The sequence below is a fragment of the Clarias gariepinus genome, chromosome 11 (assembly GCF_024256425.1).
Source record: "Clarias gariepinus isolate MV-2021 ecotype Netherlands chromosome 11, CGAR_prim_01v2, whole genome shotgun sequence".
Taxonomy (NCBI): Eukaryota; Metazoa; Chordata; class Actinopteri; order Siluriformes; family Clariidae; genus Clarias; species Clarias gariepinus.
The window spans coordinates 7,609,610-7,681,698 of record NC_071110.1 but is presented as its reverse complement, the minus strand read 5'-3'; the positions used below and the strand labels follow the sequence as shown (position 1 = coordinate 7,681,698).

At 40.3% G+C, this 72,089-nt stretch overlaps 4 protein-coding genes and 1 pseudogene across 4 annotated transcripts in view; all 5 read left to right on the top strand.

Annotated features, from left to right (window-relative positions):
• Positions 1–810, top strand: part of LOC128533471 (olfactory receptor 2AT4-like) — a 951-nt gene extending 141 nt beyond the window's left edge. The window contains exon 1 of the mRNA XM_053507743.1: positions 1–810. This exon is cut by the window's left edge and continues 141 nt beyond it. Coding sequence (XP_053363718.1) covers positions 1–810 — 810 coding nt within the window.
• Positions 811–15,624: 14,814 nt separating this feature from the next.
• Positions 15,625–16,566, top strand: LOC128533450 (olfactory receptor 9Q2-like). The gene has a single exon (XM_053507721.1). The coding sequence runs from the start codon at positions 15,625–15,627 to the stop codon at positions 16,564–16,566; it is 942 nt and encodes a 313-aa protein (XP_053363696.1).
• A 12,510-nt stretch (positions 16,567–29,076) lies between these two features.
• Positions 29,077–30,018, top strand: LOC128533409 (olfactory receptor 2AT4-like). The gene has a single exon (XM_053507669.1). The coding sequence runs from the start codon at positions 29,077–29,079 to the stop codon at positions 30,016–30,018; it is 942 nt and encodes a 313-aa protein (XP_053363644.1).
• Positions 30,019–32,932: 2,914 nt separating this feature from the next.
• On the top strand, positions 32,933–34,784 carry LOC128533265 (uncharacterized; annotated as a pseudogene).
• Positions 34,785–40,067: 5,283 nt separating this feature from the next.
• LOC128533264 (olfactory receptor 1500-like) lies at positions 40,068–41,063 on the top strand. The gene has a single exon (XM_053507513.1). The coding sequence runs from the start codon at positions 40,080–40,082 to the stop codon at positions 41,061–41,063; it is 984 nt and encodes a 327-aa protein (XP_053363488.1). The 5' UTR covers positions 40,068–40,079.
• The last annotated feature ends 31,026 nt before the right edge of the window (positions 41,064–72,089 follow it).

Sequence of the window (72,089 nt, the reverse complement as noted above, 5' to 3'; positions counted from 1 at the left end):
TTGGCATTTGGGAACATTTTTATCCTTGTATTTGTGGCATGTGAAAAAAGTCTTCAGAAGCCAACATACATCATCTTCTGTAACCTTGCAATATCAGATCTTGGATTTGGAACTACAACTCTGCCGAGAATCATGGCTAATTACTGGATATCAGAAATCATTTCATTCACTGGTTGTTTTACACAAGTGTACTTTGTCCATTATTTTGGGACTTGCACTTCATTCCTTATGGCATTAATGGCCCTTGATCGATTTGTTGCCATATGCAACCCACTGAGATACCCAGTCCTGGTTAATAATTCCATGATTGTAATTCTTTGTTCAGTGCTTTGGCTGGGAAACCTTATCCTTCTTGGTGCACTTACTGCACATGCACTTACTGTGCCTTACTGTGGTCCAAATATTGTACATAACTGCTACTGTGATCATATTTCAATAACTAACCTAGCATGTGCAGACATAACACCCATAAGAGCCACCAGCACTTCGATTGCTATGACAGTACTGTGGGGTCCTTTATTTTATATTATATTTTCTTATGTGGCCATTATTATTTCAGTAATGAAAATATCAAATAAAGAGGGACGATACAAAACCTTTTTAACATGTACTCCACAGCTTTTAATCATCTGCCTGTACTATATCCCTAGAAGTTTTGTGTATATTACATCTACTATTGGATTTTATTTTGAAACAAACCTCCGAATTGCAATGATAATGATATACAGTCTTTTCCCTGCCCTTTTCAATCCAATCATATACTGCTTTAGAACAAAAGAAATTAAGGACACCTTAATGAAAAAATTTTGACAAAGACAAGTGTGGGTAAAAAGAGAAATAATTGTAACTTTAACTGATTCTTTTTAAAGTTATTCAATAATAACGGTGTGTTTGTTTGCTTATTTTTCCCAATTTTTATTTGTTGTTGTTTGTTTGACTCTGGAAGTATGTTTTATTTATTAATTACTATATTCAGCATTTATTATAATATTATATAATTATAATTATGTATAAAAATACATTATGATTATCAATAATTTTTTAAGCTTTAGTTGTATTAATTTTAATTAAATGAGATTTTAATTAATGGCATATTGTTAATAAGGGTGCAATGTAAGCGTGATGGGGGCAGCAAAGACTTAATGGTTAAGGATCAGTACCCAGAGCCTTAACCATTAAGTCTCTGCTGCCCGCATTAGTGCTTATTTGATTATATAGCATGTTGAGCTATGACACATTAAAATTGTTAAATAACACGTTACAGTGTTTAAATAGGTAAAGACACTGTTTGGATATTAATTACCTAACATTTAAGATCCTTTGGTTGAATGATTACAGCGGTGATTGATACAGATGTTTCAGCTGGTAACTAAATGATGCTGTGAGTAGTTTCTCATTTCTTCAGCAAGCATTTAAGAAGATGCAAGGTACTGTCATAGGCGCCATATTATCTTTAGTTAGTGTTAAACAACCGGTTATATATGTTTATCATGTCTGCATTATTATGTACAAGAGCATTTAATATTTCCAAATATAACATGAAATACCTTGAACTTGAATAAAAAAACGAATGAATAAATAACATTGCAGAATAATACTTGCATGCTTGTAAAGAAGTCAACCTATTAGATATAAGACCAGTTTAAAGGCAAGTTTGACTCTAGAAGAACTCATGTTTTTCAGCATACTTAGTAAAACCTAGCAGATGTATTACATAAATCTGTATCTGTTGATAATTTTTTAAGCAAATAATTTTTACACCAGATGTTGACTGTGTTTATTGTATGGATTGTTAGTGTTTTTCATAAGTTTCTCTTACGTAGATATTATTTAAAGGGTTCTTTACTTTACATATTTTTTAATGTGCCCAAAACCTTTGCACAGTACAATAAATACTAACTTTTCCACATTTTGTCATGTTACAACCACAAAAAATGTATTTTAAATGTATTTTATTGGTATTTTATGTGATAGACCAACACATAACATGGCACATAATTGTGAAGTGGAATGAAAATGATAAATGAATTTAAAAATAAATAAATAAATCTCTGAAAAGTGTGGCATCCACTTGCATTCAACCCATTTACTCTGACACCCATTACAAGAATACAGTGGAACCTAATGCTTTCGGAAAAACCACCCAATTAGTAAACAGAGTCCACCTGTGTGTAATTTAATTTTAGTATAAATACAGCTGTTCTGTAAAGCCCTCAGAGGTTTCTTGAAGAACATTAGTAAAGAAACAGCACCATAAAGCCAAAGGAGCACAACCGAAAGGTTTGGGTTAAAGCACGGTTAGATATTAAAAAATATTTATATCCTAAGCTGTGAACATCTCAATCCATCTTCTAAAAATAGAAAGGGCTGCAAACTTACAAGAGCTACAAACCTACAAAGACAAGGCTTTCCACTTAAACTGACAGGCCGGGCATGGAGAGCATTAAACAGAGTATTAAACCACTGGAGGAGGTGCCAGAAATGGAAGAAGTTCCCTCAGAACCCTCCTTTATTGATAACAGAGAGTTTGAGGAGCTGCTTGAAGTAATAAATGAACTAAATTATATGACAGATTTCTGTCGGGTGGCCGGGGGGCGGAGCCTCAAGGATCCTCTCTCCCCTTTTTTTAGTAACCTCCACAGTGAGTTAACTCGCTCTTGGAGCAAGCCTTATTCATCCCGTGTTTTTGTGCCATCAACTTTAATCTATCCGAATATCATTGATGCAGGAGCGCGGGGTTATACGATGATGCCTCAGATAGAAGAGACGCTTGTGGGCTATCTCTCTCTCCTGGGACATCATCTTCCCTGAAAAAGCCAACACTTCCTTTCAAGACATGTAGACTTACATCTCCCTTGTTGGGAAAAGCATTTTAGGCAGCAGGTCAGGCTGGTGCTTCTCTGCACACCATGGTGGTCTTGCAGGCGTACCAAGCTGATCTGCTAAAAGATCTGAGCACTGGCGGCGCTGTGGATGATGCAGCGTTTTTTAGAATTACGCCGAGCCACAGACCTGTCTCACCACCTTCTCAAGCCACCTTAATAAGGTCGGACTAGCGCACTGTCTTCTTCACTAAGAAGAAGTTCTGAGGCTCATGCACCCAGGACCGTGGGGGTGGCTCCGACGCCACTGGTGTTTCAGGCAACACCGGTCTACAATATGAGGTTAGCTACTCGGTCATTTCATGCCGTAGTCCAGGATGCTGAACGTCTAACCCAACGCCCTGTCCTTTTGCATACCTGCAGAAGAGGGTGCAGCCTACCTAGAGAGCCTATGGAGTGAGCGAGGAGCGATAATAGATTTGAGTGCACGCCCATCACAGGTGCACGCAGTGACATTTGACATTTTGCTCCCTCTATCACTTAGTCTGGGTGCTTTAGCATGCTGCCTCCAATTTAGGTGGCACCCTCACTGCTTCCCACCTCTGTCAATCTCCTGAACCTGGATTCTCCACATTCACCCCTGTGATAGTTCCTGCAGGTAGCGCAGCATAGGTTATGCTGCGTGTGTGAGTGTTCTGAATGAGAAGCTTTTCCAACTCACTGGTTGTCAGCCTGCCATCACAGCAGCACTAATCAACACAACCCCGAAATTCTGCCCTTTTAGATAATATTAAAGCTTGTCAATTACCCACTTAATGGCAAGCGCATAATTACATTCTGTAGATGAGAGTTTCCTACTTGCATACAAGATTGGATGGTCTTCACTGTCAAACTCCCGAGATAGGACCTCTCCGAGCCCAGTCTCGCACACGTCCATGTGGACCAGAAATGTCAGGGTTCTGGTGGACTGGGAAAATGGTAAAGTGTCTTTAGCTGTTTGAATGCTGTATCTTTTTCATGCGTCCAGCACATTTTTTAGGAGATCCGGGAGGGATGCTGCCAGAGAGGAGAAACCAGGTACAAAATGTCAATAATAATTAGCTAACTCCCAAAAAGGCACAAACTGCTTGTTAGTTGCGGGTAGGACCGGACTGCCTTCACTTTCTTCTCTTGCAGTTCAATAGGCCACGTCCCATTTGATACCCGAGGAACTGTGTCACTTTCGCCATGAGCCTGCCTTCCACAATTTGCCAAGGACCTGTTTGACGTTGTGTAAATTATGCCCCCAGCTCCTACACAGCTCTTACTCTCAGCACTGGAGCCCCCCAGGGTTGTGTTCTGAGCCCCCTGCTGTACTCTTTGTACACCTACGACTGCGTGGCCACTACCAACTCCACAGCCATCATCAAGTTTGCTGACGACACTGTCGTGGTGGGCCTGATCACCAACAATGATGAGTCGGCCTACCTAGAGGAGATTGTAAATCTGGAGAACTGGTGCCAGAGGAACAATCTCCTCCTGAACGTCAGCAAGACAAGGAAAGGAACTACCAGACCCCCATCATCAATGAGAACCCAGTGGAGAGAGTGGACAGCTTCCGATACCTCGGTGTTCACATCACGCAGGACCTGTCATGGTCCTGTCACATCAACACCATGGTAAAAAAAGGCCCAGCAGCGTCTCTACCACCTCAGACGCTTGAGAGACTTTAGACTGCCCTCTAAGGTGCTCAGGAATTTCTACTCCTGTACCATAGAGTACATCTTGACGGGAAACATTACGACCTGGTTTGGAAACAGCACCATGCAGGACAGACGCATCATCCGCACCGAGCTCCCTGACCTGCACTTGATCTACAGCAAGCGGTGCTGGACCAAGGCCAGGAAGATTGTGAAGGACCTCAGCCATCCCAACAATGGACTGTTTTCTCTGTTGCGGTCTGGGAAGCGATTCCGCTCCTTGAAGGCCAACACAGAGAGACTGAGGAGGAGCTTCTTCCCGCAGGCGATAAGGTCTCTCAATCACATCACACCACACAGGAGTAATGTCTTTTAAACATTGACACTGACTGGACAATCATGGACACATTCATGCAATACATATTTACATATCTGAAGCCATTGCACATGTCACTTTATACAATACATGTTTACCTGCCATTGCACATGACACTTTGCCACTCTGACACTTTAAGACATTTTAATGCCATTTTTTTTAAATTTATATATATATATATTTCCTCCCCATTTTCCTATATTCTATTTTTGTGATATTTTTACATGCCCTTATTTGTACAGTTGTTAATTTTACTAGTTACATTTATTTTCCTTTGTATTTTATTTCTTTTATTAATATTTATTCCTTATATATAGTTTTTTATTTTCTTTTTAGGTCACCCGCTGTTGTATAAGCATTTCACTGCATATCGTACTGTGTATGACTGTGTATGTGACAAATAAAATTTGAATTTAAATTTGAAGAAAACAATGTTATACTGTTCCACCAGCTCACTCACCTCCAGATTCTGTGTGGACAACAGTTCGCCTCCTAAACAGATAAAAGAGGCAAAAGCTGAGGTGCGCGATATGTATTCAATCACACCAGGGTGGAGCGGCAGACCTGGAACACAAACAAAAAGCATGATAACAATAATCAAAATAATAATAATCATCATGATTTTTTGACTATTTGTGTCCAGCATTGAATAATTATTTGACCATGGCTGAAATAAAGCTGTTTACATTGAGCACACTTTTACTTTTAAAAATGCTGTGTATATTCAGCAAGTACTGTATATATACTCAGCAAAAAAAGAAATGTCCCTTTTTCAGGACTAACAATAATATTGTAAAAATCCAAAAAACTTCATTGTAAAGGGTTTAAACAATGTTTTCCATGCATGTTCAATTAACCATAATCAATTAATTAACATGCACTTGTGGAATGGTCGTTAAGACCTTAACAGCTTACAGAAAGTAGGCATTTAAGGTCACAGTTCTAAAAACGCAGGACACTAAAGAGACTTCTTTAGTCTACCGACTGTGAAAAACACCAAAAGAAAGATGCCCAGGGTCCCTGCTTATCTGCGTGAACGTGCGTTAGGCATGCTGCAGGGAGGCATGAGGACTGCTGATGTGGCTAGGGCAATAAATTGCCTTGTCCGCACCGTGAGACGCCTAAGACAGCACTACAGGGAGACAGGAAGGACGGCTGATCATCCTCACAGTGGAAGACCACGTGTAACAACACCTGCACAGGATCGGTACATTCCAATATATCACACCTGTGTGACAGGTACAGGATGGCCACAACAACTGCCCGCGTCACACCAGGAACACACAATCCCTCCATCAGTGCTCAGACAGTCCGCAATAGGCAGTCCATGAGGAGGAGATGCACTGCAGTACTTCAAGCAGCTGGTGGCCACACCAGATATTGACTGGTACTTTTGATTTTGTGCCTCCCTTCATTCAGGGACACATTGTGAAACACTTTTAGTGTTCATACAAATATTTACACATTAAGTTTACTAAAAGTAAAAACAGTTGAAAGTCAGAGGAAATTTCTTTTTTTGCTGAGTATATTTGTGCTATGTTGTTTTTTGGGGTACTGCTTTTACATTTTGGCTGCTATGCAAAAGTCGCCCCGCTTTATGATCTGTGTATATTATGACTTAAACAAAGTTGCTCGTATCAGGAGCATTTTAATCAAAGTGGAGATAAAAAGTGCAAAGTGAAAGTGTGTACCAAAAACAGTAGCTTTATTTAATTGACAAAATACTCTGATTACAAATAACATAGCACAATACATATTATCTGGCCGGAGTGTGGGTATAAAAAAGGCCTTTTAGTGAACATAAAATGTTTGTGAGACGTTTTAGGAGTTTTGATCAAAAGGCAGATGAACGCGTGCGCCGATATGAGAGATTTATTTTTTTTAAATGCAGTTTCTCTTTACATAATTCCCCAGAAATACAAGAAAACACAGATTTATACTCGCTAAATAAGCAGCGCTGTGCGAAACGCACGCTGATGTGAGCCACTTTATTTCTGTCATAGTATACTAACATATTTTTGCTGTGTAGGGGGCTGTGCACAACTTCTTGCTGGAGTGCCTTTTTTTGAATATGCCGTTTTAACGGGGGTGGGGCTAAGTAACACACATTTCATTTTATTAATCAATGTGTTCGGTTTAGTATTCAGTCCGCACCATTTGTTCGGTTTGTATATCTTTTATATTTCAACTATATTATAACACACAGAAAGACCATTTGTTTTGGCTAAAGTGACTGATGTGCCTAACATGTTTTTCAGCACAGCCTCTGTGACCTATTGACACCTCTCAGGTGACAATACACACACACAGACACACTCTCTCAGATCACAGCATACAGACTAAACGCCAGGATGTCCCTCCCCCAAACAGCACAGCGATAGGCATTTACTTGTTGAAATCAATGATCAATAGTGCATGATACATACATTTAAACAATTTATTCATACAGATGTACCTGTTTTACATGGATAATTACAGGCTTGTCACGGAACCTGACAAAGAGCCATATAAAAACAGTAGCAGCTGGCACACCTAAAGTAGACGCAGGATTATAATTTATAATCGAAATTAAAATGCTTTTCAAATTCAAATTTTATTTGTCACATACACAGTCATACACAGTACGATATGCAGGGAAATGCTTAGACAACTGCTCGTGACCTTAAAATAAAAGACTATAAATAAGAAATAAATATGAAAAATAGAATAAAGGTAAATTTAACTAGGAAGAATAAAATAAAATATAAAATAAAGTTAAAATAAAATAACTTTACAACAAAATACACAATATAGAAAATATATAAAGAAATATAGAACAAAAAGAAAACATCTGTACAAAGTAGGTATGGATTTATGTCATTTTTGTGGAATGAAGTTAGAATAAATGGTAAAAAGGAAATGGTAATGTCTAGGGTTGTGCAATCCACATATTTAAAGTGTCTTGTGCAGTGCAAATATGATTAAAGTAATTTATTTAAAGTTGCTTGTGATAGAGTGATTTAACTAATGACCAAGAAGTGTAGTTGTGCAGTGGCCACTAGTGTAAACGAATGTCCAAAATGTCCAGAGTGAGTGTAAAAAAACATATGTGAGTCAGTACTGTGTGGTGTACTGATTAAGAGACTGTATCCCCTGCGAGAAGAAGCTCCTTCTCAGTCTCTCTGTGTCGGCCTTCAGGAAGTGGAATCGCTTTCCTGACCTCAACAGAGAGAACAGTCCATTGTTGGGATGGCTGAGGTCCAACAAGATCTTCCTGGCCTTTGTCCAGCACCGCCTGCTGTAGATCGAGTGCAGGTCAGGGAACTCGGTGCGGATGATGCGCTCTGCTGACCACACCACCCTCTGTAGAGCTCATCTGTCCTGCATGGTGCTGTTCCTGAACCAGGTTAAGATGTTTCCCGTCAGGATGCTCTCTATGGTGCAGGAGAAAAAGTTCCTGAGCACCTTGGAGGACAGTTTGAAGTCTCTCAAACGTCTGAGATGGTAGAGATGCTGCCGGGCCTTTTTCACCACGGTGTTGATGTGACAGGACCATGACAGGTCCTGCGTTATTTGAACACTGAGGTATTTAAAGCTGTCCACTTTTTCCACTGGGCACTCGTTGATGACGGGGGTCAGGTAGTTTCTCTCCTGCTTAGTGCTGATGTCCACTATCAACTCCTTTTTCTTAATGATGTTTAGAAGGAGGTTGATGAAAGTGATGGAGGCTGAGACATGTCCACCCATCTTTACTGCCTGTGGTCTGCCAGTTAGAAAATTTGAAATACACTGACACAGAGATGAGCAGAGTCCCAGGTGCCCCAGCTTGGTGGTGAGTGTGGAGGAAATTATGGTATTAAATGCAGAGCTGTAGTCGATAAAGAGCATTTTAACATAATTCCCCGTTCTAGTGTCCAAGTGAGTAAGTGATGTGTGGAGGAGATGAGAGATGGCTTCATCAGTAGAACGATTTGGACCGTAAGCGAACTGTAGTGGGTCGAGTGTGTCGGGTAATAAAAAATTGATGAAGTCCTTGACCAGGCGTTTAAAGCACTTCATCACTACTGAGGTGAGGGCTACAGGACAGTAGTCATTAAGAGAAGCAGGATGAGGTTTCTTTGAAACCGGAACAATGATGGATTTTTGGAAGCATGTGGGGATCACCGACTGAGATAAAGAGATGTTGAATATCTCAGTGAACACAGGTGCTAACTGATCCTGGCTGGCCTGCCCTGTCCACGATTCGTCCTCTGCAACTGATCCAGAATGCAGCAGCATGTCTCTTTTTTGACCTTCCCAAGTTCTCCCACACCACACCACTCCTCCGCTCCCTGCACTGGCTTCCTGAAGCTGCCCGCATTAAATTCAAAATGCTAATGCTTGCCTACAAAGCTTAAAATGGCCCAGCACCCACTTACCTCTCTGCTTTAATCACACCACGCACTGCACCACGTTCCCTTCGATCCTCCAGCACTGCTCGTCTCATCATGAACATCCTCTAGATGTCTGTACAGCAGAGACTTTGACTATCTTTAAACGACAATTCAAAACGCATCTCTATCTCCCGTACTTGGACTACCCCCCCCCCCCCCCCCCCCCACCACAAAAAAAAAAAACTTATTCCAGTTGTGTTGGACTAATGGCACTTTAGTAGTATAATAGCCTAACCTTAGGCATAACCTAGTTAACCCAGTGTAAGTATGTATCCAATGATGTAAACTTTAAAGCACTTTTTGTAAGTCGCTTTGAATAAGAGCGTCTGTCAAATGCCTACAAGTAAATCTGCATAGGCTCTGAGGATACGGCCTGAGATGTTGTCTGGTCCTGCTGCTTTTTTGGTGTTCACTCTCTTGAAGGCTCTCCTTCTTTTTCTTCTTTTTTTTTCTTTTTCTCCTATGTTTCTCCTATGTTCTCCTAGGTTCCCAGCTGCTACGGTGAATCGAGGTGTATGTGTTCACGCGTTACCACCTCTAATAACTACTGATACCCTTGCTCTGATAGTGATAATTTTCATGTGCGCAAAAGTGAAAGAGAAAGTTTCTTGCGCCCCTTCACAAGAAGCGGCAGAGCACACTTGAGAAGTGGACGGTAAAGGCTCATGATCCAGCAAAAGAGTGAGAGAAATTAAAGATTTCTTCTCATGCGCTTCGGCCAGAAATGCATCGCGGCACACGGTTTTGTTTAAAGACCGTGAGCTGACCGCGAGGGACTTTAATAGGGAGAAAATCGCATTACACACCTGCTCCCTCAAGCCAGAGAATAGTGTGCTCTTTCCCCAAACACTAAAAACAGAAAGTGCAGAGATCGGCCTCAGCAAGATATTCTTTTACTCGGAGGGACGGCACTCCTGTCTAACTCTGCCATCTTTCTGGTGAGAAATAAGACACTTTCTATTTTTGCTTTCTTTTTGCTTTGAAAAAGTGCTTGCACACAGGCACACGCACAATGTCGATCCTTGAAGACAAAAAGAGCTAAGGATGTTTCCAGCTCATGCCTATTTATAACCTTCTGGTGCACCTAATCAAAGGACGTCACCTGACCAAGGTTATATGCCAAAAAAGTTTGGCGTGTTTGACACACAGGTTTCAACAACCGCTTCACAAAGAGCATTCCCATAGCATTTTCATGCAGCATCACATGTAGCTTTTAAAAGGGAACTGCAAATTCACTAAGAAATTCAGAGTACAGCCTTGGAGGTCTGTAAATGACAATTAGCAGGACCGACTGAGCAGACTTAATATTTGTAGCTACACTTATGTTACTATAAAGAACTTTAAATTAATTAAATTTGTGTTTTTGTACGATAGACACACTATCATTGTAAATAACTGCGATGCCTTCTCCTACCAGTTAGCAGAGGCTGGTTTATGTAGCTGTAGAGGACTAGCTTCATTTAGACCTACATACTCGTCCTGTTTAATCCAGGTTTCTGTTAGAGTGTATCAAACTCCTGATTCGTGATATTTTCATTAACAATAACTGCTTTTGATGCAAGAGATCTAATATTTAACAGTCCTAGCTTCAGATCAGAGGTGCCGGCTGCGCATTCACTGTGATCTGAGTTTGTGGTATCTATGTTGATAAATTATTAAAACAGACTTTCTGAGGCTTTCTACATTTTTGCTTAGCTCTGGGAACAGATGTCTCAATATGATGAACCCTGAGTGAAGACTCTATGCAGCAAGCAGACGGTTGGTTTAGCCTGTCTGTCTGCCCCCTGGCCTGGGCTCTGGATTGTCACCGATTAACTAGGCCTTTTCTGAAACTATAAGCTATACTACAGGAAATGAGAGCAGCACCTTTTCTAGTGGGATGGACACCGTCCCGCCCTAACAGGCCAGCTTTGCCCTCAAAGGTCTTTCAATTGTCTATGAAGCCTACATTATTTTCAGAGCACCACCTGGACATCCAGCGGTTCAGCGACCATAGCCTGCTGTAAGCTATGTCGCCACGTCGCATTGGGATGGGGCCAGAGCATACTACTTCATCGGACATCGCCTTTGCTAGTTTAAACACTTCTGTAAAGTTACCTTTGCTAAACTCTGACTGACAAAGGTGTATATGATTAGCTCCAGCATGTACCACTCCAGCATGTACCTTGGAGAACCTGTGCTGTCCCAGAGCCCTAAGATTACTTGTCCGGTGCTCTGGCTCTCGGGATACACCTAACCACTGCCGCTGGTGCTCCTAAAGGCCTTGCTAATTTCATGTGCCTCAGTATAGAGTCTTCTATAACCAGAGCTCTTTCAGGTTTCTCAGCGGGTGCATCACTGAGAAGAGCAAACCTGTTGGACATGTGAAGCGCAGAGGAGGTGTGCTCCAGTGGGCTAGCCTTAGCGTTAGCTTTGGCTGAACAAGTATGCCCCGCTGTGAGAGCTCTAATGCCGGAGTCGGGGGCTGGTTATCTCCACCTGCGGCACTTAGACTTTCCATTAAGGGAATAACACTGCTCTCGCGTTCTCTAAAACTTTCTAAAGTCTGGATGCTCTCCTCTAATGCTTATATCTTCTCAGTCAGAGTGCTCACTAACACACACCTATCACAAGTAAAATTACCACTAAAAACGGAGAAACCACTAACAATATGTTAGTTAGCACATTTACGATAGCTGTGAATTTATCAAACTGTGTGCGCTGTTGGCAAATACTGTAGGGGAGTTTTAGATGAATTAACAAGACAGAGCAGATGTCTCTGCCTAAATTTTATTTTACTAGGAAAACATAATGATAGCAATTAATTAGTTGGATTTGATACTTTTCTTTTTCTTTACTGTATGGACAGTCATATTATGCCTTCTCTGAAGAATTAACAAACCTGGTAGAGTGTCATTTTATATATATATATATATATATATATATATATATATATATATATATATATATATATATATATATGGCCTTCATAAAAGTCGGTTTCATTATGGTGCTTGACGGATTTTGCAAATGCACATGACAATACTGTTCTTGCAAGAACTATTACAAAAAGGCTTACCTCTGTGTCTTAAAATAACAACTACCTGTTGTTTTAGTTGTTGTTATGTAATTACCTAATTCCATATGTGTTATTTTATAGTTTTGAAATCCCCAGTAATGTTGTAGAATGAAGAAAAAAAAATCACTAAACAAAAACAAAGTAATTTGCAAGTGACCCCAAACTTTTGAACGGTAGTGTACATATTAAAAACTCATGCTGGGGTACTTTTTACTATGTTAAAGTAACTTTATTTGTAGTAACACTTTTAGTATTTATAGCAAAAGCAACCCAACAGTGTGATTAAAGTACCCGAAAGAACACAGAATTTTAACCCAGCATACAGTAGTTACTCAATTGGAATGGTTATTACCGTCGCGCTCACCGCCGTGTAAAAATGTCCAAAATAAATCAGTTGCATTTCAAAGTGATTCGTAAAATGGCAAAGTGACATTTTCGCTCGTTGCAGTAAATTCAATAGTGACTGCTATATAGCGTATCTCTGTATCTGTTTATTGTTATTTAAGGTTTCAGGAAATCTCCCGGCGCTCTGCGCATAACACCGGGCCAACTTATGTCGGAAAGAATTTATAAACGGTTTCTAAACGTGGGCTATTGTTTTTTACTTATAATATTTGTTTATTTAATTTAAATGAGGTTTGGGCTCAGGACTTCGATTCGTCATCGTAATCCTACTCTTTAATTTACTCCGTAGTCTAAATCAGCACTCAGCCGCATGCATGAAGTTTTCCAGAGCGCACCGGCAAAAGTAGACTAATGATAATGAATACGTCGGGAAAACAGCAAGCAGACTGACTCTGACCATAAAAAAAAAACGTTTGCGTTCATTTTCTGACGCACTCAAGTTCACCATAAACAATACAGAACAGTGCACCTTATTTGCTTTTAAAAATTTACCAAATCATTAAGTTTTTTAGTTATTGTGAGTGCGCTTAAATAAAAGTTGAGTCTTATTAAGGCCATTTAGTCTTATATAGTTTTATTATATAGTTTTTGCACATTAATCTGACAACAGTTTTTTCAGTCTCTCATGGCGTGCGCCCAAATCAATATCGCTCCTCGCTCACTAGTTAGCGGACCACGGAATTGGGCACGGCTGGTGAGCTATCATTGCTAATGATCCCGGGCTTGCACCCCGCGCTATAAAATACTCGGGGTTTGTTGGGTTACAGTGAATTTTACTATGCGCTGTGTGTGCGACGTGCATTCAACAACACGGAAGTGCGGCATGCAAGCGGGGCAAATGGAACGCGCTCCAGAGACTTCAAAGGAGCGAGAGGTGGGAGGGGCCGGTCTGGCCATTCGCGGAGAGCAGAGTCAGCGCGAGCGGACGGATGGCCATTGCACTCACACCGCGTAGTAAAATCCACTGTAACCCAACAATCCCCAAGTATTTTATACTTGCGCGGGGTGCAAGCCCCGGATCATCACCAGCCGTGCCTTATTCCGTCATGTCATGTGGGCATTATAAGATTTGTATTGAAAACTTCTAACTAAAAAGTGGCAGCTGGCACGCCTAAAAATAGACACAGGTTCGTTATTTTATAGTGTAAATAAAAACCCTCCACTTTAATTTCCTATAGTCTAATCAGCGCTCAACCGCATGCATAGTTTTCCTGAGCGCGAGGAATTTTTTTGTGCTAAATAATATTTATGCAGTATAATAATTTCTATTAATCCTGGGTTGTTCTTTTAGTGTCACTATAGTGCTTTACAATGCCAGACAACATTCAAATACAAATTATTCACCCTCCCCAGGTGTGAATCAGCTGTTCTCACCTATACATTCAGAGAAACTGAAATGCACTTCTCCCCACTTTAAAAACCTCTTGAATCTAAAGCTCTTCTGGAGACTTTCAATGATTTAAATATGTGTAATTTTAATCTTCTGGATTCTAGATTCTAAAGTTGACATTGTTACCTTTTTTAAACCTTGGAATGGAAGAACTTGAGATTTTTCTTATGATAGCGTAAATTGCATTGTTTTTAATAAGTCTATACACAATAATATTCTTTGGTATTTTTATTTAAAAAAAAAAAACAGGTATGGGGGCTATCTTGGTTTATTAATCTCCGTGCCTGGTTTAGGTTTAGTATTTAGTGCGCATCTGTTATATTACAACTATCATAACACTTAAATATTTTTATTGGGGGTTAAGTGACTGATGTGCCTAACATTTTTTAGCTGAGCCTTTGTTTCACTTAAAACGACCGCGACACCCCCCCCCCTCTCTCTCTCACACACACAGAGCCAACCAAATCATTAGCACGACCAGGTGCGCAGGTGCGGTACAATAATAATAAGTATAATAACAATAATAATAAATTTGGAGTACTACTATTGATTCTAATAATAATAATATTGAATGGAGAAAGCGCAGTCAAAGAAGTATCATCATTGAAGGAGAGAAGAAAATGAAAAATAAATACATATCAGTATTTACAGTTTGAGCTCTAAATGTTTATGAGCTCTGTCGCTTGCTGTCAATGGGCGCCTAAAAGAGATAACACATTTTCGGCTTTAGTAGACACACAATACTTTAGATTAAAACACGACTGCCCCCTACAGGTAATGAAGGAATTTTCACAGCTTGCCGCGCATAGCTGCGCCAAGTTGCGGGATCCCTTTTCTCGAAACGTGCCTTCTTATTAATCAGATCTGTATACTGTAATTTACCTGTGCAATATTTGTTTAACAATGCTCTTGGTTCATACCACTTGCAAGTGCAATTTCTGACTTACCTATATAACTTTTACAATACCTTTTCCTTTCCCCCTCACATTTGCAATATTTGTATATAGAATTATGTTTTGTGTGCAACGTGAGGTTTACTGATTTTTTATTTTTTTGTCTAATTTAGTACTCTTTTTTTTCCTCCAGGTAAAAGCAATTTCTCTCTGGGACCAAAAAACTTTTTGGAATCTGAACCTTAAATTAATCTCAAGAGTAGTTGTGCAACCTGACATGTGACTTCGACATGATCTTGTAGATAGATAAATTACCCTAGAGCAAAAACAGATTTCTTGATGCTATGAGTTTACCAACAGGACTTAGTAAAGGTATAGTTTTTGCATGCCTAATTTAGTTTTTTTATTTCACACTCTATTTAAAAATAAGTTACATATACTGTGACACTGCTTAAATGTAGTTTTAAATGTATAAGCACTTGAATGTACAAAGCAGTTAAGTTCACATTAACAGCTGTACATCATGCTTTATGATACTGGTTTATATCTGCAATACATTTAAAACTTTTCTCTTTAAGGACATCAGACAATGTCAGGTGAAAACATGACGTTTGTGAAGGACTTCTTTATTGTGGGTTTTCCTGGACTTCATCCTAAATACTATGCCCTTGTATCTGCAATTCTGTTCTCAGTGTATTTGAGTACTTTAATTGGGAATGGATTTTTTCTTCTTTTGTTTGCAACAAACAAAAGTCTTCATAAACCTATGTATTTTATTTATATGAGTCTTATGTTCTCTGATGTGTTGTTCAGTACATGCACTTTACCGAAAATTATTGCTAGATATTGGTTTCAAGATGGGACTATTTCTTTTGTAGCTTGTTTTTTTCAGATGTACTTAGTGCATTATTTTGGGACAGTTGATTCGTACACACTAGCCTTAATGGCACTAGATCGATATATAGCAGTTTGCTACCCATTTCGTTACAATTCTATTATGTCAAATAGGAATATAGTACTTCTCAGTCTAGTGGTCTGGGTTTTGGCTCATGGTTGCAATATAATGATGGTTGTTCGGGCTTTCCCCCTCCCTTACTGTGGAGCCAACACTGTTATACACTGCTACTGTGATCATGTATCTATTACCAGACTTGCATGCATTGACAGGACACTCTATAGTTTTCCAGCTTTTGTTTATGCCATGGTAGTTTTACTGGGATCTCTTGCCATTATTCTTGTCTCCTATTCCTTCATTATTTTAGCTGTACTACAAATAGCAACTGCACATGGACGGCTAAAAACTTTTTCCACATGTAGTTCTCAACTCATTATAATTTCTCTTTTTTTTTCCCCCAGATGTTTTAATTACTTGGCTGCAAATACAGGTATCATATTTAACACTGATTTGCAAATAGCCATCATTATGCTTTATAGCCTGATACCTCCAGTTATCAACCCTTTAATCTACAGTCTAAAAACAGAAGAAGTTAAGAAAATCTTGATAACAAAATTTCAAAAAAGGCCAAGGTAGCTTCACCTGATAAATCCTATCTTAAAATAAATAGGAATACATGTGGATTGTTATGCTGTGTTTCTGTACTGTAATTGGCTATACCCATGATGCCTGTAATCAAACAGTTAAATTTGATTACAGTGAACAAAATCTAAAATCTATCAATACTTCCCACAATTTCTGACTTACCCATATAACATGTACAATACCTTTTTCTTTTCCCCTCACATTTGCGATATCTGTATATAGAATTATCTTAAGTGTGCAATGACAGATTTACTGTTATTTTTTTGTCTAATTTAGTTTCCTCCAGGAAAATGACTGTAAACAACTGTAACCCAGTATAAGCAATTTCCCTCTGAGATTAATAAACTTTCTTGAATTATATCTTAAAATAAATATAAATACATGTGGACTGTGATGGCATGTTTCTATACTGTAATTGGCTATACCCATGATGCCTGTAATCAAACAGTTAAATTTGACTACAGTGAACAAAATCTAAAATTTATCAACACCTCCCCAATTGTCAATTTGGGGAGTTAATCTGGTTGTATTTAATCCTTTCATTTACTATCAATATTTTAAAGTACTACAAAATATAATTTGTAAGTAATATTTTCTGCAATTTAAATGGTAGGATTTTAACTTTAAAATTTCAAATAAGACAAGACACATTTACACACTAAGATGTCATAGTGCTTGGGCAATAATAAAACATACCTTTAAAGATTCCTACAATTTAAAAACAGATACTGCCCTTTTTCTTTTATAATAATCTTCCTCGCTTTTTACACAGATTTTTTAATTATCTGATCAATACTATTGGTATCAAATCTAATAATGATTTATATACTTTGTCATTTTATTTGGAAACACAAATCAGTATAACTCTTTTTCTGTGGAAAAGTAAATGTAGAGAAATCAATGCTAAACTGCATATAATTAGTTGCTTTTTGTCGCCGAGCGTCACAAGATCACAACTGAGCCAATGGTTCCCCTTTCAAAGGCTACACTCGATAAAAACGCTATGGGAAACATCTTGTCATGTTGCCGGTTGTGAAGCATGCGCGTCTCAAACACGCCAAATTTTTGGCTTATAAAACCTCGGTCGGGTGACGTCATCTGATAAGACTCACCTGCAGGTTATAAATAGAAGTGAACCGAAAACATTCCTCAGATTCTTGTCTTCACCTAGTTGTGTGTGCGTGTCTGTGTCTAACCAGCAAAATAAGTGTTTAACTCACCGATAATGGCAGAGTTTTAAACGAGATGTCCCTCCGTGTGTATAATCCATATCGGAGGGCGATCTCTACACTTTACTGCTTCGGTTAAGTGCTACGCGCCCGCCTCTCATTCCTTGAGAAGCTTTGAGCCGCCGCGCATTCCTGGGGCTTAAACTCATGCATTCGGCAGAGCTGTGAGAGACGGATTTAAAAACTCCTTTCTTTCGCGTTCTCATCGGATCTGTAAATTCCTCTGTCCGCTCTCAAGCGCGCCCTGGCGCTTCTTGTGAATGGGCAAGGATAAAACATCACGTCTTGCTTCTGCGAAGATGGTAATAGCCTCTAAGCATTTAAAAAATTAAAATTAAAAACCATAGACGGTAGGTTCTGTGGGGTGGCTGGGGGCAGAGCCTCAACAACACTCTTTCCCTTTTTCCTAGCAATCTCCATATAAGTTAACCCTTTCATGGAGTAAGCTGTATTCATCCCGTGTTTTCCTGCCATCAACTTATTTATTTATTTAAATATAGTTTAGGTGGAAACACGGGGTTATATGATGACACCCAGATAGAAGAGATGCTTCCATCTCTCTCGTGGGACAGCATCCGTCCCGAAAAGCTATTACTTCCTTTCAAGCTGTGTAGACTTTTATTTTTCCTGGAGGGAAAAGCTTTTCAGTCAGCAGGTCAGGTTGGTGCTCCATTGCACACCATGGCGATTTTGCACGCCTACCAGGCTGACCTGCTGAGAGACTTGAGTACTGGCGGGGCTCTTCAAGGTAGGGCGTATTGTAATCACGCCAGGCCACAGACTTGTCTCTTTGTGTAACAAAGCAGACGGCTTGTGCTATCTGCCGTTTTATGGCTGCGATGGTTTCTGCGGAGAGGCACTTGTGGTTGAATCTCAAGCATCAAGGAGAAGTATTGTGCATTCCTCCTTGATGCCCCCATCTCGCCTTCCGGCACTAGGTTAATGAGGCAAAGTTATATAACAAGCCTTTGAGAAATTCTTTCCCCGCCATGCTCAAGAGTCGGGGCTGTCGGCCACCCAGTCTCGACCGGGTCTGACTCTTGCGAGGCGTGAAACACACAAGGAGAGTGTTTTTGAGCTGGACACCCCCTCGTAAGATTGGGATGCGTCGCGCAATCCGCCTTAAAAGAGGTCAGACTGGTCTGAGAGATCTTCTTTACAAAGAAGCCCTAAGGTTTATGTGCCTAGGACACAGGTGCCTAGGGAGAGGCACGCAGAATTCCTTTCAAATTCCTTTCAAAGAATGAAGTGTTTCGGGCAACACTAGTCTCCAATAAAATGTTAGTTCTTCGGTTTGTTCCTGCCATGTTTCAGGATGCCGAACATCTAACCCCTTGCTTTCAGGGGCGAAGCTTACCAGTATTGGGTTCTTCCATTTGGTTTAGCTCTCTCACCCACACATACACAAAATACATGGATGTAGTTCTGGCTCTTATGACTCCAGAGCATCCGTTTTTGAATTACATGACTGGCTGGCCCAGTCTCAGTAGCTAGCGCTTTGACATCAGCATGTCGTCCTAGCTAATCTTTGTTTCTTAGGATTGAGATCCAACGCCATGAAAGCATGCTCTTTCCTGTTCAGAGGACAACATATTTGGGTGTCACATGGGATTTGAGCGTAAGCGGGCACAGCTGTCTCCCGCTCCTGTCAAATCCATTCTCAACACCCTCAAGGAAATCAAGCTAGACCAGAAAGTGACCATCACTTTTAGAGATCTTAGCTCTCATGGCAGGTGTATCCACGGTGACACCTTTGGGCCTTCTGCACATAAGAGCATTTCAGTTGTGGCTAAGAACCAGGGGATTTCACTCTAGGGCCAATCCCCAATAAGGGCTACGCGCAAGGTGCTTCGAACCCTTCCTATTTGGTTCAGACCCCGGTTTCTGACTCTGGGTCCCACTCTAAGTTCGTCTTGTTATCGCAGATGCTAACGACAGATGCTTCCCTCATGGGCTGGGGTGCGGTCTTAGATGACCGTCCAGCCCAAGGAAGCTGGAAAGGCCATCTTTTTATGCGGGACATCAATTGCCTCGAAATGATGGCTTTATTTCTGGCCCTAAAGCACTTCCTCCAGCAGTTGAGACTACCATGTCCTAGTGCGGGTGGACAACACTATGGCAGTCTCATATATTAATGGCCAGGGCGGACTGTGCTTGCGCCGCTAAATAGCTAGCGCACCAGGTTCCTGTCCCTCAGGGCGATTTACATTCTGGGAAAATTTCATGTAGCAGAGGTGGACCTCTTTGCCTCGCAAGATCAGCAAATGTCTCATTTACTACTCTTTGACTCTTCCAGCCCCTGGGTCTGGACGCCTTGGCAGTCCCTGAACGGGACCAACTAAGTCAAGCTGGTCTTCCAGCCAGCATAATTAAGACTATTTTAAGTACTAGGGCTGCCTCCCCTAGAAGAGCTTATGCCCTCAAATGGAATGTATTTTAAAGTTGGTGCATGACGAAGCAAGTAGACCCAGTCCACTGCCAAATTGTTTCGGTGCTGGAGTTTCTGCAGGAAAATTTGTCCTCAGGCTTGTGCCCCCTTGTTGAACCACTAGAGTCAGCGCCTCAGGTTTTTGACCCTCAAGATGTTTTTTTCTAAATGGCCGTTACCTCTCTAAGACGATCAGAGATCTGTCAGTCATTGCCACTGGGCTAGTCAGGGCCATTTTGCATCCTCACTGAACTATCTTCCATTCCCATGGAAAGTTCCATTCCCCACATGCACTCTATTGTTTTTGAAGCCTTCTGTCCTCTGCCTTTACAGCTTCGGGACAGGAGAGACTTCACTCACTGTGTCCAGTACGTGCTCTTCAGATTTACGTCCACCGCATTAGCCAGTGGCGTAAGTCAGAGCAGCTTTCACATGTTTTGGAACCGCAAGCTGCGTGAGAGATGCTATTGCCCTCTCCTATGAGGCGCGTGGGCTCACTTCGCCTCTGGGAATCAGGGCTCATTCAACCAGGGGGATCACCTCATCTATTGCACTAGTTCAAGTTCAAGTTCAAGTAGGCTTTATTGTCATTACAACCATATACAGTTAGTACACAGTGAAACGAAACAACGTTCCTCCAGGACCAAGGTGCTACATGCAACATAAATTTACAACATAAATTAACAGAGACACTAAACTAGCTAACCAAGAGGCCTAGTTAACTGGCTAGCAGAGACAGGACAGAGAGACCTAACATAAATTACAACATAAATTAACAAAAACTAACTAGCTAAGTATAACTTTTTTTACAGACAACATAAAGTGCACGTGCAAATGTGCAAACAAGAGCAACAACAAAGTGACAGTGCGCAACCACGACATAACAGAACATAAAATATGGTGTTGAGGTAGTGGGTAAACGTAAACGTAACAGTTACAGAACATAAAATATGGTGTTGAGGTAGTGGGTAAACGTAAACATTCTTTAAAAAAAAAAACAGCAGCAAGAATTGAGGAATTAACTAGCAAGAGGTATTCCCCTGCAGCAAGTGTGTGCAAAGCAGGTAGACCCAGTCCACTGCTGAATTGTTTCAGTGTTGGAGTTTCTGCAAAAAAAAAAAAAAAGTGGTCCTCTGGCTTGTGCCTTAGTACTCTCAGGACATATGTAACTGCATCCTCACTGAACTATCTTCCGAAAGTTCCATAAACCCAACATGCACCCTATTGTTTTTTAAGCCTTCTGTCCTCCGCCTTTACAGCTTCGGAGCAGGAGAAACTTAACTTACTGTGTCCAGTATATGCTCTTCAGATTTACGTCCACCGCATCAGCCAGTGGCGTATGTCAAAGCAGCATTGAGTGTAGCCTTTGAAAGGGAACGTCTCGGGTTACTTTGCTGTAACCCTGTTCCCTGAAAAGGCGGGAACGAGATGCTGCATCTTAATGCCGCACTGTCTACGTGACCGGACGTTCGTTCAGACAATCAATCTGAGGAATGTTTCCAAACTCACTCCTATTTATAACCTGCCGGTGCGTCTCATCAGATGACGTCACCCACCCGAGGTTATATATGCCAAAAATTTGGCGTGTTTGATACACACATGCTTCACAACCGGCAACATGACAAGCTGTTCCCATAGCGTTTTCACGCAGCATCTCGTTCCCGCCTTTTCAGGGAACAGGGTTACAGCAAAGTAACCCGAGACGTTTTCTGTTATTAAGTTATTTGCCTGTACCTTAATCTTTTTTGTTCTGCGTTTAAGCATGTCCTTAACGCAAAGAATTTCAACTTCAGAGTGATAGTTAATCAATTTACTCACGGCATCCTTCCTCTCTGTAGTCTTTACGAGATTCACTGAGGCTGAATGTTTAATCTCAATGTCATCCTCTTTCATTGACGGGTCATAAATGTTCTCAGGCCATTTACTCTTTGGTTCTTTGAGAAAGGAGGAACCATTGATCCAATTGTTGTTTTTTATGAATTTTTCCCAGGAAACTCCCCTGGATGCGGCGGCAGCTGGGTTTTTGCACATACCTCCACTGCTGTGGCCTGGTTGACTCTTATATAATGGCAATTCTGTTAGTGACAAAGGTTTTAAAATGAAGTTATTCATTGTCAATGTATCTCAAGACAGTTGTACTGTCGGTCCAAAACATAGAGTCTAGCAATTCTATTTCCAGTTGATCTTTTAACATTTTGTCGTTGTTCACTGCAACCACTGCTGCTGTCAATTCCATTCGGGGGATAGTGGTTTGTTTCAGGGGCGCTATGCGAGAATTTCCCATCATTAATGCACAGTGTGTGAGTCCATCAGCATTTACTAACTTAATGTATAAGACAACTCCATATCCCATCTCTTTTGCATCTGAAAAGTGGTGAAGTTGTGCTTCCATCTTTTTATAAATTGTTCGGAAATGTCATTGTCCTACGCGAGTCTTTCTTTACACAACTGCTGCATTCAGATCTTAGCTGGCAGTATGACTCGTGCGAAGAAGCCTAATGGGTCATGAATTGAGCTAGTGACTGACAAGATTCCTTTTCTAGTCACAGGCGGGGTCTGAATTGATACACCACAACACCCCTAGAGCTCTCTCGACAGGGAGTGCATCTTTACTTAAATTTAAGTCATGTCTTTAATTATTTCACTTTCAGGAATGGAAGTTAGTAATGTATGACTATTACTTGCCCACTTGGTGAGGTAAAAGCCTCCACTTGCACAAAGGTTAGTGAGATTGTTTTACAACGCAACTGCTTGATTGTGACTAGAGACGGACTTCAAGCAGTCGTCTACATAGAAGTTTTTAAGTACTGTGTTGACTGCCTCGGCAGATGCATTACTGCGGTTTTCTTCTGCTGTTTTCCTGAGAGCGAAGTTAGTTACACTTGGAGATGATTTTGCACCAAACAAATGAACGACCATTTTATACTCGACCAAGTCCTGACTCACATCTCCTTTTGGCCACCATAGGAAACGCAACAAATCTGTGTCCTTTTCCGGAACTCTAACCTGATAGTACATGGCTTCCACATCTGCCATCATGGCGACTTCCTCTTGTCTAAAGCTTGTGAGCACTCCAATGAGTGAGTTTGTCAGGTCGGGTCCCTGTAGGAGCTCGCTATTTAATGATACTTCCTGATAGCTAGCAGCACAGTCAAGGACTTAAAAGTCAAAGACCCTTAGCTTTTTCTTTTGAGGATGATGTACCCCATGGTGAGGTATATACCACACTTGCCCATCTTGTTGACTTAGGTGAGGTGTAGGGACCTTGACTGCATGACCCTTTTCAAACATGTCGTTCATGAAGTTTGAATACTCTTCATGAAAAGAACGGTTATTCTTAAACTTCCTTTTGAGGTTCAGTGCACGCTGCATGGCTGCACTTCGGTTATTGGGCATTTCAATAGGTGCTTTCTTAAATGGGAGGCTGATGTAGAAGTGATTGTCGCTAAACTGCAGGGAGTTGGTAACAGAGTCTGGAAACTGATAGTCCTTGTGACAACTCAGCTTTGTCATCACAATTCTGTTCAGGAAAATCATGATTGTACTGTTGTATTAGCATTTGTTATACACTTTCAATGGAAACTCTGTTGACTGCAATGCTCGCTTATTCATTGTCACATGTGGCTTCCTCGACCGACTCTCGAAGAGATCCATTTATGGTCCATCCAAGGAGGAGCCTATGTTCTTTGTTACCTATAAGAATTTTACTTCTCTGAAGTATGACCACTTATCAATGTCGTGCTGTTGCAGAATGTTTTCCACTAAGACTGGGACACTCTTTTGTGTGAACACTTTGGGGAGTTCAACAAAGGTGTTTTCTTTCAGACCACTAACCTCTTGTTTCCCCGCGTTCATGGTGCTTAACATGATGTCAATTTTTTTACCTTGTACGTTTAATCGCCTTGCTAATGACTCTGTGCAAAAGGTAGCAGAACTACCTGGGTCTATAAAGGCGTACACTTCTACTGTCTTATTACCTTTCTTGGACTTTATTTTAACAGGTAAAATGGAGAGAATACAATTATCTCCAGCCCCAGGACAGGCGCTTATTTCATGACTCACTGTACCAGGCAGTGTTTTAACTGGTTCGGTTTCATCAGCTTTTACCACCGCCTGAGCTGTATCTTGTGCGTCAATGTGTAGCATGCGAGGATGTTTCTTTAAGCACGACGGACATGTGATTCTTCTTGTGTAGTCTTTGCTTTAGTGTCCTTTTACTAAACATCCAAAGCAAAACCCATTCTTTCTCAAAAAGTCCAATTTGTCTTTATATGTCTTAGCGTTAAAATGGTAGCATTCATCTAGGGTATAACCTTTCACACAGAATGCACAAGGTTTAATAAAGGCGCTGGTAACTGATGCACCACTACTCTTTACTGTAATCAAGTCTTTATGATTTTTACCAACCTGTTTTACGCCAGTTGCAAAGCTGCTACCTCTTTTTCCTTCCATTTTTTGCTTGAGTTCTGGAGGAGATTTGTTGCAGTGTTTTTTATCACTAGTTGAAACGTTCAGGTCACCAAAAAGTGGGTTGGACATTACCGTTGCTTCTTGCTCTACGAATTCCATCAACTGCACAAACTTGGCTCTTGTTTGGGTGTGCCTTTCATGCTTGTATGCATGGTTCCTCCATCTTTCACGCAATTTGTAGGGCAGTTTTGAGACAATAGTCCTCAACTTGGTAGCATTATCTAGCTCATCCATGTAATCAATGCTTGACATAGTATTGTGACAGTTCACCAGGAACAGGGAGAAAGTGGTTGGCGACTTTCCGTCCTTTGACTTTATTTCCGGCAAGTTGAGTGCCTTTTGCATCAGTGTTGTAGCAATTATTTGTTTATTTCAAACTTATCATGTAACAGTCTCATGGCTTCTGCATAACCACAATGATATGGCATGAGCTGGCAGCTTCTCACAAGGTCCCTAGGCTGTCCTCTAGTATACTGCTTAAGATAGTACAGCCTATCCACATCGCTATTGGTTCTGGTTTCAATGACATGTTTAAAGGCTCTCACAAAGGATCGTGTGGTCGTGGTGTTTATTGTATTCCGGTTCGGGGGCGCATGCACCACTCGTTTCGATGACCACACTCCGTCTCGCAGGATGTCATTTTTTTTTACAGTCCTGGTACGATTTTATTTCAGCATCAGCCATTGCAAGTGCCGTTTCCATTTCCAGCCTTTCCTTTTGTGGCTTTAATTGTGCTTCCTTCAGTTCTAGCACCTGCCGATCTCCTAAGGTTGCTGCTTTAGCCAACAATGCTGCTCTGTTAGCTTTTGCCTTCTTCAGTCGAGCTGAGGATGCTGTAGATGTTGAGGAGCTTTTGGATGCCTTTTAGGGGCAGGCGTCTTGAACTCCAACATTGACACGCTGTCATTTGGCGAATATATATTTGTATAATACAGTCAACTGACTCCACTTGCCTTCTCTGGCGTTCTTCAGTTTGTGAAGCTTGTCTGTAGAATCGTTTTCGTCAAGCACCATCACACACTTAGATTCGACGATCGCAGCAATGTCCTCGCCGTCTGACATAGTGAAATTTAAAGCAGGCAAGTCCTCTTATCGCTTTCGGTTTCGGTTGCTTGTCGACGGTCGATGTGCGTTTTTTTGAGAACGCACATGCGCTCTTCACTCCATGTTTACACTCTTAATTCACTTATCTTAATTTTGCAGTGGAAAAAGCTTTTGACCTTACATATACGTGCATGTTATTTACAAGTTCCGACGCGTATCTACACAGTATTACTCACGACTCCAGACGTGCATTGATTTCTTTGTCTCTTGTTTTATTTTCAACATCAAAGTACAAAGGTTGTTACTGTTTCTTGCATAAATCCACTGTAGTCACGACAAGTCATTTTGCTGTGTTCTGTAGCTTAAGTAGATTACTGTTACAACAACTTATTTTACTGTATCCTTTAGCTTACAGTATCACGGTCAAAAGCTTGTGTTCTCCACACCTTTCTGTATCCTTCTGTGTCTTAACAACAACTGAACAACTGACGTGCATGATAAACATGCAGCTACACAACTGTGGGATGATGTCACAGAACAACTTATGAAATGATGTCACAACTTACGAGTATAATACTAAATGCTTAACCCTCTGAGGTCCGAGGTGATTTTAGGGCCCTTGAGATGTTTGGACATGCTCTGATATTTGTGCTTTTTTCAGCTACTTATAATATATTATTGATCAACCTGTATTTTTCTTGTAATCAGCACAGACGGTTCTACAGTAATATGTGACCAAAATGAATGCAGGTGTTTGCATTTTTTAGGAAAAAAATATTATGTGTGGTTAGTAAGTTTTGTGAAAATAAAACTGAGTGATTAAAGATAGAGATGAAAATGTACTGACAGATGCCAGGAGGGTGATGGGAAGATCGAAGGAGTACTTTAAGGGGTTGATGAATGAGGAAAACAAAAGAGAACAAAAAGAGTAGAAGAGGTGACTGTTGTGGAACAGGAAGTAGCAAATATTAGTAGAAGTGAGGTGAAAAGGGCGTTAAAGAGGATGAAGAGTGGAAAGGCTGTTGGTCCTGATGACATACCTGTGGAGGTATGAAAGTGCTTAGGAAAGGTGACAGTGGAGTTTTTGACTAGTTTGTTTAACAAGATCTTGGAGAGTGAGAGGATTCCAGAGGAATGGATGAAAAGTGTATTGGTGCCAATTTTTAAGAACAAGGGTGATGTGCAAAGCTGTGGCAATTAGAGAGGTATAAAGCTAATGAGCCAGACAATGAAGCTGTGGGAAAGAGTAGTGGAAGCTAGGTTAAGGGCAGAGGTGAGCATTTGTGAGCAGCACTATGGTTTTATGCCTAGAAAGAGTACATCAGATGCAGTATTTGCTTTGAGGATGCTGGCTGAGAAGGTAACAGGGAGTTGCATTGTGTCTTTGTAGATTTAGAGAAAGTGTATGAAAGGGTGCCAAGAGAGGAGCTGTGGTATTGTATAAGAAGGTCTGGAGTGGCAGATAAGTATGTTAGAGTGGTGCAGGACATGTATGAGAGCTGTAAGACAGTGGTGAGATGTGCAGTAGGTGTGACAGAAGAGTTCAAGGTTTGGTTGAGAAAGTGTCAGGTGTGTTGTGCAATAAAAGAGTATCAGCGAGAATGAAAGGAAAGGTGTACAGGACAGTGGTAAGACCAGCAATGCTCTACGGCTTAGAGACAGTGACGCTAAAGAAAAGACAGGAGGCAGAGTTGGAGGTAGCAGAGCTGAAGATGTTGAGGTTCTCTTTGAGAGTGACAAGGATGGATAGGATCAAGAATGAGTTTATTAGAGGGACAACCCACATTAGATGTTTTGGAGATAAAGTCAGAGAGGCCAGATTGAGGTGGTTTGGACATGTTCAGAGGAGAGATTGTGAATATATCGGTAGAAAGATGCTGAGGTTAAAACTGCCAGGCAGGAGGTCTAGAGGAAGACCAAAGAGGAGATTTATGGATGCAGTGAGAGAGGACATTAAATTCGTTGGTGTGAGAGAAAAGGATGCCAAGCATAGGGTTAGATGGAGGCAAATAATTCGCTGTGGCGACCCCTGAAAGGGAACAGCCGAAAGACAAAGAAGAAGAAGCCCCTTAGCCTAGCCTCTGTGTGCCCCTTAGCCTAGCCTCTGTGTGCCCCTGTGTCCCTAGCCTTTAGTGTTTAGCTATGTGGTAAGTGTAGCTAGGTGTATGTTAGGCTAAAGACATGTTTAGCTAGATGTATGTGTAGCTGACTGCATGGTTAGCTGATTGCCATGGTTAGCCAATGACCATGTTTAGCTAATAGCCATGTTTAGCTGATTGCCATGTTTTAAGCCTTAGTCCTGTCTCGTGTCTCTAGTCCTGTCTCGTGTCTCTAGTCCTGTCTCTAGTCTCTCAGAGTCTCTCGTCTTCTCCCCGATTTCAGCTCCATGCTTAGCTTGAGTCTGTGTTTCGTCCTTAAGCATGTGTCTCAACATAGTGCTTATATTTTATGTAACCGGTATTACAGCCTGTGTTTCGTCCTTAGGCATGTGTCTCAACATAGTGCTTATATTTTATGTAACGGGTATTACAGCCTGTGTTTCGTCCTTAGGCATGTGTCTCAACATAGTGCTTATATTTTGTGTAACGGGTATTAGAGCCTGTGTTTCGTCCTTAAGCCTGTGTCTCAACATAGAGTTTATATTTTGTGTATTAGAGTCTGTGTCTTGTCAGTTAAGCATGTATTTCAGTATAATGCCTATGTTTTGTGTCTTGTCCTCTAGCCTGCGTATTGGTCAGTTATGGGTCGTATAGTTTGAATGTTCGTTTCTTTGTTTGTTTTGTTTCTTTGTGATTCCTGGTTTGTGTTATAGCCAAAATAAAGACTCTTTTGTTTTAAAACACCCCTCTGCGCCTATGCCTGCCCTTTTCTGCCCACGGGATTCACAACAGCCAATACCACCCAATCATGACAAAGTGTACATTATACATTTTAATTTAGTTTAATAAAATTAACACAAATCCCTAAAGATTTGATTAACCTCTGAACCAGAGCTGAAACCCTACATTAAACACCCACAGCTGGAAAACTACCAGAATGTACCTACCTACAATTATTCAGTGACACTACAATATGATTCATTAGCTTTTTTTTTTTTGCTAGTCATGTGACATGCATGGCAGGGTTTGTGAAATAAATTGCCCTGCAACACAGAAATTTGTCAATATTCTAGCTTACATACCAACGCTTTATAACATAATGAAAGGAATACACAATGTCATAATAGCTTTTTGTATTAATATATTTACCCATTTTAAATCTATCATTAATATACAATTGTCTATAAAAAAAAATACAACCCTAATCTGCCTACTTTAAAAGCAACAGGTCATGTCAGCTGGAAATGTAACTTTTGTGAAGGACTTTTTCATTGTTGGCTTTCCTGGACTTAATCCTAACTACTATGCCCTTGTATCTGGAGTTATGTTTTTTGTTTATTTTTGCATCATGATAGGGAATGGCATTTTTCTAGTTTTGTTTGCAACACACAAGTGTCTCCACAAATCCATGTATTTTGTTTATATAAATCTTGTGTTATCTGATATGTTGTTCAGTACATGCACCTTACCAAAGATTATTGCTAGATATTGGTTTCAAGATGGGACAATTTCTTTTGCAGCTTGTTTTTTCCAGATGTACCTAGTGCATTATTTTGGTGTGGTCAATTCATACACACTAGCCATAATGGCCATGGATAGATATATAGCAGTCTGCTTTCCTTTACGGTATCATACTTTTATGTCAAACAGAAATATATTAATTCTGATTATAGTAGTCTGGGTTTTTGCTCATCCTAGCAGTATAATGATGGTTGTTCGGGCTTTTCCCCTCCCTTATTGTGGAGCCAACAATATTGTACATTGCTATTGTGATCATGTATCTATTACTCGACTTGCATGCACTGACAGGACACTCTATAGTTTTCCAGCTTTTGTTTATGCCATGGTAGTTTTACTGGGATCTCTTGGTATTATTCTTGTTTCTTATTCCTTCATTATTTTAGCTGTACTACAAATAGCAACTGCACATGGACGGCTAAAAACCTTTTCCACATGTAGTTCTCAACTTATTATAATTTTTCTTTTTTTCTTTCCCAGGTGTTTTAACTACTTGGCTGCATATGCAGGTATCATATTTAATGCTGATTTACAAATAGCCATTATTATGCTTTATAGCCTGATACCTCCAGTTATCAACCCATTAATCTACAGTCTGAAAACAGAAGAAGTTAAGAAAATATTGATAAGAAAATTTCCAAAAAGACGAAGGTAGCTTCACCTGGTAAATCATATCTTTAAATAAATTGACATAAATGTGGATTGTGTTACCATGTTTCTGTATTTGTTGTGCTATTAAATAATTTGATTACAGTGGACAAAATCTAAAACCTCACATGCATACACACACACTGTATTATAAGTACTGTAGTTATTGTACAAACCTTGAGGTTGATTTCATTTTATCCTTTCATCCATTATCAGTATTTTAAAATAGCCCAAAATGTTATTTGTAAGTTAATAATCTTCTGTGATTAAAATGTATTGATTCACTACAAAAATTCAACTAAGTTAAAACCTACATTTAATTTTAATAGATTTTTAATAGATAAAAAATAATTAAATTAAATAATAATATTTTTTACTACAGATGCATTTTGATTTAAATTTATTATATACACAGCAAAAAAGAAACGTCCTCTGACTTTCAACTGTTTTTACTTTCAGTAAACTTAATGTGTAAATATTTGTATGAACACTTAAAGAGTCAACTAGAGACATAAGACATAAACTAAAAATGTTTCACATTGTGTCCCTGAATTGAGGGAGGCTCAAATCAAGTACCAGTCAGTATCTGGTGTGGCCACCAGCTGCTTGAAGTACCGCAGTGCATCTCCTCCTCATGGACTGCCTATTGCGGACATTCTGAGCACTGATGGAGGTATTGTGTGTTGCTGGTGTGACTCGGGCAGTTGTTGTGGCCATCCTGTACCTGTCACGCAGGTGTGATATTCGCATGGAACGATCCTGTGCAGGTGTTGTTACACGTGGTCTTCCACTGCGAGGATGTTGCTGTCCTTCCTGTCTCCCTGTAGCACTGTCTTAGGCATCTCACAGTGTGGACATGGCAATTTATTGCCCTAGCCACATCAGCAGTCCTCATGCCACCCTGCAGCATGCCTAATGCATGTTCACGCAGATGAGCAGGGACCCAGGGCATCTTTCTTTGGGTGTTTTTCACTGTCGGTAGACAAGTCTCTTTAATGTCCTGCATTTTTAGAACTGTGACCTTAAATGCCTACTTTCTGTAAGCTACATGACTATAAATAAGAGCACTCAGAGATATGCAGTGTGGGAAATAAGTATTTGATCCCCTACAGATTTCCTAAGTTTGCCCACTTACGAATAAATGAAGGGTCTATAATTTTTATCATAGGTTTATGGTAAAGGATTGAGAAAGAATGTTAACCAAAAATCCAGAAAAAGCACATAATAAAAATTTTATAAATTTAATTGCATTTCAATGAGGAAAATAAGTATTTGATCCCCTACTAACCAACAATAATTCTGCCTCTCACAGACTGGTTATGTGCTTTTGTGGTACACATATTTATTTAAGAAGGTGCTCCTAAGAACAACGTGGTATGTGTATAAAAGACACCTGTCCACAAAATCTCTCTCATCTTTCATTTAAACCTCACCACCATCGGCAAGACCAAAGAGCTGTCAAAGCACCTGCTGGAGCGACTATTTACAAATGGAAGAAATACAAACTAACCATTAATGGCCCTATATGCAAGATTTCACCTCATGGTGTGAGAATATTCATGAAAAAAATTACTACACCAGGACTACACGAGAGGAGCTTGTGAATGATCTCAAGGCAGTTGGGAGCACAGTCACCAAACAAACCATTGGTAACACAATACGCCTGCATGGATTAAAATCATCCTTCAGTGCAGCAAGGTTTAAGGTTTGAGGTTTGCCAATGAACAGAGAGAGAGATTGGGATAAACTGCTGTGGTCAGATGCGACCAAAATTAAGCTCTTTGTCATCAACTCGACTTGCTGTTTTTAGAGACAGAAAAATGCTGACTATGGCACTAAGAACACCACTACAGTCAAGCACGGAGGTGGAAACATTATGCTTTGGGGCTGTTTCTGCTAAAGGTAAAGATTTACTTTGCTGCACTGAGGGGCCAATGGATGAGGCCACGTGTTGTAAAATTTTGGATGAGAACCTCCTGAATATCTGGTACAACTACAAAAAACGTCTTCCACTGTGCTTCCCAGCAAGGGTTTCTCTACCAAGTTATAAGTCATGTTTTGCTTGGGGATCAAATACTTATTCTTAGCATCTTGATGTGGCACACCTGTGAGGTGGGATGGATTATCTCAGCAAAGCAGAAGTGCTCACTATCACACATTTAGACTGATTTGTGAACAATGTTTGAGAGAAATGGTAATATTGTGTATCTGGAATGAATTTTAGATCTTTAAGTCCATCTCATGAAAAATCGGAGCAGAAACAAAGATGTTGCGTTTATATTTTTGTTGAGTGTATGTAATGTCATCTGCTACTCAATATCTATTTGTTAAATTATTAATGTTGCTAACTGGATTAATAGAAATCTAATCAGAATAATTTTTGAGAATATAGAAAATGTTGGCCAAAATGGACTGAGCTGCAAAAATGAAATTAATCAAATGGTCTTTTTTGAAGATTTTTTTCCTTTAGCTCATTCAACACCATCGTCCTCGGATGGTGGTGTTGAATGAGCTATGTCTTCCTTCACGGATACCTTGTCACTTTCATCAAGTGACAGTGACCTAAGGGAACAGGGTATTTCCACAGGCTGCAGTAGATCCTGCAAAGAAGACTCAGGCAGTTCTTCAGTAAAAAAAGAGGTAATTGTCAGTAGTAGTTTATGTAATTAATATAGTGTAAAAGTATCATGCACAATTGAAATTTTCACCAATCAAAGGATGTAATTTCAAACTTGCCCTTTATTAATGTAAGTATTATTGATCTGCCCCCTCAGATGTTAACCTCTTGCTGCTGGGTTTTGACATTTCTCTGAAATTTTCACCTTTAGTTTATCTAAAAAATTATGTATGTTTTCCTTCCAATAATTTTATATAATAGAAAAAAACACTGAAAACTTTGTTTCCCCTCTTTATGTGAGCAGATGGTTGAAAATGCCTTGCATAGGAAGCCTGGTGGAGAGGATATTCTTGAAGAGTCCTGGTCAGAAAAGTCACTCAGTCATCGCACCCAGAGACAGCTTGTCAACATATTGGCAAGTGATCTGACCGAAAAACATGGGTAAATGGGTTAGTTAATATTATAAAGAAATGTAACATGCAGCCAAATTCTTGTAATGATACACTGTAACTTAATAGAAGGAAAACTCATTCAAGTTTGATCAATTTTCTTTTCTCTATAGAAGGAATTCCTCCCGTCAGCAAAAGGAGAAGTATGCCTTAGGAATTATTACACTCTTTCCTTCACTGAAGGATCCATTTTCTCCAAAGGGCTATGTGAGTCGTGCAATGATAGTAAGAACTCATGTAACTAAAGTAAAAGTGAAATTATTTCAGTTTTACTATTTTCATTTTGATTGTGACTAAACATAAAGTCTTGTAACCACAATTGAACCTGTTGAGTATTTTATTAAATTCAACTTGTTCACGATAATGATCACTGATTAGCCCTGATTGGAAATAGGTTGAGTTGTAAGAATATGAGGAGTGATTGTTCTTTGGTTTCCTTCTGCTGCATCTACACATGCTGTAAGATATTTTGATGTTGATTTATCCCTTAAATTGTAACAGGAGCATTTCTATGATGGGGTGAAAGGCAAAACATTTCCACGCTTTATGGATGTCAAAGGTAAAAGATGCACTCATTGGTCATCCTGGTCTTCTGACTAAATGTTGTTGTGTTCTCACAAAGGTTTAAGAAGTTATGAATAACATCCCATCTTTAAAATAGATCAAAGATGTGAATATACAATATAACAATACCAAACCCTGACTTATATGCTTGTGCATGATCAACAGGTGAATCAAGACTTCCTGCTGCTGTTTGGTGCTGAAACAGCCTCCAAGTTGCTTAAGAAGTGGGATACCTCCTTCAAGCCCAAAATCATCAAAGAGGCCAAACAACTGACTCAGTCAGCTGACCTGTGTCGTTTGTTAAAGGCTGCTGAGAAACTTGGCGAGAGTTATGGAAATGGTAAGCTTCACAGCATGCTTTGTTAATTTTACTAATATTCTTTCACATTTTCCTTTCACAAATTAATCATATCCTTGTTTTGCTCAGTACACTGGGACAGTGACATGGCTTCTCTGCTGCTGCTGCTTTATCTTTTGCCACCTTCAGCTGGGCATAAGAGGAGGACCAAAATAAGTTCGAATGATGCAGTGGACAAAATGGTGCACTTTCACAAGGTAAATTATATTGCCTCACGTTTTTAAATTCCACAAGAGACTTCTTCAGTTATATGCACTTTCTAGTATTTTCTCTCTATGTAGAGTGTGATTTCTTTTTTTTTCCAAGTCAGTGACTTGATACAGGCCAATTATTTGTGAGTAAAGTCCTTAAGGCACATGATCTCACACCAAAGGGGTGGTTTATACTCAGCATTAGTGAAAGGTGTACATTTTATTTTTAATAATTTTTTTTAATAATATGTTACAAATCTTATTTGTCATTGTCATGCTGCAGCATCGATGAACATCTGCAAGAAAGAGAGGGTAAACAACCATATATCCTTGCTGTTGGCCAAACACAGAACAGGATTGACACCTTTTTACATCGCAGTTGACAAACAACTCATCCCCTGCCAAGCCACCAGCTCATTGACTGCTTTTGATCAGCTTTTCAAATCCCACTATGTGTTCAACTTGTCTTATGAGGAGTCCCTCGTTCATCTCTACACTTTTGTGCAAACCACCGTATTCAACATAGATGTAACTTCAACCGACGTGTCACCACGTGTCCGTGAATTGCGTGCCAAGATTCTGAATGAGAATTGACAATGTATAAATCTTTTATCTGTCAAGCTCTGCATATCACTAGTCAGGCTTTGATAAGTCATTTGCGACTTGGCCAAAGTTTTTATCCAAGCACCAAATTTAAGTTGGTTTGTTCACAAGAGAGTTGTAGGCGTCAGTTCACTACATATCCTGGTTTTAGAAAACATTTAAACAGTGTTCATAATAAAGATTCTAATCAAAGTGGTGATGCAGTAACTGAGTCATTTCAGGATGATTTTGACAGTTTACAAGATACTGTAGAAGTAGCGGGAACAAGTGTCTTGCAGAATGCTGAGGCTGGTTGTTCTGAAAACAATGGATCAGGCCAGTGTATCGAAGAAAATACTAAAGACATTTGTGCAAAAATTATTCCTAAACTCAGTTGTAGTGGTGTGGCAAACAGTGTAGTGTCAGCAGTTGTTTGTGATTTGGAAAATTTTGCTAATGGACTGCACTCTCACTTTAAGCAGAAAGTACTGTCCGCTGTGCCAGTAGATAATCCTGTTAGATCTACTTTGGAAAAATATCTCGAAACTTTTGAAAACCCAGCTGAGAGCTTTGATACAGAAACTAAAAGGAAGAAGTATTTCAGTGCAAAATGGGGGATTGTGGAGCTGTGGAAAAAAAAATTACACGGTTAAATACAAATACAGGAACTTATGACCAGGTCCCAGTAAAGGACACTTTTGTGTACATTCCAATTTTGGAAACAATCAAATTTATCTGTCGCAATTCTTATATTTGTGAACTGCTAGCAAAACCTTGTGAATCAAAAAAAGACAGATATGAAGACTTCTGTGATGGAAGTTACTTTAAGACACATCCATTGTTTTCAAAACAACTGACTTCTTTGCAAATTCTGATTTTTTATGATGACTTTGAGACTGCTAACCCACTAGGTTCCAAACATGGTGTTCACAAAATTGGTGCATTGTACTTTGTCCTCAGAAATCTACCACCAAAGTTAAATTCGGCATTGATGAACATTCATTTGATTGCATTGTTTCATGCAGAAGACGTAAAAAAATATGGCTTTGATCCTATTTTACAGCCTCTGATTGATGACATAAAATTATTGGAGAGTCATGGCATTGATTTACCCTTCTCATCTGAAAAGGTCCAAGGCACTATATGTCAGATAACTGGGGACAACTTGGGGATGCATGCAATTTTAGGTTTTGTAGAGTCTTTCAGTGGACGTTATTTCTGTCGTTTGTGTTTGATTGAAAAAGATGATGCTCAGAACGTGTATAGTGAGGATGACCCAAAGATAATCTTGCGAGGGAAAGAACTTCTTGAAATGTACTGCAGTGAGTTGCAATCTAATCCTCAAAAGCTGCATGTGTTTGGCTTAAAGAAGAATTCGACACTGAATAGCCTACAGTACTTACATTTACATTTACATTTAGGCATTTGGCAGACGCTCTTATCCAGAGCGACTTACAAAAAGTGCTTTAATGTTTACAACATTGGATACATACTTACACTGGGTTAACTAGGTTAATAACTAAGTACCATTAGTCCAACACATCTGAGTTTTTTTTTTTTTTTTTTTTTTTTTTGGGGGGGGGGGGGGGTTAGTCCAAGTACTGGAGAAACAGATGCGTCTTGAGTCGTCGTTTAAAGATAGTCGAAGTCTCTGATGTACGGACATCTAGAGGAAGTTCATTCCACCACCTAGGTGCCAGAACAGAAAAGAGCCTGGATGAATGCCGCCCTCGATCCCTGAGAGATGGTGGGATGAGGCGAGCAGTGCTGGAGGATCGGAGGGAACGTGGTGCAGTTCGTGGTGTAATTAGCGCAGAGAGGTAAGTGGGTGCTGGGCCATTTTTAGCTTTGTAGGCAAGCATCAGTGTTTTGAATTTGATGCGGGCAGCTACAGGAAGCCAGTGCAGGGAGCGGAGGAGTGGGGTGGTGTGGGAAAACTTGGGAAGGTTAAAAACGAGTCGTGCTGCTGCATTCTGGATCAGTTGCAGAGGACGAATCGTGGACAAAGGCAGGCCTGCCAGGAGCGAGTTGCAGTAGTCCAGTCTTGAAATAACGAGGGACTGAACAAGCACCTGAGTAGCCTGTGAAGAAAGAAATGGGCGAATTCTTCTGATATTGTAAAGAAGAAATCGACAAGAGCGAGTAAGGTTAGCGATGTGTGGGGAAAATGACAGATGATTGTCCACGGTTACCCCAAGATTGCGGGCAGTGGTTGAGGGAGTGATTTGGTTGTTGTCCATGGATATCACAAGGTCTTGACCTGGAGATGAGTCACAAGGGATAAACAACAGTTCGGTTTTACTGAGATTAAGCTTCAGCTGATGAGCAGCCATCCAAAAAGAGATGTCTGCCAGACATGCTGAGATCCGGGTGGAAACCTAAGTGTCAGAGGGAGGAAAGGAGAGAACAAGTTAAGTGTCGTCTGCATAACAGTGGTATGAGAATCCATGCGATGATATGACCTTACCAAGAGACCGGGTATAGAGGGAGAACAGAAGAGGACCAAGTACTGAGCCCTGCGGGACACCAGTAGAGAGTCTACGTGGGGCAGATGTTGATCCCCTCCATGTTACCTCATATGACCTTTCTTTTAGGTAAGAAGCAAACCATTGCCACGCTGTTCCACAAATTCCAAGGCTTGTAAGAATAGATAATAGAATCTTGTGGTTCACGGTGTCAAATGCAGCTGACAGGTCCAGGAGGATGAGGACAGATGAAAGTTTAGCAGATAAACTTTAGCAGTACTTTCATGTTTGCCAGAACTTTTCATTCGACATTATGCATGACATTCTCGAAGGGGTGGCTCAGTATGAGATAAAGTTATTGTTGGAATATCTATCAGAGAATGTTTTGTTAAAACCTGGTCTTTTGTCACGAATATATGCTTTTGACTATGGCTACTTGGAGCGCAAAAATCGTCCAACAAGGGTTAACTTGGACAGTAGTGGCAAAAGTATTGGACTCAACTCCATTCAGTCTCTCTGTCTGGTAAGCAACATTTCTTTGATTTTTGGTGACCTTGTGCCAGAAGGAAATTAGAACTGGGCATTGCTGTTGCTTTTACTGCAAATAATTAACATCATATTTTGTCCATCTGTTACACTTTGCATGACTGTGCATTTAAAGCATTTAATAATGGAACACCATGACTTGTTCAAACGGTTGTATCCAGGTAGAAACATGATTCCTAAACATCACTATATGTTACATTACCCATCTTGTATAAGAAAAATTGGACCAATAATACACAGGTGGAGTATGAGAGGTGAGGCCAAACATAGGGTATTCAAAAGCATTCTTAAAAACTTCAAGAACATCACGGTGTCACTTGCCAAAAAACATCAAATGTCCATAGCATACAAGTGGGAGACATCTTCTTTAAACCATGTTGAGTATGGACCCTTGAAACCATTTGATGCTGATGATGAGGAAAATAATGAAATGATCACCCAAGTCTTGCCTGCTGTTGCAGAAGACATCTTCTCTACTAATTGGGTTAATATTAGTGGAACAGAGTACAGAGCAGGATTTGTTATTTGCTGTGGATCTGAACATGAGATGCCTGTGCTTTGCAGAATAAAAATGATCCTTCTTGTTAATAGTGTCACCTTCTTCATAGTTAACAAGCTTATGATAGAAAACTTCAGTGAACATCGTCATGCCTACAAAGTGTTTGAAACTAATGAAAAAGATGTCATCAAAGCAGACTGTATTGAAATATACTTTGACCTACAAAGTGCTTATGGTGGTGATAATGGGCCTTATGTTGTGCCTTTCTTTTCTTTGTAAATGTACAAACGTTCCAATGGTGCTTGGAATTTATCATTTATTAAAAAGGATTGTTTAATTAATTGTTCATGTTTTTGTGACTCAACAAGGATTTTCAGAACATTGAATATAACATTGTACATTTGTTGAATGTCATAACTGCACTTCAATGTGTTACTAACATGACATAATTATGTAGATGTACACATTAAGTATTAGTGATTTACACAAAGTAGTTAAATAACACCGAATGTTTTGAAGTAACACCCCCAGTGAGGAGTTAACACAACCTAGTGTGAAAACGTAACACTATGGGTGTTAAAAATGTAACACTATTGTGTAGTTAAAATATTAACACTATGCAAAGTGTTAAATTAACTCTGAACTGGTGAGGATTATATAAACACTGGGATAGTGTTGAATTTAACACTGTGGGAGTTAAATTAACACTGACGATTTTGCTGTGTCACATTTACTATAGTGGATTCCTGCCAACAAGACGAGAACTTAAAAATGTAACGCTAAGCTTAAATTTGGTTGGATAATCTCATAGTAGAAAACATAAGGTAAATTTGACTATATTCATTTAGGGGGCAAGACATTTATGGGGGGAGGGCGGGGGGGCGCTGCCCCTTCTTGCCCCTGCATAGAGCCGGCCTCGAATCGCTATGATATGCAACACCTAAGTAAGGAAATCAATCCCCATTAGTCATAATGATTTAGAACACCTTACATCTGATGCCTTGTTGCAGATTCAATAAAATGTATCTTTTACCAGTATATGTTAATCTTTTGAGAACACAATATCCAAAAGTCAAGCATTTTCCCCCTCCCATCATTATTCAAGCATTTTCCCCCTCCCATCATAATTAAAGAATAACCAAAGTGATTTTTGTTTAAGATTTTAGTACACACAGGATTAAAAAAAAAAATGCTGAATGGGTGAAGAAGAAGAAGTGCAAAATGTTGATCTATCACCCCTTGTAAATAACGAACACTGTCAATGTGATATATAAGCACCATGTGCATTTAAACATAATAAAACTTTAATCTGGCAATTTGTTCCAAGGTTGCAGTAAGGCATAATATGCTAAATGTCACACTACCGCTGCATATTTAACAAAGTTAATCTGTATCAATAATATGAACACTATCTAATTATGTAAAGATAGTGGTTCCAAATGTCTGGCTGGGAGCCTATGTCTAGCAATCATGAATAAACAAAACAAGCGTGCTGTTCAAAAATCTCTAAGGGTTTAATGAGATATACATGATATTTATGTCAAACCATACTAAAGCCTTGAAAGTAAGGGCTTAAAAGCCCTAACCATGACTGTTTTTCATGACTTAGTCAGTGAACAGCATTGTAAGAGCCAAAATTTAAACAAGGTATGATTCAAGTGCTCTGGACTCACAATACATTATTATAATGCATTTTGTGTAGTTGTACTGTATAGGCCATACAGTTGATATTTGTGAGTTCATTAAATCACAAAGTCTTGTGTAAAAGATATTGCAAAAATATGCTTTTTTTGTGAGATGACTAACTATGCTGAAATATTGTACGAAAACAGCACAACCAACATTCCTGAATTTGTCCTTCAAGGATTCACAGGAATTCCTGCTGAATATCATGGATTGCTAGGAACATTTTTTTTATTAATTTATCTAATGCTGGTATGTGGGAACATTTTTATCCTTGTATTTGTGGCTTATGAAAAAAGTCTTCAGAAGCCAACATACATCATCATCTGTAACCTTGCAATATCAGATCTTGGATTTGGAACTACAACTCTGCCCAGAATTATTGCTAGGTACTGGACGTCAGAGAAGATCATAGCATTCAGTAGTTGTTTCACACAAATGTTTTTCGTCCATTTCTTTGGGGCATGCACCTCATTTCTTTTGGCATTGATGGCCTTTGATAGATTTGTTGCTATATGTAACCCACTGAGATACCCAGTTCTGATAAAGAACTCCAATATTGTGATTCTTTGTTTAGTGCTTTGGGTAGGAAACCTTGTCCGGCTTGGTCTAATTACGGCATATGCCCTTAGTGTGCCTTACTGTGGCCCAAATATTATACATCACTGCTACTGTGACTATATCTCAATAACTAGTTTAGCGTGTGCAGACATAACATCCATAAGTGCCATTCTTACTGCCATAGGTATGTTAGTAATGTGGGGTCCTTTGTTGTACATTATATTTTCTTATGTGGCCATCATTATTTTAGTCATTAAAATCTCAAATAAAGAAGGACGGTATAAAATATTTTTAACATGTACTCCACAGCTGTTTATCATCTGCCTGTACTATTTCCCAAGAAGTTTTATGTATATTGCATCTGCTGTTGGATACAATTTTGAAACAAACCTACGCATTGCTGTGATTATGATGTACAGTCTTTTCCCAGCCCTAATCAATCCATTCATATACTGCTTTAGGACCAAGGAAATTAAGGACACATTAATGAAGAAATTTAAGCAAAGACAAGTGAGGGGGAATAGAAAAATCATTTAATCTAATTAAGTATATTTTATTCTAATATTTTTATGTATAATTGGTCAATGATATGTAACATATAAACCTAAAATTTCTTATTCATTTTTGGCTCATTAAATACAATAAAATATATAGTAAATGTTATTACTTGGAAGTGATTAAGCTGTCAGAAATATAGTTAATCAATTGGATCAGATTTTGTATTAAATGTAAACCAAACAGACCTATTTATTTATGCAAGATAAAATTATATAGCCAAATGACAAAATAGATTATGTTACTTAATAATATAATAATATAATTCCATACTCAATGTTTTAAGTATTTTAAGCTGTTAAATTTGCTTGTTTGTTCATTATAAACAGCTTAAGCTGGAACTTTTGGTTAAATAGTTTTATTCTTTGCCTTCTAGTTGGAGGCAAAAGCATATGCAAGAGAAAGGAAAAGGCATGTGTGTGATCACTGGGGTCATATGAAGTGTAGGGGCTGAACCATGACAAATATTCACAATTTATAAATTTGCATTTTATTATTATATGGCATTTATTATTACATATTTTCAATATTTTAGTTGATCATATTTATTTTACCATTTTAATGAGATCTAAATAAATGGGATGATTAATTAATAAAGTTGCAATATTACTACCAGCTTTACATTCTAGATCCAAGTAATGGTAAATGTTGGAATAAAAAAAAAAAGAGAAAAGCTTCAAGTGCGCAGCAAGCTGTGAAAATGCCCTTCATTACCTTTAGGGGGGAGTCGTGTTTCAGTCTGAAGTATTGTGTGTCTGCTGAAGCCGAAAAATGTGTTATCTCTCTTAGGCGCCTATTGACAGCAAGCGACAGAGCTCATAAACTTGTCTAGCTCAAACTGTAAATACTGATCAGTATTTATTCCTTATTTTCTTTTCTCCTTCAATGATGATACTACTTTGACTGCGCTTGCTTCATTCAGTATTATTATCATTATTATTAGTAGTAGTAGTGCTCCAAATTTATTATTACTGTTTTTATACTTATTATTATTGTTAACATGATGGTTTGGGAATTTAACTAAACACATATATAAAAGTGGCATTTTAATTCAAATCCAACATTTTAATGGTTAGTGATTGGTGCATGGGCGTCAACTCGAACGTTCTGCAATATTCCATTGTCATTCATATTGCCGTTGTTTTAAAGCCCTTTACGAAAGCATTCGCTAGTTAGTAATAAGTAAGCAAATAAGAGATAAATGACCAAATAGCTTTAAATGGTACTTTAGCGTATATATATATATATATATATATTTTTTTTTTTTTTATATATATATAGATGTTACTCATGCGGTATTCTGGTTTTACCGCCACGCCTCACGGTGACGACATTTGGGTTTGTGCGTTTGCTGGCTTCTACCGCTGAGTGGCGCTATATAACTATAGACTGACACCTCGGGCATCAGTTAATTCTCTCAAGGATTAATGAGCCGCGCTCCGTTGGAGCTGCACATAGTAGCGGATAAAATCAAGTGAAACGTTGTAGTTAAACGAATTCATAATCACAGTAACAAAATTACAGTACAAATGTAGAATTTAAATTAAATTAAATCTTATTAGGATCGAATTTAAGCAAAGTAAACGTTAACACAGTGAGCCTTTAGATTTTATCATGTGTAATTAGTAAAGCTACGCATGTTTTTCGTCATCTTATATTTTGTGTTTTTTAAATTTGTAGTAGATTTATTAACTGAAATAAACGAAAATAAATTACCATAAAAAATAAAACATTGTCAGGCCGTGCTACTGCGTCAGCAGATGTCGATGTGTTTTTGCGTTATTATAAGAATTAAATGCAGTAGGCTGTTATGATCATCATAATGTTCTTTAATAAATAATAAAAACATTTTAACAAATTACATTTTCACATCCCAGCACCCCCGTTGCGCTGTATCACTGCCGGCAAATACCTTATAAAATGTGTAAGTGTAAGTAAAACATTAAACGAATTTATTATCACAGTACTAAAATTACAGTACAAATTTAGAATTTAAATATAGGAGTTTCTTAGTTCCATCGAATTTAAGCAAAGTAAATGTTAACACAGTGAGCCTTTATATTTTATCATGTGTAACACTTGCGTAGCCAGAAAACTCTGGCTGTGTGTATCAGAAAACGTGGGTGAGTCACAGGTGTTGTCAGATTAATGGGCAAAAACTATATGAGAAACCTATATAAGCTACATAGCCTTTATAAGACTTTACTTTTATTTAAGTGCACGCACAATGACGACAAAACGTTATGATGTTGTAAAATAATTAAAGCAAACAGGGATACAGCGCTATTCTGTATCGGCTTTGGTGAACTTGAGCATGTCAGAAAATAAACCGAAACTCTGTGTATACTCGTCTTACAGACGAAAAAAATGTATACTTACAGAAAGCAAAATGTCTTTTATATAAACTAATAGAAAAAAATCAGCTTATGTAATTCGTATGAAATGTAATCATCGTATGCACATGCGCGAGCGTGCAGCAGCTTGGTGCGGTTGCTCTCGGAATTTTCGTGTGTTTTTACTTTTTATTATACTTTCCTTCTATTATTTACTTATAACTTTATTTTGTATTTAACAAGTTAGGTCACCCTTTCAAACCATGCGTTTTGAAAGTGTTCTTGTTCTGAGTCACGCAATATTAATTACGTTTTCGGCGCTCTGGGTGATCAGCGCGCAACAGCAAGGAGACGGTTCCTTCGTTTACACCAGGGAACAGCTGATCGCACTGAAGCCGGCCGTCATCAGAGACCCGATTCTGTATAGGACTCTAAACATTCCGGATGAGATACGGAGGAGGACGACAAGAGGATGCAGACGTGGAAGGAAGCGGCGCAGAAGAGCAAAAGAAGAAGAGAAACGCACAGTGCATAAGGAAAGAATGAGAAAGTACAAGCCGTATGTCCTGTCTCTCATCATGGGCAACGTGAGATCTCTGGACAATAAGATGGACGAGTTGACAGCTTTGTTAGGGACTGAAAACATCTTCCGCGAGTGCAGTCTGATGTGTTTTACAGAGACTTGGTTACACAGTGATGTGCCTGACTCTAATATTACACTGGACGGCTTCAGTGCGATACGGAGCGACAGGACGAGGAGAGAGAGCGGTAAGAGGAAATAGGGGGGCTGGCTGTTTACATCAACACCGTAGTCCAGATATTGAACTGTTGGCTGTCGGACTTCGCCCATATTATTTACCCAGAGAATTCTCCCATGTGATAATAACGGCTGTGTACATTCCTCCATCCGCGAATGCCACTGCCGCGTGTGACATCATTCATTCTGTAACTGCCAAACTCCAGACTCAACACCCTGATGCCTTTCTCCTGATCTCCGGTGATTTCAACCACACATTGCTGACCAAGACTATTCCCACTTTCACTCAATATGTGGATTGCCACACAAGGGGAGAGAAGACACTAGACCTGCTGTATGCTAATGTTAAAGGTGCTTACAGTGCTGCAGCACTTCCCCCCCATGGCAAAGTCGGATCACAACCTGGTCCACCTCATGTCAACATACAAACCCCTTGTTCAGAGACAGCCTGCCATAATAAGGAGTGTAAGAAAGTGGTCAGAAGGAGCCACTGCTACATTACAGGATTGTTTCGAGGGTACGGACTGGGAGGTTCTCAGTGCATCATATGGCGAGGACATTGATGGAGTGACGGTCTGCATCACAGAGTACATTAACTTCTGTGTTGACACATGTGTACCGATGAGAGATATTCGCTGTTTCCCCAACAACAAACCCTGGGTCACCAAGGACATTAAAGCGTGTTTAAATGCAAAAAAAATGCTTTTAGGTCTGGTGATAAGGAAGCAGTGAAGAAGGCTCAAAAAATGCTACCTGGCAAAGTCAAGGAGGGGAAAGAGTCATACAGAAGAAAACTGGAACAAAGGCTGAAACAGAGCAACATGAGAGGGATGTGGAGGGGCATATAAGACAAGCGGCCAGACTATTGAGGGAAATGTGGAACGTGCAAACGTCCTTAACACTTTCTTTAATAGATTTGATGTCCCTATGTTTCACACTTCTCCCAGCTTCAGCCCCAATCCACAGTTTCCTGCTCCTATGTCCTCCCCTACACAGAGACCAGTCTAAGTCACTACTCCTGCACTCCCAGCAATCAATATATTAGTGGATCAGGTAAAGCATGGCCTCAGGAAGATCAGCCCTACAAAAGCTGTAGGTCCAGATAAGATCAATTCGAGAGTCCTGAAATCTTGTGCTCCCCAACTATGTGGTGTCCTCCAGTGCCTCTTTAGCCTGAGTCTTTCTCTGTAAAAGAAGTGCCACCTCCTTGTGCCTAGAACGACTTCAGGCCTGTTACTTTGACATCGCACATTATTAAGGTGTTCGAGAGACTGATCCTGGATACACTTCGTCCCCTGGTGAAGTCCTCTCTGGACCCTCTTCAGTTTGCCTATCAGCTGTTCATGGGAGTCGATGACGCCATAATACACCTGCTACATCGTACCTACTCTTACCTTGACATCCTAGGACCACCGTAAGGATGATGTTCTTTGACTTCTCCAGTGCCTTCAACACCATCCAACCGGCAGTACTGGGGGAGATACTATTGAACATAAACATCGACACCCGCTTGGTTTCGTGGATCATGGACTATCTGACCTGCCGTCCCCAGTATATCCGACTACAGAACTGTGTGTCCGAGACTTTAATCTGCAGCACTGGAGCTCCCCAGGGGACTGTACTGTCTCAGTTTCTTTTCACCCTATATACATCTGACTTAACATATAACTCAGAGTCATGCCACCTGCAGAAGTTCTCTGACGACTCTGTGGTTGTTGGGTGTATAAAAGAGGGTGACACCTCGGAGTACCAGTCTGTGGTGGATGACTTCGTTTCCTGGAGTGAGCGTAACCACCTACAACTGAACATCGAGAAAACAAAGGAGATGGTTGTAGATTTTAGAAAAAGCAAGACCCCTGTGACTCCTATATCTGTAAAGGGGGAGATAGTTGACATGGTCTCTGAATACAAATATCTTGGAGTCCATCTGGACAACAAACTTGACTGGTCACTCAACACTACGGCACTCTACAAGAAAGGACAGAGTCGGTTGTACTTTATTCAAAGGCTCAGGTCTTTTAACGTCTGTAACACCAATCTGCGGATGTTCTATGAGACCGTTGTGGCGAGTGTCATTTTTTACGCTGTGGTCTGTTGGGGTGGTAACAGTAAGGTGTCTGCACCTAACAATCCTTCTCACCCGCTATACAGTGTCTTTGCTGAACAGAGGAGCAGTTTCAGCCAGAGACTGATTACTACAGTATCAAGTGTTCCACAGAGCGCCACAGGAGATCCTTTCTCCCAACAGCCATAAAAATTTACAACTCTTCTCTGTAACTCATACACACATGTATGTGGATTTTTTACTAACTGTTACACAACAGGACATTATCACTTACCATATTAATAATATGATTACTGCAATATTACTTCCTAATAAAATATGTAATACAAGATTACATATAATAATACAATATTACATAAACAATACTAGATTACTGTGCAATACTTACAAGTGGCCTTGAGTCATATTCTGATGGTACTTACTGAGTTTTAGGAATTTTTTTTTTTTTTAAATTATTATTTATATTTATTATATATTTTTTTTATTAAATTATTATTATTATTTATTACCTTTATTCTTTATTACCTTTCTTAGTTAACAACTGTGAGCACCTGTAACCGAGCATAAGCAATTTCTAAACAATTAATAAAGTTATTTGAATCTTGAATCTTGAAACGTGGATTACTACAGCGCATCCACTCACAGCCGAAACAAAAAGACATCAACTTATCAATGAATTATTAAAATGGCCAGTCAGTTTCCTTGCTGTTTTCCCCAACGCATTCATAATCATTAGTCTAGTTCTGCCGGTGCGGTGTTTCTTATCCCCACCTCCGTTAAAACAGTGTATTCAGAGGTTGTGTGTGCGCGCGGTCCACTACACATCTATTATGACTGAGATACGGCGGCTCACATCGTCGTGCGTTTCGCACAGCGCCGCAAAGACAGTGCTTATTTAACACGTATAAATGTGTGTATGTTATATTTCTGGGAAAGAGAAATCTCTTATAAATCTTTCATATCGGCGTGCGCCGCGAGTTCACACGAACATTTTACTTTCACTAAAAGATTAATTCACAACCACATTGTTGTTTGTACACACTTTTACTTTTCCCCTTCTAATCTCCTCTTTGATCAAAATGCTCCCGATATGAGCCGACACGAGCAGCTTTGTTTCATAAAGAGAGGGCGACATATACTTGATTAAACACTGCATTTTTTTAAGTAAAAGCGCGCGCGATGTGAGCAGTTTTAATTATTGATAAATAAATAATTATTAAATGCTAGACATAAACAGCAAAAAGAACAATATTATTTTACTTTTGATTATTATTATCATGGTTTTGAATGATTATTTGAAACTGAAGTGTTCCGTGTAGATTCATGCCACGAGTCATTTTATCATACAAAGATTATTACGTTGTGTTCGGACCACTAAGCGTCGGTGGATTTCAAAATTTACATTTTTACCGTTTAAAATAAAAATGTTTTTACTTTTTTTTTTACACAAGCCCTTGAGCTGTTTTCTGTGCTGTTTTCTTTAATAACAATAGACAGATAGAACCATAGAGTCTGTCTAAACAAAATTAATTGCAGCCGTTTGCAAAATGTCCCTTTGCGCCACCTGTCGGCCATTTCACAAATTACTTTGAATTGATTTATTTTGGCTGTTGCTGTTTGCCGCGACAGAGTGCGTGGCAGCCATAGACATTCTGCGTGAGTAACCACTGTGTATATATGTATATATATATATATAAAGCTACACTCGATGCTGCTTGAAAACGTTATGGGAACATCCTTTTGTGTTGCCGGTTGTGAAGCATGTGTGTATCAAACACGCCAAATTTTGGCTTATATAAACTCGGTCAGGTGACGTCATCTGCACCTGCAGGTTATAAATAGGAGTGAACCAGAAACATTCCTCAGATCTTTTTGTCTTCAGACGGCATTGTGCCGCATGCGTTTACAAGCTAAAAGAAAGATAAGTGAAAACCTCCGATAAAATGGCAGAGTTTAAAACGAGATGTGTTCCACCTTGTAAAAAATTTCCTTTCGGAGGGCGATCTCCACCTTTTTTGTTTTGAGTGTTTGGGCGAAAAGCACGGTCTCCTTGGGCTTCAAGGACACTGTGAACATTGTGATCGTTCCGCCATGAAAGTGCTTCGCGCGTGCCTCGTTTTCTTTAGAGAACCCCAAGCCGCGCTGCATTCCTGTGGTTCACAAGTTGATCTGGCAGAGGTGCGCAAGATGGATTTCCCCCTTCTTTCTCTCGCCCTCTCATCTGATCGGTAAGTCTTTCCCTCCATTTCACAAGTGTGCCTCGGTGCTTCTTGTGAGTGTGTAGAAGAGACTCTCTCTCTCTTGCTTCTGTGGAAATGGAAGTAGCTACCTCAGAATGGTCCTCTAAGGTGGATAGAGAGTATGAGGAACTGCTTAAAGTAGTAACGCGTGCAGTCGAGCGGCTGCACATTGATTGGTCGCAGGAGCAAGCCTTCCCCAAGCACTCTAAATTAGACGACTGGCTGATTCTGGCCCAGTCTCAGGAGCTAGTGCTTCGACATCGGAATGTCGTCCTAGCTCATCTCCATTCTTTAGGATAGAGACTTAACGCTATGAAAAGGGTTCTCTTTCCGGTTCACGGGACAACATACTTGGGTGTCACATTGGACTCGATCATTATGCGGGCATAGCTGTCTCCTGCTCGTATCGAATCCATTCTCAATGCCCTGAAGGAGATCAAGCTAGACCAGAGATTGACTGTACATCACTTCAAAAAATGTGTAGGCCTCATGGCAGCTGCATCCACGGTAATACCTTTGGGCCTCCTGTACATGAGAGTGTTTCAGTTGTGGCTAAGAGCCAGGGGATTTTACTCAAGTGCCAATCCCCAAAGGCAAATAAGGGTTACGCGCAAAGGACTTTGTACCCTTTCTATGTGGTTCTGACCCCGGTTCCTGACTTTGGGTCCCACTCTAGGTCAGTCTTGTCGTTGCAAAATGTTAATGACAGACGCTTCCCTTACAGGCTGGGGTGTGGTTTTGGATGGCCAGCCCAAGGGAGCTAGAAAGGCCATCTTCTCGCATGGCACATCAATTGCCTCGAAATGATGGCTCTATTTTTGGCCCTACAGCACTTCCTTTAGCAGTTGAGAAGCTATGTTCTAGTGCAGGTGGACAACACATCGGTAGTCTCGTACATAAATCGCCAGGGCGGACTGTGCTCGCGCCGCTTGAACAAGCTAGCGCACCAGGTTCTGCTTTGGGCACAGGACAAGTTCCTGTCCCTCAGGGCGATTTACATTCCGGGACACATGAATGTGGGAGCAGATTTACTGTCCAGACAAGCTGTGACACACAGGGAATGGAGACTCCACCCCGAAGTAGTCAGTCAGATCTGGAAAAGATTCTTTATAGCAGAGGTGGACCTCTTTGCCTCCCAAGAGACAGCACAAAGTCCCCTCTACTACTCTCTGACTCTTCCAGCTCCCCTGGGTCTGAACGCGATGGCCCATACGTGGCCCAAATTACGTCTTTATGCGTTTCCTCTGATAGCTCTGCTCCCGGGAGTCCTGGCGAGGGTCCATCAACAGCGTTTGCGCCTCTTATTGATAGCGCCCTGTTGGCCGACCAGAGTGTGGTTCTCAGATCTAATATCTCTCCTTGACGGCTTACCATGGGTGATTCCAGCGAGGAGGGATTTTCTGTCTCAGGCGCAGGGGACAATATTTCATCCCCGGCCTGAGCTTTGGAACCTTCACGTTTGGCCCCTAAACAGGACCAACTAAGTCAAGCTGGTTTTCCAGCCAGTGTAATTGAGACTATTCTAAGTGCTAGGGCTCCCTCCACCAGAAATGCTTATTCCCTAAAATGGAATTTATTTGAAAGGTGGTGCATACCAAAACATAAGGACCCAGTCCACTGCCGAATTGTTTTAGTGCTGGAGTTTCTGCAGAAAAAGTTGTCCCTGGGCTTGTGCCCTAGTACTCTCAGAACATACGTAGCCGCTATTTTAGCCTGCCATGTTCTGATTGATAGGGTTTCCGTGGCAACCCTTTAGTTGCCCGTTTCATTCGTGGAGCTAAACAGTTGAGGCCACCCACTAGAGCCACTGTCCCTTCTTGGGATTTATCTATCGCGCTCGAAAGTCTAATTGACACCCCTTTCAAACCACCAGAGTCAGCGCCTGTCAGGCTTCTGACCCTTAAGATGTTTTTTTCTGATGGCCATTACCTCTCTGAAGAGAATTGGAGATCTGCATGCCTATTTTGCATCCTCACCCAAACTATCTTCTGAAAGTTCCATTCTTAACCAAGCACCCTGTTGTTCTTGAAGCTTTCTGTCCTCCGCCTTTTACAGCTCCGGAGCAGGAGAGACTTCACTTACTGTGTCCAGTACGTGCTCTCCAGATTTACGTCCACTGCACCAGCCAGTGGCATAAGTCAGAGCAGCTTTCCATATGATATAACAACAGATCTTCACTTCGTAGTACACCTGGCCATAAATAAAAATGAACATTTAGGTCCTAAAAAGATGCTTTAAAATGAATCTAAAATTCCTGCATAGGCGTGTTTAAACCTGCAGCCTTAACAAAAGGCAGCGTTTAGATTAAAAATATGATAGACGTGTGCGATTTATCGGTAAAAAAAAATCGGATATACACACACCCCTCCCCCCACTGTTTAAAACAATCTACCAGGTTTGTTTATTCTCCAGAGAAAGCATAATACGACTGTCCATACAGTAAATAAAAAGAGAAGTAACAAATCCAACTATTAAGTCTGATTTAATAGCTATATTTAATAATTTTTATTTTATTTTTTACTATTTTATGTTTTTGTGGGGAAATAAGATTTAGGCAGATACGTCCGCTCTCTTTTCCTAATTCATCTAAAACCCCCTACAGTATTTGCCAACAGAGCAGACAGTTTGATAAATTCACACCTATCGTGAATGAAAGGTGAGAAGAGATTCCACAGAATCTTCTGACACAATGCTTGCTTTGAAGGACTATACCCGACAAGAATATAGAGAATAAGAATCATATTTATAATAAGATAAATAATAAAAAAATTAAATTATATTAAGTAAGGACTTTATCTATAAGCCAGACAGACCGAATTTTTCATTCACTGCTAAAGCAGTTAAATATGCCTATACTGTAGATATGTAGGTTACTTTTTAAAAGTACAATTGCAATTAAATTACAAACTGCATGTGATGTTGTAAAATATGAATAAAACAGTATTAGACACTAATATATGATATATTAAAAAGCTATTTACACAGTGCTCAAATATAAAACAAACACAATTATTAATTTATTGTATATTTTTAAGTTCATTCAGCTGTTTAAGTTATATGAAAAATAACATGCCTACCAGCTTACTATTATTTTCTGTTCAAAATATGTCCACGTGTATGTAAAAAAAGACGAAGTATAGTACAACAAAGAATGCAAACGTGAATAATCTTTAATAAAGTTAGCCTAATACAATATTGTTTCCAGTGCTGAAACAAACATGATTTTGTTTTAGTCTATTTGCTGAATACAACGCGACAGTGCGCCCCAAGGTGACACCCACAGAACCCTAGTTACTGTATTCCCTCTTCTCACCTTTCATTTACAATAAGGTTTTGCTGATGGGGGAATTCGCAGAACTGGGTGGTTCAAAACTAATTAACAAGACCGAGCAGACGTTTCTGCCTAAAATGTATTTAGGTTTCCGCACACTGACAAACAGCTTTATTTCAGTCATAAATTCACAATCACATTCCAGCTATTATTTTCAGCCGTGGTCAAATAATGAATAAAACAATTATTCAATGCTGGACACAAACAGCAAAAACATGATTATTATTATAAAAAGCCAGAAGCACTTTGTGTTCTTAAAAGAATATTTACTTAATATGATTTTTGTTCATTCATGTCTTCTGATATTGGTGACACATTTTTACGTTTTAAATAAGATATGTTGGCATATTCACGAATTAGGACATTTGCATAGTTAACACTATCAGGTAGCCTACTATCAGGAAATTAAATAAATTTTAAGACCATTTAAACCGAGGCATTGCCATGTCTTTCATTATTTTGTCCCACATTACAAAAACTATATAAGAAACTTTTAAAGCACAAATTTGGCCATCTCATTTCATCATTATAAAAATAACATGAAGCACATATACACACGTTCATTATGAAATATCTGTTGTACCACCCACTGCCAAAGGTCCAGAATTTTTTGTTATTATTATTACTATTATTTCAATTTTTTTTATTTTTGAGACAGATTAAAATTGTTGGGCATTATTTAAAATAACACTTTATTACAAAACAATTTACAAAAAAAAAAAAAAAAACGCGACGTGACAAACCTGCGCAGCAACTGACGTTTTTTAAATCTGTGAGGCGGCATCTAGCGGTGTATAATATGGGTCAAAAAGAGCAGGAGAGACGGAAGAGAAAGCAGGCAGCAGCGTCATTATCGCAGAATATTGAACATATGTTCAAAAAGACTGCCAAACAGAGTAAGTCTGTTACTACCTCAAGATCAAATTGCTAACGCTAGTTAATTTCAAGACTATTTAAACCGAAGAATTCCCATGTCTTTCATTGTTTTGTCCCTGTTAGGACATTTCAAAGCACGAATTTGGGCATTTCATTTCATTATTATGAAAATAATATGAAGCACATATACACACATTCATTAGGAAAACAAAATAAAATTCATGTTTGCTTCCGCATTGGAATCAATATCGTTTTGGGCTAACCAATTATACACAATTCTTTGTCATACATAATCCTTCTATGCGCCATCTGGCGGATATTTAGTGAAGCACAACACATTTATTTAAATTCCTGAATGTTGCTTGCAGCAAGTCGCGGCACACTGCGCGCCAAATTGCAGCATCTCACAGGAAAACATGCGCATTCTTAATGGCCACATCTGTATTATAAATCACTGCAACTGTGATCATATTTCGATAACTAACCTAGCATGTGCAGGCAGCCATATAAGCCACTAGTACTTCCATACCTATGACTTCCATTATGTGGCAATTATTATTTCAGTCATGACCAAATCAGGAGGGATGGTACAAAATCTTATTAACATCTACTCCACAGCCCTTATAATCTGCCTGTACTATCTCCCCAGATGTTTTGTGTATGTACAGTAGGTAGACAAACAGAATGCCTATTACCACCGCGGCAAAACAACAGTGGCCAAAATAAATCAGTTGCATTTTAAAGTCATTCATGAAAAGACTGCCAGGTGGCGCAAAGTGACATTTTTGTTGACATTTTTTCGCAGTTCCCCTTTAAAAGCTAATCTTGATGCTGCGTGAAAACGCTATGGGAAAAAGGTCTTTGTTTACCGGTTGTTGAAGCATGTGTGTCAAACACGCCAAAAACTTGGCTTATATAACCTTGGTCAGGTGATGTCATCTGATCAGGTACATCTGAAGGTTATAAATTGTTTGGGTGAAGAGCACGCTATCCTCGGACTCAATGCATTCTTTAAAGTGAAATCGCGAACCGTGGTTCACTCCTGGGGATCCTGTGTCGATCTAGTGGAAGCGTGTGAGACGTGTTCGCCCTTTTCTTTCGCGCTCTTGCCGGATCCTCCTCGTGCTTCTTCTTATCGGGAGCAGAAGACCTCCTCTCTTCTTTCCGGTGAGATTACCACCTCAGAATGCTCCTCTCGTGATGAGCGAGCATACGAGGAATTGAGGATATTTGGGGTGGTAACTAGGGCAGTCAAACGCTTACATCTCGACTGGCCGCAGAAACAGGAGCTCCCCAAACACTCAAGATTAGACGACAGGTTTTTGTCGGGTGGCTGGGGGGAGGGACCTTAACGAACCGTGTAGACTAACATCTTCGCTAGTGGGAAAGGCTTTTTAGTCAGCGGGTCAGGCCAGTGCTGCCCTGCACACCAGGCTGACCTGCTGAGGGATTTGAGCACCAGCAGGTCTATTGGCGAAGAGGCTTTTTCAGAGCTTCGCTCAGCCACGGATTTGTCTCTCCGTGCCACCAAGCAGACGGCCCGTCCCATTGGCCATTCTATGGCTGCCATGGTTGCCACGAAGAGACATCTGTGGCGTTACCTCACTGGCTTCAAGGACAAAGATCGTAAGTTCCTCCTTGATGCCCCCATCTCACCTTCCGGCCCATTTTGGCGACAACAAGCATTCGTTCGTTAGTAAGTAAGTAAGTAAGCAAATAAAAGAGAAATAAATAAATAGCTTTAAATAGTAATTCAGCATAGTAAAAGTACCCTAACATGAGTTTATATATAATGAAAATATTATGTATAAAGAAAATCTATTTTATATTGTGACGGGGGCGGGCTTTCGCTTGGGAACCATCATGCTTTGCGGGGGGGGGGCTGTTATGTGTTCACCCTGTTGGGGAAAGGTATTTGGTCTAGTGGCTTCAGCCAGGATATGTGTGATGTGTGTGTGTTGTTATGCTGCTGGTTACCTTGTGTGAGTCAATAAAGTACTCCCAGCCATTTGCATTGGGCAGCAAATTAATAACTCGTCTCTCCACCATCCTTTCGGGCGTAAAAACGCCACAATATATTAGTGTTTGTTGCAGACATTTACACTATTTTTAGGGAAGAGCTTGGCTTGTACAGGCTACTTTACACTGCACTCCGCTGTAACCAGCAGATCAAAAAATCAGTTATCGGCTATGACACGTAGCCTTCTGAGTTTGGAGGCCAGGGTTGGTTGGTTGGTTGGAAGCATGTTTGAAAGAGAAGATAACGTCACAAACTCTCCGTGCATACACACCTAGAGGACGGTGTGAGACGCGCGCACAGACACACACAAACTTTCCGTTCACACACAAGCAAACTCTCGGTGCACACACACAATCTCGATTAAAAGGATGATAAATGCGTGCAATGCATTGATATAAATGCTGACATAAACCCCCCCCCCCCCCCCCCCGAAAAACAACAAACACAAATATATAGGCTTTTCCAAAACGCCAGCGCTCTTCGATGTGAGCCGATTTATTCAAGTCATAATTAGAGAATATATAGAAAGATAAATATATAGGGAGATAAATAACAGAGAAATCTAAACTTTTATTTTTTGGCTCATAAATGCAGTGTTCAGTTACATTCCAGTATGTCCACCCTGATTTTTAACAACTACTGGAAGGACTTTAAACAACCTATTTATACATTTATTACATGCCTCTTCTGTAAGTATCTTAAACCAGAATTTATTAATGGCAGTAATTAAATCGGATTTTGTAGTAGGTTTTGCTTCTTTCAGCAATCTTTTAGAGCATGCCACACCATTTCAATGGGATTCATGTCAGGAGATTCGGCGGATGTCTTCATCCAGTTAATTCCCTCTTCAGCGATCACTTTTCTTGCAGCAGTGTGCTTCTGGTCATTGTCCTGGAAAAAAACGGTAATGAATACCGAAGTTTTCCTTAATGTATGGGGCAGCTATTCCTTTTATAATTGCCTCTTTAAAAAAAAGACCTGTCCATTATTTCTTCAAAGATGGCAATAGGTCCTGGTCCAAGTCAAGAAATGGCTCCCCTATTCATTATAATGTTATTCTACTCTGTATTATAGTATTTACTAATGTTGATTCCTTTTTAAAAATAATATAATTATTATATTTGTATATAATTAAATTAATAGCTCTCTCTTTTTTTCTTTTTGGTTTATTATGCACCTCTGCAGCACTTATTATGATAAATAGCTTTAACTTGTAGAAAACATACCCTAGCAAGATGTAATTTGGTCATGTTCACCCATGAGGTACATATATATATTTAATTAAATTCTTAAATGATTGTGTTCACCCATAGGGTATACATGACCAAATTACTGCATACACACTGGAACACGGTGCATGGGTATCAACTCGCACGTTCTGTAATAATCCATTGTCTTTTAGAGCCCATTACTAAAGCATTCGCTAGTTATCCAGCTGATATACAGGTCAATCTGTTGATATACAGGTCAATCTGCATTTGAAAAGGATTAAAAATTAGCAAAATTTACCAGAATCTCTCTAAGTAAGTAAGCAAATCAAAGATAAACGAATAAATAGCTTTAAATTGCGTAGTAAAATTACCCTAGCATGAGTTTATATATACCTATATATAGGATCGCTCACCAGCCGTGCCTAATTCCGCGGCCCCATACCTTCCCATATCTGAAGGAAAGGATGCCTAACTACTAGTGAGCGAGGAGCGATATTAATTTGGGTGCACAGGCTAAAAAAACTATATAAGACTACATAGCATTTATAAGACTCAGCTTTTATTTAAAGGGGTCATACGTCCCTACATGCACTTTTTCAAGCTGTTTGGACTGAAATGATAAAGAGCCGCCGAGTGATTTTCTTTTCATTTATTAAAATAACATGCCCCTTCTAAAATCAGGCCAATCTCAAATGCCTGTCGATGTGACGCCACACCAACAGAGGCTGCTCCTACTATAGTTGATTGACACTGGTGTTTTAGCAAAGACCCGCCCGAGTGAGAAGAAGCTGTCGGCCATTGTTTTTCGCTGCTGGAGCAAAATGTCGCCTAAGCGAGTGTGGTGTACAGTTGTTGGGTGTAATAGCGAACACAGCAGTCGTCATTCACTACCGACATCTGAGCCGCTGAGGACGCAGTGGCTGAATTTTGTTTTTGAAGCTAACATCCCCGCAGATCTACCTAAATGCGTTCATGTTTGCCCTAATCATTTTTCACCAGACTGCTTTATAAACGCGGGTCAATATAAAGCAGGTTTTGCTAGGAAGCAGATCCTAAAAAATGGATCTGTACTAACGCTTCGTGTTTCTGCTTCATCTTCACCAGGCTCCGTGAGTGTAATTTTTTTTTTATGAACCTTTGCCTTTTCTAATAATCACGATTACTTAAATCAAACCAAAAACTACTTAACTACTCTATATTCCAGCGTTTTCCAGTTTGGACTGCATTACCCACAAAGCATTGCCCGCACTGCGTTGTGGGCAATGCTTTGTGGGTAATGCAGTCCAAAGCATTGCCCACACTGGACTACACTTCCGTGGATATACCCCATGTGTGTTGTGAAGACACGCCCGATGAACTGGGGGCGGGTTCAGCAGAGATCATAAAGGAGCATGTACTGAAACAGGTTGCTGAGAACAGGGCTAGTTTTTACCAGGTAAAACTAGAGTTTTTTGTTACACAACCATTGAGAATTTTTAATTAAAGTATATTACAAATTTTTTATTAGGACCCTAAAGAATCATATTAACATTTAATGAAAAATGGGGCTGGTGACCCCTTTAAGTGCACTCACAATAACAAAAGAACTTAATGATTTTGTAAATGTTTGAAAGCAAACAAGGTGCGCTGTTTTGTATTGTTTTTGGTGAACTTGACCGTGTCAGAAAATAAACCAAAATTCTATGTATACTCACCTCACAGACATGAAAAAATATATACTTATAGAAAGTGAAATGTCTGCTTTTATACAAACTAATAGAAAAAAATGTAGAAAACTTTATGCGTGCTGTTGAGCGCTGATTAGACTACAGAGGGAATTAAAGAGGAGGATTACCATGCCGAATCGTAGTCCCAAGCCCAAACCTTATTTAAATAAAATTAACAAATATTATAAGTAAAAAAAACAATAGCCCACGTTTAGAAAACGTTTATAAATTATTTCCGACATGAGTTGGCCCGGTGTTATATGCAGAGCGCCGGAAGATTTCCAGAAGCTTTGAAATTGCTGGGGCATTTTTTCACACCTGGCCCACTTCAGCCTTGGGGAATAAGATCTGGCCCGCCGGATTACTGAGGCGCTGCTTTGTCTCCCCCTAGTGTGTCTACGTCAATACATGTTTCACTATATGTCTTTTGTTTGTTTATTTCTTACCGTTTCTAACCCTACCCGCCTGCAGACTCTCAATTCTCAGTATCTTTTGTTCCCTTTCAAAGGCTACAATCGATGCTGCATAAAAACGCTATGGGAACATCTTTTTGTGTTGCATGTGTGTGTCAAACATGCCAAATTTTGGCATATATAACCTCGGTCAGGTGACGTCATCTGATGAAGCGCACCTGCAGGTTATAAATAGGAATAAACCGGAAACATTCCTCAGATTTTTTTGTCTTTAAAGGACCGAATATTGTGTTTGCATGTGATATGTGCAAGCGAATTTAAAAGTATTAACTCATCGATATGGTGAAGTTTGTTAGGAGATTCATGCCTCCGCTCTTTCGGAGTGCGATTTCCACACCGTTGTTTCGGTGCATTTCTGGGTTAAACATTGCAATCTGGCAGACGTGCACAAGACGGGAATCCCCCTTTCTCTCGCGTCCTCGCCGGACCAGGAATTTTTCCGTCCACTTCTCAAGCGCGCTCCGGCGCTTCTTGTGAATGGATAAGAAAGACTTACTCTCGCTTCCACAGGTAAGTAACGCATGCGATCGAGCGATCGTGTTTCGTATTTGGCCATGGAAGCAGGATTTCCCCAAGCGCTCGAAAAAAAAAGACGACAGATTGCTGTCGGGTGGCCGGGGGGAGGAGCCTCGGATAAACGGCGCTCTCTTTCTCCCTTCTTTCTTGGCAACCTTCATGACGAGTCAACTCTTCGGTGGAATAGCCTTATTTATCCCGTGTTTTCGTGCCATCATCTTCGATTTATTTGAGTGTTGTTGTGCAAAGGTGTGGTTATATGATGATGTCCCAGTTAGAAGAGATGCTTGGGCTCTCTCTCTCCTGGGACATTATCCTCCCTGCAAAGAAGCATACACTCCCCACAAAGAGCTTCAGGCAGCTGATCAGGCTGGTGCTCTACTGCACACCATGGCGGTTTTGCAGGCTTACCAGGCTGACCTGCTGAAAGACTTGAGCACTGGCGGGGCTCTATCTACAACGTCATTCCTGTAATTACGCTGAGCCACAGACCTGTCTCTTCGTGCAACAAAGCAGACGGTCCGTGCTATCGGCTGTTTATGACTGCAATGGTGTTCCGCAGAGTTACATGTGGCTAAATCTCACGGGAGAATCAAGGATAAGGGTCGTGCATTCCTCCTTGATGCCCCATCTTGCCCTCTGGCCTGTTTGGTGACGCTGTTAACGTCGCCACTAGGTTCGGGAGGCGAAATCATATGAACAAGCCTTCGGGAAAGTCCTTCCCCGCCATGCTCAAGGGTCGGGACTGTCGGACACCCAGCTCCGACGGGGTCTGACTCTCGCGAGGTGCTAAGCGCAGGAATAGAGCGTTATGAGCTGGGCACCCCCTCGTAAGACTGGGGTGCAGCGCGCCACGCTTGCAATCAGCCTCGAAGAAGTCGGACCTACATACTGTCTCCTTCACAAAGAAGAAGTCCTGAGGTTGTCCAGGACCGTGGGGGTGGTCCCCCCCAGGGAGGGGCACATAGAATTCCTCTCAGGGATGAAGTGTTTTCCCTGGCACCTCCAGGAGGTCGGTGTTCGGGCTCCGCCACCACTGGTGTTTCGGACAACACCGGTCTCCAAGAAATGTTAGTTTTTTGTTTTTTCAATGCCATGTTCAGTATGCCGAACAGCTAACATCCCCCCGTCTAACCGCAAAGACTCTGCCCCTTTCGGAGAGACTGGCAGCGTGAAAGCTACTGCCAAGTATATTTCCTTGGGTACTGAGCACTGTAGAGAGAAACTACAGGATGCAGTTCTCACATTGCCTTCCGCATTTCAACGGCGTGGTCTCCACTTCCGTGAAACCGGAAAGTGCGCATGTGCTGACAGAAGTTGCTGGGGAATGGGGCCACGAAACATGTTCCCCTACTAGACAGTGAGTCAGGCTACTACAGTCGGTATTTCTTGGTTCCCAAGAGGAACGGGGAGCTACGTCCAATTTTTAGATTTTCGCGGGCTTTTCCGCTATCTAAAATAAATAAATACAGCTTTAAAATGTTGACTGTCAAAGTGATTGCTCTCAAATCCTACAAAGCGATTGATTTGGGACAATCGATTAAAGAACGCTTACTTTATATAGAAATATTGTCACAACACAGGAGGTTCCTAAGGTCGCTTTCGGAGGCGAAGCTTACCAGTATCGGGTCCTTCCATTTGGTCTAGCTCTCTCACCCGCACATATACAAAATGCATGGATGTAGGTCTGGATCTTATTGTTCCAGGGCATCCGTATTTGAATTACATAGACAACTGGCTGGCACAGTCTCAGTAGCTAGCGCTTTGACATCAGCATGTCATCCTAGCTCATCCTAGCTCATCTTTGTTTCTTAGGATTGAGACCCAATGCCACGAAAAGCTCTTATGGCAGCTGTATCCACGGTGACACCTTTGGGCCTTCTGCACATGAGAGCATTTCAGTTGTGGCTAAGAACCAGGGGATTTCACTCTAGGGCCAATCCCCAATAAAGGTTACGCGCCAGGTGCTTCGTACCTTTCCTATGTGGTTCAGACCCCGGTCCCACTCTCAAGTTTGTCTTGTCATCGCAGATGCTAACAACAGATGCTTCCTTCATGGGCTGGGGTGCGGTCTTAGATGACTGTCCAGTCCAAGGGAGCTGGAGAGGCCATCTTCTTGCACGGCACATCAATTGCCTTGAAATGATGACTCTATTTCTGGCCCTAAAGCACTTCCTCCAGCAGTTGAGAGGCTACTATGTCCTAGTGTGGGTGGACAACACTATGGCAGTCTCATACAGTGGTGTGAAAAACTATTTGCCCCCTTCCTGATTTCTTATTCTTTTGCATGTTTGTCACACTTAAATGTTTCTTCTCATCAAAAGCCGTTAACTATTAGTCAAAGATAACATAATTGAACACAGAATGCAGTTTTTAAATGAAGGTTTACGTTATTAAGGGAGAAAAAAACTCCAAATCAACATGGCCCTGTGTAGAAAAGTGATTGCCCCCCTTTTTTAAAAATAACTTAACTGTGGTTTATCACACCTGAGTTCAATTTCCGTAGTCACCCCCAGGCCTGATTACTGCCACACCTGTTTCAATCAAGAAATCACTTAAATAGAAGCTACCTGACACAGAGAAGTAGACCAAAAGCACCTCAAAAGCTAGACATCATGCCAAGATCCAAAGAAATTCAGGAACAAATGAGAACAAAAGTAATTGAGATCTATCAGTCTGGTAAAGGTTATAAAGCCATTTCTAAAGCTTTGGGACTCCAGCGAACCACAGTGAGAGCCATTATCCACAAATGGCAAAAACATGGAACAGTTGTGAACCTTCCCAGGAGTGGCCAGCCGACCAAAATTACCCCAAGAGCGCAGAGACAACTCATCCGAGAGGCCACAAAAGACCCCAGGACAACATCTAAAGAACTGCAGGCCTCACTTGCCTCAATTAAGGTCAGTGTTCACGACTCCACCATAAGAAAGAGGCAAAAACGGCCTGCATGGCAGATTTCCAAGGCACAAACCACTTTCAAGCAAAAAGAACATTAAGGCTCGTCTCAATTTTGCTAAAAAACATCTCAATGATTGCCAAGACTTTGGGGAAAATACCTTGTGGACCGACGAGGCAAAAGTTGAACTTTTTGGAAGGTGCGTGTCCTGTTACATCTGGCGTAAAAGTAACACAGCATTTCAGAAAAAGAACATCATGCCAACAGTAAAATATGGTGGTGGTAGTGTGATGGTCTGGGGTTGTTTTGCTGCTTCAGGACCTGGAAGGCTTGCTGTGATAGATGGAACCATGAATTCTACTGTCTACCAAAAAATCCTGAAGGAGAATGTCCGGCCATCTGTTCGTCAACTCAAGCTGAAGCGATCTTGGGTGCTGCAGCAGGACAATGACCCAAAACACACCAGCAAATCCACCTCTGAATGGCTGAAGAAAAACATAAATGAAGACTTTGGAGTGGCCTAGTCAAAGTCCTGACCTGAATCCTATTGAGATGTTGTGGCATCATTTAAAAACTGCATTTTGTGTTTACTTGTTATCTTTGACTAATTGTTCAACACTAGAAGTGCCGCGCCAGTGTCACCTACTAATAACGCGGTTCAGTGGTCATTTGACCGCCTATTGTTTTGAATGGGAAGCTGTTGCTGACACACAATGATCGCTAGATGGCGCTTTCACCAAGAGCAAATAGTTTAGCTCCAAGATAAACTTGCACTTGGACAATATGCCATTCATTCCCGCGTTGATAATCAGCGGTATCTTTTTTCATAATCAACTGAGAAAAATGTACTACAGAGTCTCCAAAGGGGACAAAGGAAGAGGGTCATGTTTTGCATTATAACTCAAAGTTTTTGGCATGACTTTTTTCTCCCGTTTTTCTCCTCCTTTGTCCATCTAGGGGCTTCGTACTATAACAAAAAGAAAAGCTCTACTAAATTTTATATCGTATGGAGAAAATTTATTAACGTCTCGGGTGGTGCAGGAGCAGCGATTTAGTTCTGAACTCGCTTCCGTGAAATTATCGCTAAAACAATATTACATTTGAATAAATCAGATCTACCACAGCAGATAATAAACTATGCTATGTCATAACCGAAGCAAACACCACGATTATGCCTCGTTTCGTTGAGTGTTGCTAGGCAACGGACCACGCGCCTAATCGGCGGGAACGTGGTTCACTTGGTCGCGGTGTATTATAAACCTGCAAATTGTTTCACTGCTTATGTTCATGGAATAAAAGCGAGGGAAATGTAAAAGTGATGTGTGGCCACTGAATGAGAACTAAATCAAAGATTTCGGTAACTACACTGAGTGTAACATCTGCAAAGTGACACTAAACAGCTGAACAACTTCACTTTTCCGTTTACCTTTGAGAAAAAAAGTTGTATTTTGTTTGTTTATATTTAGAATGTTTATAAAAGTACACGAAGTAGGCGCGCGCACACACAGACACACACATACACACACACACATATCCCTCCCTTGAGCCCTCGGTCAACATCTAATCACCGTCGATATGCAAATGAGTCAAGACGTAGCCTAACGTGGTGTCGTGTCGGATTTTAGCGGTCACGGAGTGGAAAGACTTTGAAGCAGTTGCAGCGTTTTTCAGTTACAACAAGCACAGCGATGAGTCCACGTTGTTTCACTGGTTATGACATAGTGACACGAAACAGCTGAACAACTTCACTTTTCCGTTTACCTCTGAGAAAAAAAGCTGTATTTTGTTTGTTTATATTCAGAGTAACACCTTCCAACCACCTCTCATAGTCTATTGTTAGTTTTAGTGATTTGGCAGAAACTAATTATCACTACATAAGTACCCCAACACCATATATATATATAATATATGTGTGTGTGTGTGTGTGTGTGTGTGTGTAATCGAGGCTGGATCTATTCAGGGGCAAGAGGGGCAGCGCCCCCTCAACTAAATGTCTGCACATGTTAATATATTCTTAAAATTAATATATTACAAGTTGATAAACTGATCTGCGGTAGCAGAAAAATCCGCTGAGAATGGGACACTACACAATACGGTATTAGATGTCCCTCATGTCTCTGTCCCTCTGCTGTGCGTATTCATTCACAGGCTGCAGTGCACGCTTGCGCGCGCGCGCAGACCCACATACACGCACACCTCCCCTGAAGCAGTTGCAGTGTTTTTTTCAGTTACAACAAGCACAGCGATGAGTATAAGAATACAATAAGGTATCAGTTTGGTCTGTGTAGTTAGTGCCCTTGTATAGAATAAATAAATGAATAAAACATTCCAACCACCTCTCAAGAGAGTGCCATAGTTTTGCAAAAAAACTTGCAAAACATCAGCATACATTGGAGGGAACTTCTGAGGTGGTCAGTGATTGATGGCTCGGTCGTTCGGAGGGGGTTGTGATCACACCTACAGTTCTTTTGTTCTAAGCTGTTGGTCAAATATCTCTCCACTTGAAATGGAAGCACAAAATTGAGGGGCAACATGCAAGGGATTTCAGCATCTCGACGCACAGTATAAGCTGTTTATAAAGAAGACACCGTTTGTTTTTTTCATTTTGTAATCTTTCTCGTGTTTACCTTGTACTGTACAATATATATAAATTTTTTTATTAATTGCTGTAAATAAACTACATATGCAGTTAATTTACCAGAAAGGACTTTTCAGTTTTTTGTGTGCTAAACTAAACTTCAGGGTCAAGTAATAGCGATTTTATTTGAAAAAAAAAAATTATATATATATATATACTTCGTGAATACTATATTCACTCCGTGACCGCTGAGTGTGGATACAGACCAATTTATATATATATATAAGAGAGAATCAGCATCTCTATTTTCTGTTGCATGTATAGAATTAGTTTCAGCTGAAACTCACGATCAATGGTGTTGGGGTACTTATGTACTTATGTGATAATTAGTTTCTGCCAAATCATTAAAACTAACAATAGACTATGAGAGGTGGTTGGAAGGTGTTACTTTAAATATATACAAACTAAAATACAGCTTTTTTTTCAGAGGTAAACGGAAATCGCTGTGCTTGTTGTAACTGAAAAACGCTGCAACTGCTTCAAAGTCTTTACACTCCGTGACCGCTGAAATCCGACACGACACCACGTTAGGCTACGTCTTGACTCATTTGCATATCTACGGTCATTAGATGTTGACCGAAGGCTCCGGGGAGGTGTGTGTGTGTGCGCGCGCGTGCCTACTTCGTGTACTTTTATAAACATTCTAAATATAAACAAACAAAATACAACATACAATAATTTCACGGAAGCTTCTAACAGAATGAACAAACTAATGAATTTTCTCAAAACATTATAAAATTAAGTAAAGCGAAATCCCCTAAATGTCCTGATAAAATATCGCTGATTATCAACGCCAGAATAAATGGCGAATTGTCGATATTTCACGGAAGCATATATATATATATATATATATATATATATATATATATATATATATTATTGACGGAAGATTAATTTGCAGGGGGCAAATATATATATATTATTGACGGAAGATTAATTTGCAGGGGGCAAATATATATATATATATATATATATATATATATATATATATATATATATAAATAAAAACTGCATATATGGAATGAAACCTGAGATAGGTACATATACGCACTGAATGACGCATAGATAGTATGCGCAATTCCTTGCGCCATCTGCTGAGCGAAATGAGAATCGCAGGTTGGAAAAGACAGGAAATGTCATGCCGCCGCGCAGCTGTCAGCGATTTCACGTAAATAAAAGCAAAATAGCTTTATACTGGCTTTTACTGGTGCGATTTTAAAAATGTAAGCATACAGGGTGATTAAGCTCACAGAACTAGGAAAAGTCATAAAAGGAGGGTCCTGGATTTTGATAGAGTGTAAAGTATATATTTTTTTTACCCCCTTGCGGTCAAATGACCGCTGCTTGGTCATTAAATTGTCTCGCGCCGCAGTACCTGAGTGAACTGCTAGTGTCTTACGAACCGCCACGCCTACTTCGATGAAAGGATGCAGGCTGCTTGTCAGTACCTCGTATTATGAAAAATACAGCTGGGGGCAGAGCTTTTTCTTACAAAGCCCCAAAATTATGGAATAGTCTTCCAAATAGTGTTCGGGACTCAAACACAGTCTCAGTGTTTAAGTCCAGGCTAAAAACCTATTTATTTAGCCAAGCATTTTTATAAATAGATTTGCCTTAGGCAAAGGAGCAGATCTGGGGGACTCATGGACGTAGAATATTATGGTGAACTGGTATGTTTGGATGCTGTCTTCCTCACTCTTATTGATCACTCAGGTTTGCTGACGGTGAGGTGATTGGTTGCTTTACATCTCGGGAAGCCCTCATGTCTGTGTTTCCTTCTGGCTCTCCCTTTTAGTTATGCTGTCATAGTTAGTCCTGCCGGAGAGTCTCTGCTTGCACTCTACAGTTAATATACATTCACATTATACATTGTGTGACTGTGACCATACCTAACTGCCATCTCTCCTCTTCTTCCCTTCCTCCCCCTCTTTCTTTCTCCTTTCTCCTCCTGTCTCCCCCTTTCACTCTTTCTCTCTCTCTCTGTCGAGCTACATATGTCGTTCCCGAGCTGCCAGTGATCCAGACTCCCTCTGCCCTCCGGACCTGTCTAACCCATCCTGGTGCCCCGCTTCTAGCTGAAGATCTCGTCACATGGATGCCCCGTGTGTTTCTCTGGGATGCGTCTGGTGTCTGGGGATGATTCTCTCTACCTAGAAGATGGTTCTGGCCTTGACTGGTGTTGGCAACTGTTTCTCTGGGGACTTGACAGTTCGATAGTTCAGGACTGGAACTTCCTACAAGTCTACCTGTGTCTTCAATAACTACCTGGACTCCATATTAACATCAATTAACATCAGCTATTATAGCTGAACTGCCTGCCACCTAACACACTGTATAAATGCAGATCATTTACTGCTTTCTGTTTCACCCAAATGAGGATGGGTTCACTGTTGAGTCTGGTTCCTCTCAATGTTTCTTCCTATTACCATCTCAGGGAGTTTTTCCTTGCCACTGTTGCCCTCGGCTTGCTCACCAGGGACAAACTGACAATTTTGATTCATACAAATTCACATTTCATACAAACTTAAATAATTATTTTCATTGTGTACAGCTGCTTTGCGGCAATGAAAATTGCTAAAAGCGCTATACAAATAAATTGAATTGAATTGAATTAAAACAAAATCATGTTTGCTTCAGCATTGGAAACAATCTTGTATTAGACTAACTTTATTAAAGATTATACACTTTTGTATTCTTTGTTGCACTTCATCTTTTTGCACACAAAAAGATGAAGCGCGGGGCATCTTTAAATTTTAACAAAAAAAAAATAGTGGGCTGGTAGGCACAATATTTTTCATATAACTTAAGCAACTGAATAAACTTAAATATACACATTACATTAATTATTGCGTTTGCTTTACATTTAAGCACTCATGTGTAAATAGCTTTTTCATTTTATATAATACCATATCATATATTTGTGTCTAATACTGTTTTAAATTTTTTTAATAATGTTATATATATAGACTGAAATACATATAAAGCAAAAAAAAAAGTCCCTTATTTTAGGACTGTGTATTTCAACAATAATGTTGTAAAAATCCAAATAACTTTACAGATCTTCATTGTAAAGGGTTTAAACAATGTTTTACATGCATGTTCAATTAACCATAATCAATTAATTAACATGCACCTGTGAAATGGTCATTAAGACCTTAACAACTTACAGAGAGTAGGCATTTAAGGTCACAGTTCTAAAAATGCAGGACACTAAAGAGACTTGTCTACCGACTGTGAAAAACACCCAAAGGAAGGTGCCCAGGGTCCCTGCTCATCTGCGTGAACGTGCATTAGCCATGCTGCAGGGAGGCAGAAGGACTGCTGATGTGGCTAGGGCAATAAATTGCCATGTCCGCACTGTGAGATGCCTAAGACCACGTGTAACAACACCTGCACAGGATCGGTACATCCCAATATCACACCTGCGTGACAGGTAAAGGATGGCAACAACAACTGCCCGAGTCACACCAGGAATACACAATCCCTCCCCGTCAGTGCTCAGCTTGTCCGCAATAGGCAGTCCATGAGGAGGAGATGCACTGCAGTACTTCAAGCAGCTGGTGGCCACACCAGATACTGACTGGTACTTTTGATTTCGAGCCTCCCCTTCATTCAGGGACACATTGTGAAACATTTTTAGTTTATGTCTTAAGGTGTTGACTCTTTTAGTGTTCATACAAATATTTACACATTAAGTTTACTGAAAGTAAAAACAGTTGAAGGTCAGAGGACGTTTCTTTTTTTTGCTGAGTATATATATATATATATATATACACACACACGTGTTTAATTCAATTCTTAAATCATCGTATTCAGTCTTCAAGTGGGTCACTCGACACATTTATGAGCTCTGTCGCTTGCTGTCAATGGGCTTATATATATAAGTGGCATCAGGGCCGGTTCTAGACAGGCATGTACAGGTGTCGCCATTAAGACTACGCGTGTTTTCCTGCGAGATGCTGCAATTTAGCACGCGGCGTGCCGCGACTTGTCGCAGGCAACATTCTGGAATTTAAATAAATGTTTTGTGCTTCACTGAATATCCGCCAGATGGCGCATGAAAGGACTTTATCTAAAAGCCGGACAAAGTACAGGCCCGTAGCCAGCCTAGTGCAAGGGGGGGTTCTTTTTTTTTAAAAGTGGACCTTTTTTCTCAGTATTTTGTATTTGAGTAGTTACTCATTTTGTATTTCATTCTGAGGATTAAATACTGCATTTTAGGGTCATGTGCTGGATTAGCTTTTCTGCTGGTATCATAATGTGCATGCTTTTGATGCACCAAAAATATTTACTACAATGTTGTCAAATTGCTTATCAAGATCACGTGCGACTTTTTTCAATTCAAAAACACACCCACACACAGAGATTTCGAAAGTTTAAAAACCACACTAACAACAGAATACATTTAAGGAACTTTTACTGGAATATTATTAAACTAAATATTCAACTTCTCTTATCAACATGCTCTCTCATTTCTTTGTCTTTGCCTCTTCACTTTATTGAACTTATATAAAATATATTTAATATTCAACGAATTGTTATTTATATAGTGTATTAATTAGGCGAAATATAATAAAATATGTTAAATTCAACCTTAAAAATCCCAGTCATATAGCATAATTCAATCTTTATTGGCATGTCGAGCATTTACAGTAGGCCATCATTTACATTCCGAACGTAAAGTAAAGAGATCGAAATAAGGGGAAAAATCTAATATAAACAAATATAAAAATATTACCAATAATTATTTAATAATAATAATATACAAATATTACGGGGGAAAGACGATCAGTCAATGTACTTACAAGACTGTGGGATGGATTAAAAAAAAATTTTGTGGGCTTATTTTATTTTATGTTTTATGTGACAATTATTAATGGTAAACTTTATTCGAATGCTGTCTACACTGCGTATAGACACTAGACAGCATCGCCTATGGTTAATAGAATAATTTAATAAATTTACTAGTTTAATAGAATAATTTATTAATTTAAAATAAAATGTTAATAAATCCTAATATTATGCATGGTCAAGCAGGTTTGTTTACGCATTGAACTCGTCGTTCTTTCTTTTCTTTTTTTTTTGATGGATTAACATTTTTAACATAATAAATTCACAGATCCATCAGATAGGCTACTGTCCGTTAATGTTTATTTAATGTTACAAAATTGTCATAGCCATTCAGACTGCTCCAAAAAAGGCACAAGAGAACTATTCTGTGTGTGATGTGGGGTTAACTAGCGTTAGCAATTTGATCTTGAGGTAGTAACAGACTTACTCTGTTTGGCAGTCTTTTTGAACATATGTTCAATATTCTGTGATAATGACGCTGCTGCCTGCTTTCTCTTCCGTCTCTCCTGCTCTTTTTGACCCATATTATACACCGCTAGATGCCGCCTCACAGATTTAAAAAACGTCAGTTGCTGCGCAGGTTTGTCACGTCGCGTTTTTTTTTTTTTTGTAAATTGTTTTGTAATAAAGTGTTATTTTAAATAATGCCCAACAATTTTAATCTGTCTCAAAAAAAAAAAAAAATGAAATAATAGTAATAATAATAACAAAAAATTCTGGACCTTTGGCAGTGGGGGGTGGGTCGTTCGAACCACCCGAACCCCCCCTGGCTACGGGCCTGAAGTACAACGATGAATTGTGTATAAAGTTAACCTAAAAACAATATTGTTTCCAATGCTGAAGCAAACATTAATTTATTTTGTTTTACAACAGATATTTCATAATGAACGTGTGTATATGTACTTCATGTTATTTTTATAATGATGAAATGAGATGGCCAAATTTGTGCTTTAAAAGTTTCTCATATAGTTTTGTAATGTGGGACAAAATAATGAAAGACATGGCAATGCCTCAGTTTAAATGGTATTGAAATTAATTTAATTTTCTGAGAGTAGGCTATCTGATAGTGTTAACTATGCGAATGTCCTGTAAGTGAATATGCCAACATATCTTATTTACATTTAGGCATTTGGCAGACGCTCTTATCCAGAGCGACGTACATTTTCATCTCATTATACATCTGAGCAGTTGAGGGTTAAGGGCCTTGCTCAAGGGCCTAACAGTGGCAACTTGGTGGTTGTGGGGTTTGAACCTGGGATCTTCCGAACCGTAGTCCAATGCCTTAACCACTGAGCTACCCCTGGCCTATTCAATTATTTAAAACATAAAAATGTGTCGCCATCATCAGAAGACATAAATGAACAATATATATATATATATATATTGTGGCGTGGGCGGGGTTTCGATTAGCAAACATCATGCTTTGCGGGAGGGGCTGTTATGTGTTCACCCTTTTGGGGAAATGTGTTTGGGTTAGTGGCTTCGGCCAGGTTGTGTATGTGTGGGTTAGATGTGTGCTTTATTGAGTGTGGATTCGTGTGTGACTGTTTGTTTAATGTGCTGTTCATGCTATTTCGTGCCGGTGCTGAATAAATTACTCCCAGCCATTTGCATTGGGCGGTACTGAATCTCGCTGACGGAACTCTGCGTGGTAACTTCGGGTTAGCCAGGTTGCTAGTGCCCAAAGCGCAGCCGGATGTGTTATTAGCACGCACCGGGGGGGGGGGCGAAACTTCCGGCGGACGCGCCATGTAAACATCCGGTAGCAGACCGAGCGAGAATAATGGCCGAGCTTATGCAGCATAGCAGTATGGGGCTAAGTCAGACACAGACCGACACCGGTCCCTTTTACACGAGTTTGCGGACATTTTCACGGTAGATGAACGCGAGTGCACTTATACCAATTTGGTGCAGCACGCAATCGATACGGGTAACGCAGCTCCTGTTCGACTACATCCGAGACGCCTTCCATTAGCTAAACGAGCTTTCGCCGAACAGAATCTGCGTGAGATGCCCGACTCAGGCGTCATAGAGCCAGCGTCCGGAGAAAGTGTTGGCAGATATTCCTCGCAACCGTTGTGTCGTCTACCTGGACGATTTACTGGTGCATGGCAAGGAGTTTGAGGTCGCGCTAGCTAACCTACGGGAGGTATTCTGGCTATCCGGCGGGCGAATTTGCAGCTCAATCCTAAAAAGTGCCAGCTGTTGCGGTGAGAGACCGGTTTTCGAGGACACGTAATTAATGCTTGAGGGATTGCCACCGATCCAGCCAAAATTGCTGCGGTACAGAATTTGCCTGAACCGATAACTGTCGCAGCTACGCACCTTCCTCGGGTTAGCCTCTTACTATCGACAGTTTGTAAAGGATTTTGCCACGATTGCCAGCCCGCTGCACGGGCTAACGAGAAAGAACCAGCCGTTTTGCTGGGACAGGGTGCACGTGCGTGCTTTCACTCGGTTACGGGAAGCTCTGGTCACGTCACCTGTTCTCGAATATCCTGGTGCATCTCGTATGTTCATCCTCAATAAGGACGCAAGCGATGTAGGACTGGGGGCTGTCCTGTCTCAGGTTTCCGAGGGCAAAGAGCGTGCTATCGCCGACTACAGCTGCGCATTGTCTGGACCGGAGAAGAATTACTGCATCACGTGGTCATCGTGGCTCTTTAACATTTTAGGCCGTATTTATACGGGCAATCCTTCTTGCTGCGGACCGATCACGCTTCGCTGGTGTGGCTGCTTAGTTGCAGGATTACAATTTTACCGTTCAGCACCGAGCGGGAAAACTGCATGCCAACGCCGATGCTTTATCCCGCCGGCCGTGCAGCAAAGAGCGTTGTCGGTACTGCGAGCGGGTTGAAGAGCGCGTGGGTGGTTGCGATGTCGAACACTCTTCGAACCCCGTGAATCAGAACATTCTCCCTGCGCAGTCCTCCGGAGCCCCTGTCGGTAATCAGTCGTCCGAGACGGCATGCAGCCGAGTTACTGCGTCATCTAAGCAACTGCCTGTAGTCGTTTCGCCTGTGCCGCAGCTGGACTGTGATCAGCTAATCGCCGAGCAGGAGAAGGATCCGACGCTGCAGCGGGTACTAGGTTGG

Excerpts from the sequence above, each read along its gene's own strand:
- LOC128533450 (XM_053507721.1), top strand. The coding sequence starts at position 15,625 with ATGTCAGGTGAAAACATGACGTTTGTGAAGGACTTCTTTATTGTGGGT.
- LOC128533409 (XM_053507669.1), top strand. The coding sequence starts at position 29,077 with ATGTCAGCTGGAAATGTAACTTTTGTGAAGGACTTTTTCATTGTTGGC.
- LOC128533264 (XM_053507513.1), top strand. The coding sequence starts at position 40,080 with ATGACTAACTATGCTGAAATATTGTACGAAAACAGCACAACCAACATT.